This window comes from Solanum pennellii, chromosome 7 (assembly GCF_001406875.1).
Source record: "Solanum pennellii chromosome 7, SPENNV200".
In the NCBI taxonomy this organism is placed as follows: domain Eukaryota; kingdom Viridiplantae; phylum Streptophyta; class Magnoliopsida; order Solanales; family Solanaceae; genus Solanum; species Solanum pennellii.
This window is the reverse complement of record NC_028643.1, coordinates 3,364,179-3,434,575: the sequence shown is the minus strand read 5'-3', so window position 1 is coordinate 3,434,575 and position 70,397 is coordinate 3,364,179. Positions and strand designations below refer to the sequence as shown.

Below are 70,397 nucleotides of genomic sequence, written 5' to 3'. Positions count from 1 at the left end.
AAGTTGGTGTATATAGGTTGGGTTGCTTTAGTTTTTTCAAATGAAAAAATTATGGAATTTTATCAAAACAGCAATATGTTAGTTTTTTTGGTGACACAGTAACAATATTTCAATATTTAGTAATACTAGCATGTTTTAATTAGTTTATATTAGGAATACCGTATTTTTTCTTTTAATATGGTATGTATATTTATAAAAATAAAAAATAAAAAAAATGGAAATTAAAATATAAAAAAGGTAAGTAGTATTAATAATCATTCAGTTACTTTTTTAAACCTGTACTTTTGGCATATATTAAGTTGAACGTTTTTTTTCTTCTTCCCTGTTCTTCATATTTAAAAAAGAATACAAACAAATTTGTCTCCTCTATTATTCAATTGATAAAGAAGCTTTATTATAACAATTCGAATTCTGCAAATATAATCGAATACGGAAATTTTTTGAAAGCGAAAATTTTCTATTCCCTCAACAACAATTTATTCCTTTTGGTTTTATTCATACTTTGGAGATCAGGTGTTTTTTTAAATTTTTTAATATGAATACGTTAAAAGTTTATATGACTTGAATTTTCTTTTGGAAGCTCATCGTATGTTCCATTTATATCAATAGAAAATCTCTGAACAAGATAAGCAACAATAATATAATTATATCTGATTATATGATGTGTACGGCTGGATATGTGTTTGATTCTGTTTAGACCCATATTAGTTATGTTTTTTTTTTATTTCTTGTTTTTAACAATATGAAATTCTATATGTATTAATTTTGAAACGGTTGTTACTGTGTGATAAAATTTTGTGAATTTGAGTTCAATCTTTACCGATTTTGGTACCCTTTGAAACGTACACTTTTTTTAGTGTAGATTGGACACATTTTTTTTTTATATTGGAATACTATTGAAATGTGATCATCACTTATATATTTGTTATTGTAGCCATGGGAAGCATTAGTTTATTGGTCATGCATTCTGGGAGGTGGAACAATGAAAATTGCTATGTTGATTACAGTACGGAAGCAATTGTGCTAAAAGAGCATGCGACATTTAGAGAACTAACGGATCTTGTTTCAAAGCAAATTTGTGTTGACTTGAGCTTCAACATTGTGAAACTTAAATATAAGATAGAGGGTAGTACTGCACCTCTGGAAATACACAACGACATGGGCGTGAGAGTGTATGTGTCGTTGAAAAAAGATAACAAAGAATTGTCAAAGTATCATATATGTGTATCCGTATTTGTGAATGACTGTCAATTAGCTAATAGAAATATGTTTGAAGATGGATTCGAAATGTGTGGGCCTGATGGAATAGATATAGTTGATACAGAATCATTAGTGCTTAGTGTGCCGAACAATAGCGATAACATGAATTGCGACATTATTACAAACGTCAAACATAAGGTAGTGTTGGAAGATCAAGTTTATAAGGACAAGGGAACTTTAAAGGCTGTGATGACGCAATACGCTATTGATCATAGATTCCAATGGAAAACAGACAGATCGAGTCAAACATGGTATGTGTATTTGGGTTGGATTCTCTTATAATTTTTTTTTCATTATGTTTTTTTACATTATATCAAATATTTATTTGTATTTTACCTAATTCTAATATGGTGTTATTCAAACAGTTATACACTTGTTTGTGTCTCTAATAATTGTGGGTGGGTGTTGAAGTCGTCAAGTATCAATAAATCTGGAATGTTCAGAATAAGAAAATTCGTAGATGATCACACGTGTCCATTGAAAGATAAGGTTTATGAACAACGCCAAGCAACAAGCAATCTTATTGGAGGTATGATACAACCCAAGTTAGTTGATCATAAAAGGAAGTTGACGCCAAAGGATATACAACAAGATGTCAGCTTAGCTCTTGGAGTAAATGTATCATACTCAGTGGCGTGGAAGGCTAAAGAAAAGGTTGTAATTTCTTTAAGGGGTACCCCATCTGGTTCTTATGGTAAACTTTCAAGCTACTTATACGTATTGGACGCTACCTACCCTGGATCTCATATAAGGATGAAGAAAACCGATGAAAATCAATTTCTTTATCTTTTTATTTCTCTCTTCCCGTTCATAAAAGGTTTTGAGTGTTGTAATCCAATTGTCGTAGTTGATGGCAGCCACCTCAGGGGGACTTACAATGGAGTATTTGTTTCTGCAAGAAATGTTGATGGAGCAGGTATTAGAATGATAATATATACACTTTGTTTTGTTGATTAATATATTTATTCTATATGAAATAAAAACTTTATTAAATGTTTTGTGTGTAGGAAATATATTGCCGCTAGCATATGGAATTATTGATTCAGAAAATGATGCATCCTGGACTTGGTTTTTTGAACAGTTTAGAGAAGCGCATGGCGTTAAATATAACATGTGCGTTGTGTCTGATCGAAACGAAAGTATTATAAAGGCAGTTTCGAGGGTATTTGATGGAGTTCCTCATTATGCCTGTATTTGGCATTTGTGGAAAATGTGAAAACACTATTTAAAAAGTCGCACAATAGTCTGTCGAAAGTTTTTTATGGGATGGCAAAGGCATACATACAATCTGAATTTGATGAACTGATGGAAAAGGTTGAACAAGTTGATGTTCGTGTAAAAAATTACTTGGAATCAGCAGGTTATGAAAAATGGGCAAGGGTATATGCAACAGTTGATCGAGGAATGGTTATGACATCAAACATAGCTGAGTGCATAAATGCTTGTCTATTTGAAGCAAGGGAATTACCGGTATACGATTTTCTTGAGGAAGTAAGACAGATGTTTGCAAGATGGAATTTGAAAAATCATACGTCTGCTTCACATACATTCACCACACTTTGTGGTAGACCACAAGAGATGCTTGTTGCTAATGAAGAAGCATCATTACGTATGAAGGTATGTTGTTACGATTTATATGTTCATCAAAATTATATGACATAAGTGTTTATTTATTTTTGTAGGTTGTGACATCAAATAACTATGTGTTTAGTGTTCATCACGAAGGTAGAACCTACATTGTTTGTTTGGAAAATAAAACTTGTACTTGCAAGAGGTTTCAAATAGATGAAATACCATGTTCGCACGCTTGGGCTGTTTTAAAGAAGAAACATTTTGATGTTGGGCCATATTGTTCCGACGTGTACAAGCCAAGTAACTTGTTGAATACATATAGCATTCCAATTCGTCCGTTACCTGATCAAAAAGAGTGGAATGTACCTGGGTATATTAAGGATCAGATAGTGCAGCCTCCAAATCACAAAAAGCTTCCTGGAAGGCCATCCAAAAAGTATCGTGACAAGACGTATAGCGAGCTATATGGTAAGAAGAGAAAGAATTCTTGCAGTACGTGTGGGTTTAAAGGGCACAATAGGCGTTCATGTAGGAATGGACCGCGTATTGTATAGTTAATGATGTTTCAATTTTTGAATATTTTTAGAGTTAGGTTTCTTCCAGACTTCTAATGCCTTCTGGGTAATAAAATAACATGGAATTCTTTGTTCATGGTTGTATGTTGAGATGTATTCGCTCTACGTCTTCTCTCGAATAATATTACTTGTATTCGAAACCTGATTGTATCTACGTTTTAATACCAATTGTTACATCCGTTTGAATGCATACAATTGTTGGATTCTTCTATTTTGAATTCGGAAAATTTTTTTTTGTATACGTTTTCTTTCGAGAAGTGTTCATTCATATCCATGTTTTCAATATATATTATATTTGTCCTATCTAAATTTTATGAGTGAACTTGTATGTGTCACATACACAACCTTTGCAGTTACTTGTATTCCAGTTGAATTGTATTTATAATATAATATAAATTATATTTTGTAACATTTTAATGAATACAAATTTTTTTTTCTTCGTTTTCTATTGAAATGTGTTTGTATCCCTGTTATTAATATCTTTTGAGGAAGTGTTCATATTTATGGTTTTAATCTATATTGTATTTGCTCTATCTAGAATGTATGAGTAAAATTGTATGAGTCAGAAACAAAATCATTGCAGTTAATTGTATTCAAGTTAAATTGTATTTATAATTTAATATAAATTGTTTTTGTAACATTTTAATGCATACAATTTTATTTTTTTTGGTATACGTTTTCTCTCTAAAAGTATTCATATTCGCTATACGTATTCGATCTTTTTTATGTTGTTAGTATTATTAATTGTATTTACAATTTAATAATTTAATATCAAGTCTTACATCCATTTGAAACATATGAATGCATACATTTTGATAGATTATTGTAATTGTTTTGGTATACCTTTTATAACGAAATGTATTCGTATCCATGATTTTAATCTACATTATATTTGTTCTATATATATTGTATGTTGGTAGAATCATATGTATGTTGGTAGAATCATATGTATTGCATTTAAACATCAAAAATGAGTTTTGTGTACCCCACATGCAATACTTAAGCTTGAACACTTTAATATTAACTCAAAACCTTTGAAACCATAACTTCAAGATTTTATACATTAATAAACACAAAAGAACTGGAACCCTTTAAAATTGTTTCATAGAATACAAAAACTAATGTCCAATTACACATAAAAAAATGGACAACAACTAATCTATTTGAATTGTATCAATCTCCTCCATTGCTACATTGAATCTGCTATATCGTGGAGGTGCTTCATTGTCACTTATTGCTCCGGCATCATTCTTTTGTTGGCCATAATTCCAAAGAAGTGTAGCATATCTTGATCGTAAACACGATGCATCCAAAATATTCGCTGGAATACCTTGGCCGTATGATAGGTATTTGGCAAAAGCTAGTATATAAATACCACAATCCCTATAATATAAGAAAGTAAAAGTTAGTACACAATATAATATTGATAATTTGATGATAGTAAAATCAAAAGAAACACAAACTTATAGAGACCCATGCGACTGTTGAGGAACATTATCTATGAATACTACATTAAAGAACTCATTCTCTTGTTGAGCTTGAGATACATCAATTCCTTTATTGTTGTAATAGTCATTGACTGATAACTTCAAAGGGATTAACTGAGAAAGTTTAACTATCTCTGCCTTGATAGCTGCATCGTGACCTGCTGCCCTATATGAGTCATACACGTTGATACACTTATCATTCAATGATATCACAGCCAACACCCAATGAAATTTCTCCTTGACGTGGACAGGAACAAAAACATAATCAATCTTATGCCAAGGTGTAGCAGCATGTATTTTGTACCCTCTAATGTATTCACCAATGACATGCTCTTCATCGGCACAACCAACATCACTATCTAAATCCAAATATTTTTCCCAAATAGCAGAGATCTTTGAACTAAATACACAATCTACAGTTGTGTATTTATAGTTGCCTCCAACATCATACTTGGCTTTTTTCCGTAGATAATATAAAATCACATCAACATGCTGACAAATTTAAACACAACTGTATAAATACTATAACTACAAATCAATCATTGTTTGTAAATATAATTGCTAAACAACTCTTACCGAATTGTTCAATAACTGTCCTTTGAAATACAGATTATAGAACCAATTCTTATTATCTACTATGAGAACGCCATGGTTAATGGCCACAGGAATTTCAGCTAATTTTTTCTTGTAATGGTCTTGATCATGCTTCCTAAAAACAGAATAAAAATAGAAATAGTATACCATTCATTAAAAAAGTAAAGTAATTACTATCAACATTTAAATACAAAAAAAATCAAGAAAACCTATATATAAGCTGCACCTAACAATAACTGTTGTTGAAACACAAACAAACATTTAACCGGATACAAAAATTTAAACAGTTATGTTGTAAAAAAATCTTGTAATTATTCACTAATGACTTACTTTCTGTCATGCTTTGTAAGTAAGCCATCTCGGATCCATGAACGAAACGCATCCCACAACGTTATATCATAATCGCCAGATATCAAATCAAATATAAAAGGGTGTTTCAATTCAAACATGTGGGGCTGACTTGATGAACTACCTGAAATGGTTCAAAAAACTATAAATTAAATACACACTAACAGTAGCAATAAAAAAAATGATTACATTAACAAAAGTATTAAAATAATGAAATACTGTACCAGCAGATGATCCAAAATTGGTCAGATACGGAGATGTATTATAAGGACCTGGACGTCTATTCCTACGCGTAGGTAATGGCGTCTGATCGTTATTGCTGATAGGTTGATCTATCATCAAATTTTCACCGTTCGTACCCAATTGGACATCGATAGTGGCCTGATCTGCCTTTGTTGTAATGCATCCTGCAATTGTTGTTGGCAGCTGTTCGGTGTGTCCTTTTATCACAGTTGAATGTGGTGCGACGCTACTCTTTATAGAATTGAGACTGGCATGAATTGATCGTCAAATTCAAACTGTGAATCGGTTGTCACTTTCATGTGATCCAAAATCCGGATAGGGACTGGACATAGCATTTGTTCAACATCATCCTCATGTGAATTTTCAGATACTCCAAGCACTTTTTGTGGGGGTATATCAAATACAAAACTTGGTTGATTTACCTAATAATTTCGTAAAAATAACAACACCTTAAAAGTAATTACCCAAATAATGGTATAACAAATGTACTTATAAAATTAAATAACATACTCTAGGAATTGTAGGTCTTGGAGCACTTAATTCATAATCCACTTCAATCAGATTTCGAACAGCGTGTTGATACAAAAAACCTTATAAAATGAAATTGTTGATATGATAATGAACATTTATTGAGACTGGAATTTAAGGCAAATTTGTATATTGTAATCACACGTTAGTTTGTACGACAAAAAAACATAAAACTTGTCTAAAACCTGACTTACCTCATGATCATCGGATTTGGGATATATTCCATCTGGATTGTTGATTGTCTTTAAAAAAAATCAGAATTGTATGATGTATTTCAAACAACAATGATTCTATATATATGAATTTTCATAATCTACCTAATCTTAAAAATTGAAAGTAAAGCACAAAAAAAATACAAAAAATACAAAATCATAAATGTATGATGTATATTAAAACAAAAATCACACAAATTGTCCATAAAGTGTTGATATACAAAATCAGAACTTTAACAAAAAATGCTAAAAAAATCGAAATCGAAATTTGAACTAATCTTGTCACCACGAAATCTGCTTTAATAATGAATCTAGCACAAAAATCTTCTTGAATCCTTGATAATCAATGGCTTTTCATAATCTACCAAATCTTAAAAATTGAAAAAACAATCACAAGAAATAGACAAAAAATACAAAATCATAAATGTATGATGTATATTAAAACAAAAATCACATAAATTGTCCATAAATTGTTGATATACAAAATCAGAACTTGAACAAAAAACGCTCAAAAAATCGAAACTGAAATTTAAACTAACCTTTCCACCACGAAATCTGCTTTAATAATGAACCTAGCTCGAAAATCTGCTTGAATCCTTGATAACAATGGCTTTGATGAAGAAATCTGGAAAATTTGAACAAGGAACTTGAAAATTTGGCTGAAAATTTTGAATTGATTTTAATTTTTACCTTTCTTGGAACTTTACACGAAAAGTTAATTAATTTCTTTTTTTTTCCATTAAATGTTATTGGACCATGTTTTGGTCCAATCAATGAGTTTCCATTAATATATTAATTTAATAATACCAAAATACACTAAAATTTGAAAATACACACATTTAATAAAAATACGTAAAATTAATATAACATATTGTTATTTTGTCATTATCGCTAAAAAAATTAAATTAATGTTATTTTGATTAATTATGTTATTAAAGTTGTCTTAATTGCTAAAAATTATAGGGAAAATTATCCATGGAATGGCAAACATCCCTAATAATTAGCCAATAAGGGTATAGTTTAATTTATTAATTACTCTTAATAACTATAGTTTCATTTTTTTGACATAATTAATAGGACCCACCACCTCTTTGTATACCCAACCATAAAAGATTTTTATCATTTTATATATAATTTTATCAAATCAATTTTATTTCTCGTATACTCATTCCATATCTTTCTCCTAAAATCATTCCTCCACTCCTATTTTGACTTTTGAATTTTGGAAAATTTCACGATATCCCTGTTGTCTTACTTTCATTAATCCAATTTTTTTAATTTTTTTCCTTCATCAACATAATTTTTTTCATATTATATTTTTAAAAAATTCTTTCTTTCTTATCAGTTTAAAGTTCTTCAAAATGAGAATAAAGGATTCATCTCCAATATGAGGATTACCAGAGGTATGTCATTGAATGTCAATATTGTTGATAATCCACCTTCGTTTTCAATTGGGTTATCTTAGGATTTTGGGGTTAATGTAGGGTATATGACAAAACATAAACAAGTTCAAGTTGAACAATATCTTGAATAGAGATTCAAGAAAAAAATGACTCAATGACAATTCAGAAAGTCATCAACAATGCGAAATCTAGCGGCATTAAGATTGTTGAAGGTTGAAGCAAGAGAAAAGTCAGAAACATGAATTCAAACGAGATTGGATTTATCTCATCAAAACTGGACAGAACTAGACAAATCTGAAGAACATCAGGTTGTGTAATTTATATACAAATTACTAAAGTTATGTATATAGTGGGTTGTATATTAAGGTAATATATACAAAGTATTATGAGATAATTGTTATTTGTATACAAATATTTAGTTTTGTATAAAAGAAATTTGTTAATCATTGTATAATACATACATAAAATTATAGTATATTATACAAATTCGTCGATATATACAAAAAATTATGAACATGATAAAATATTGTATATATAAACATTACACAATAAATACACAAACATATTTCAAGCTTACCATATATACAATTGACAAATGAATATTATACAATCATTTTAACCATTAATTTTTTAAAAACACATGAAATTACATATGCACATATACAAATATAATCCATATACCAAATTATTGTATATTATACAAATCCGTAGATATATACTATAAAAAAATGAACATAATAAAATATTGTATACAAATAAAATACAGAAAATAATTAAGAACAAATACAACACACTTTTCTTTAAAAAAAAAACATGATTGTCATATATACAGTTTTCATATTATGATGATCACGTATACATTTAATAATACGTAATAAATTACACACGAAATTGTATAAAAAATTATTTACAATTTCTCAAATATATACAATATAATCAATGTATATATATACAAATAAAATCATTAACGTCTAAGTGTTTCATACGACTTATTTTTAAACAAAATTGAGAAAATATTTGATTTTGAATGGTTAGCTTAAATAATGGGATTGTGTAAATGTTTGTTACCTTATTTAGCGATGTTGTTACCATTCAATGAAAAAGTAAAATATTAAATAAATTAAAAATAAAAAAATATTTTATACAAATTAAAAGATACATAACAAATTAAACTATATCCATATAATGTAATTATGTAAACTACACCCATATAATGTTATTTAATAAATTATGTTTGTTATATATGAAATTTGCATATTGTGTTTAGTAAGACACCAGGTTATATTATATTAAAACATATTATTTATAAAATATAGTTTTTAAATATTAATATACAATAATTTATTGGAAAAACAACATAACTAGATTGGTTTATTCAGAATTTTGAGATCATGGATGCACTATTACGAAAAAAGTGGATCTAAGATATAAGTTTGATCGGTTTGATATTTAGGTTCTTATCGCTAATATGTTACTTCAAATGTGGGTTCACACATCTATATTTAAAAATACAACACTACTATATATAATTTCGGGAGGAGGCATGGGTTCACGTGAATTTGGTGACCCCATGTTGCATACACCCTGATTAAACATACTTCACTCTCATATATGCTATAAATTTCTAAAATATTACGAATCATACCACTAATCATGGTTTTTTTTTAACATATACTGAAAAAGATATACATGTATGTATGCTACCATAAACACTAAAATAGAAAGAGACGTGAGCAAGATAGCCAGGGAGGTGAACGAGATTTTGTTATATATCTCATAACATATACGTGAATCACACTAGATACATGTATATGTATCTATCTCGTGTTATTTGCATATATCTGGGATACTATACATGTATGTATCTCGTGTTATTTACATATATCTGGAATACTAGATACAAAGGAGAGTGGAGTGCAAGATGGGAGAGAAGCGAAGAGTCGAGCGAGATTTGTTATTTCTCAAATACATATTAATCCATTTGGATACAATGTATCTAGAACAAATTTAACCACATGTATACTGAGATCCATGTAAATAGACGTATCTAAACGCACCAAAATATTATAATATACTTAAGATGTGATGCAAAAAAGGAATCTCCAACTCTATCTAGAAGTCGATTCAATCAATTTCTATTGTTGCATGTAACTCCTAATAATGAATCAGATACCTGAGTAAGTCAGAATCAAATGATTCAATTTTTTGAAAAAACCCGAACCAACCCGATTTATGTACACCTTTAGTTATGACAGAAATTTGTTTTTTGGAGAAAAACCAACTAACGTTATCATAAAAATAAAAAGCTCTTGAACAACCACCAAACGCTTAAACAACTTAGCCCAATGAGAGATTAAAAAATAAAGAGTGGCTTACTGCATAAATGTCAATCCAGTTTTTCATCAACCCAATCAAACACCTCATTCATGTGCCAAAGATAAAACATACAAAATGGAAATCAACTACTCCATCTGCTGTCAAAATTGGTGAATAAAACTACACTTATGAGTACATAATACCAGTAATAATTACTAAATCAACGACGAAACAAAAGGCGATATTCCAATCATCTGTGTGCTCAGACGTCAACCTCTTAATAATCACGTCAGACGTCTATGGTATAAAAATGCCCAGAGGCTGCTCGTGATCATCAATTAGCACCTAAGGAAGAGTGGAGCTTCTGTTAACATCAAGGTGCCAATTAAAAGAGGTAAGCAAGGATCATGGATGCACAACCTGTTCTGGTTAATCATCCAAATAATAGTAAGATCCAGCTGACTTCTGCTCCCTATCCTTGGTTGATTCTAGTTTGTTGATCCTTGGACGGTAATTAGTTGGGTCCCTTCGAAACGTAATGTTCAGATGCTGCACACAATTTGGATAGCACACACATCAATAAGAACACAAATCCAATCAACATATCAGAATATTAAAGCTAATGCACTAGTCTAAACAACAGTTGTTTTGATTGAGAAAATATGAGCTACACGACGAGATGAATCTTGGAGTAACGAATATCTTAGCAAGAGAACTTTCAAGTAATGAGGCAAGATATATGCAGAAGGCTTACTGATAAAAATAAGTTCATTCCAGTCAACAGTGATTGAGGTGCATTTGCAACACAATCTATGGAAGGCGTCCCCTCATATACAATGACTCTATCTGCCAGGTAAGTTGCCATTATAAAGTCATGCTCTACAACAAATGCAGTCTTCTTCGCGTGAAGAATGAATCTCTTGATGACTTTAGAAGCTACAATACGCTGCTCAGAATCAAGATAGGCACTTGGCTCATCGATCAGATATATATCAGCGGGCTGCACAGAGTTAAGTGAGTAAGTTAGGTTACAATTTATAATTACATCATTAGAGTAAGAAAGATGAGTGCAATAGTCTTCATATGCTGCTATTGCAGACAAACTTTCCTCTTCATCTACACTTCACTATAAATAGTACCCCTATCTAAATGTCTTTAGAGTAACGTGATAAAAACATATTTTTAGCAACATAATTATAACTGTGCAGTAAGAAACACAGATATTTAATGATATTAAAGCATATGATTAGACTTTTTTATAAATAACAAAATGGAGGCAGAGAAGCAGCAAGATGCAATACGGATATTAACTAGCCAACGCAACCCACGACGCAAATAGAAATTTCTAGCTGGTTTTGTCAATTAACTTGGCAAAACACTCAGCATGACACCCTAGACTAGGGAAGAAATAAAAACAACAAACCTAAAAAAATGTTAGAACATCAAAAAAACAGATGGAGAGACCATTCACATTCTTGGATCAGATACCGTTACATTGCAATAAGATCTAACCTTTTTTTGTAACTTGAGGAAATTCATTAATAGAGTACCAAGAAGGTACTGCAAAATAGAGAAAAACACATTGACAAGGCTGTTACAGTTCCACCTCTAATATATCCAAAACATCCAAATTAGGGCCTGATTGCTAATATTTGCAAGGCCATTCCGCAAAAGTAGGATACAATAAAGTAAAATGAAGAGAAGAAAAAAAAAGAAATACCAACGGAAAGGAGGCCCAATATCTGTCATATAGAGCCAAAAAAGAAAAAAGAAGGAAGACTACTGCAGTTTTCTACTTTTGGTGTACAGAACATTGTGCACAAATGTTGAACAGTTAGTAGATCTTTTAGGATTACTATAATTACTTTCTTGTTTTAGCTGGTTGCCACCTTTTTGGAGGTCTCCTCGCATACCTTAATGCTGAGCAATACAACATTACCAGTTCTTCTTCAAAAAAAAAAGGACTGTTTGATTGGACCAAGACATCTACCAGATCAATGTATAAAACAACCAAAGCAGCAGTTCTACAGAATGGGAGAGAATTACCTTTCCAAGGCACAGGGCTAAGGCAACTCTTTGCAACTCACCACCAGAAAGATTCACAACTTCTTGGTCCATCAATTGCTCAATTTGGAGAGGCTTCATCACATCTGAACAAAACTGGGGGTGTTGATAAGAATCACGTATTTTTTGATGTAGCAAATGTCTCACGGTGGATTGAAATTTTGGACTAATTTTCTGGGGCTTGTATGAAACATTGAACTCTGGCATCTCAATATCAGATCCTTCCACCACGTCAGGCTTTAATAGACCAGCCTGCAGTACACAGAAACACAAGTGGAAGAGTCTTTATAACACAGAAGACTGGAAACAGCAGAAATTTCAGACATGACATATTTGTGAAGCAAACATACCAGCATACGAATGAAGGTAGTCTTCCCAGTCCCATTCTCACCAAGCATCACAACAATCTGTGAATCAGTAAATTCACCCTCAGAAACCTTAAGCTTGAAATTACCCTGAGTCTTAGTCATGGTAGGATATCTGTAACGTGCATATGATTCAATTTCCTCAGCAGCCTCTTGTGGGGTCTCAGCAACCTATGGAAAAATGATATCGTTCAGATAATATTTTTGCCATGACATGTGAGTAATAAAAAAATCTGAGTCCTACCTTAAAAGTAAGAGACTCGTCACGAAAACGTAGATTTTCTGTAGGCACAAACCCAGCCAAAAATATATTAATTCCTTCCCTGACTGAGAAGGGTAGGGTCACAACTCCGTATGCACCGGGCTTTCCATATAAGCAGCAAATGAAATCCGACAAATAATCAAGCACACTAAGATCATGCTCCACAACGATGACATAGCTGAAACGTTGAAGATTATTTCAGTACGTGGTCTAATAAATAAAAATCTTGATTGTTGAAAAGTCAGAAGAGAATGGACTAGAACCTATTTGGTCGAAGCAAGGATCTGACAACTTGGGCAGCTTTAAGCCTTTGCTTCACATCAAGGTAACTCGAAGGCTCATCAAACATGTATATCTCTGCATTTTGTATGGCAACAACAGCAATAGCAAACCTCTGAAGCTCTCCACCAGATAGATCACCTACATTACGATCCAAAACCTGATTCAGCTCTAGATCAACACAGAGTTTTTCCTTCACGTCTCTCTCATCTTTTTGGTCAAGCACTTGTCCAACATTTCCTTGAACTGCCTTTGGAATATGGTCAACATACTGAGGCTTGATAATTGCCTGTTTGAAGAAAAGGTTCAAATTACAAATGAGTAAAATACTATATGGTCAAAAGCAAAGGTGATTAGACGCAACAAATAACGGGTAAAGAAAAAAAGACAGCTCTTTTAAAAAAATAAGGTAACTAGTAAGAAAAAGGTTATCTATAGAATGGTGTGATGAACTTTAAAATTCAAGTTGCTCAACAATTCTTTGAATGATTCATTCAATCATGAGCAGTTGAGCATCCTTTATTATTCCGGCAATGACCTACTGAATATTTTATTCAGGTGTAGCGGGTGGTCTTGCTGCTCCCTAGTAGAAAAAAGGATATTCCAGAATTCTACACAAGTTACGGACACCGCCGTACTACCATTGGAACAATGAAAAATCATAACAGGTACAGTTAGGACCTAGAGTTAGGTGAATAACTAGTAATGATTTGACCAATCACAATGGTACAGAAAAAGAAAAACCTTTTCTGGAGATTTACAATGCCCTCCAAGTCAGACAACTAAATCCATTGTGTTGTAGATGTTTGTTTATTTCAAACATTACGCAGGTACCCCACGATTAAAAGGAGCAAGAGGCATTATGTATATCCAAAGGTGAGTGATACTCGCAAAGAAACCAACTCAAAGACTGCGCATTTAGAAGAGCTGAAACACTGAATCAGAAGTCACCTTTAAGTTATCTTCCAGAATGCGAGTGAAGTAGTTCTGCAATTCGGATCCTCGAAAGTGAGTCAAGATCTCTTGCCAATCAGGAGGGTTCTGCCACAGAAAGATTAAAGAAAGCATAAGCAAGTAGTATAGACATGAATTGACTAGTGATGGCAAAAGAGTAGTACAGTGAAGCGTCCCAAGTTTGGTTTCAATTTTCCAGCCAAAACTTTCAGGGCAGTTGACTTTCCAATACCATTTGTGCCAACCAGACCAAGAACCTGTCCTGGCCTAGGGACAGGTAACCTGCAACAATGTTTCAAAAATAACTTTACAAACAGATATTTGGTTAGCAAAAGACTTCTCCAGAAGAGCTGCAGCTTAACATACCTATGCAATTTGAAAGTGTTGGGACCATAACGATGGGTTGTATCCTTGTCTAGATCTTTTGGCAGATTGATGATCTGAATTGCTTCAAATGGGCATTTCTGTATTAACAAATAAAATATCAGTCAGCAAGCAGAATGATCAATCTGCAGCAAAATGTATCCCCACATTTGTGATATATACAAACCTTTACACAAATACCACATCCAATACACAGCTCCTCTGAGATGAAAGCAATCTTCGACCCTACAGTGACCTCTATACATAACTTACCTGCAAAACCAAAGCTTAATTGACTTAAGAAAACATATATTAACGTTACCATAAAATGAAAATACGCAAACATATTTCCGTGATATACGATCAGTTATTACATACTCCACAAATTGATTATTTGATTTGTCGGTCAATCAACTACACCTCGATCCCAGGGATTGAAACACAACTACACTTCAGTCCTAAATACAGGTCGACTACATGAGTCTTCCGCAACCCCACTCCACTCGGACCCATTTAATTCAAATTCTAGATAACTTTCCATGACCAGAAGTTCTCTTATCTTACACACATCCCTAAATGATGTACAAGTATTTGATTCAACTAAAAAGACCCTAGTGTAAATGTAAGAACAAGGACTAAACCTTGATTACTATAAGCTGGTATAATCTAAACGGGCACATGCTTCCTCTGTTCTATTCTTCAACAAAACACATTGACTCAGAGAGCCTCACCCCCTATTAATACTTTAATTATCAAGAAAGAATGAAATAAATGAAGAAAATAAAGAACAGTTTACCACCCAACATAATAGTCTATTTGTACTCTGTTACCACAATAATGAATAGATGGGGAACAGTAGATTCATTTGGAATTTCGCCAATATAGCCATGGTTGATCTTGTGCATACCTATAAAGACCCCATACACCAAAATTCTTGCTCCTGTTTTTCCTGAGAGCTAATATTTCTGCTACTGCACATCAGGGGTTAAAAAACCAATTTATCCTCGTCCTCACAAACAAGAAGGAGATTCCATCCATAGCTACCTTGTCATGATGGGAACTCCACATATACTTCTCGAATATCCATTCACCAAGTCTTCGCTGCCACATCCTAATTTCCCCAACAATGACTCCAGCACAACCTCAGAGTAACAGAGGAAGCTTTTCAGCGCCCTTGTTTCTTTTTACCTTTTTTCTAGGTTTATTGGTATTAAGGGGCAATTGTAATGCATGCCTATCCACAGAAAACTACATGGTAGGACATCTACTTTCTGTTCATTTATAGATATAATAATAGCTATAGGCAAAATTCAAGAATAAAGGTTCAATAAAATACCAAAAGACCTCAGAATTCACTGAACATATCAACAGAACTGTCCGCTCCACTAGGCTGAATTCATTGTAAACATAAAGCTAAAATCTATAGTCCAAACGACAATATATACTTAAGTCAGAAATACTACTTAAAAAGTCATCAACTTCCACTTTTTAAGCCCAATAGCTCATATCAATCATATACTCCTTAATCATATATGCAAAGAGTAGTAAATACATCCCCTTTTCTACTCAAATCATTCAAAGCTCAAAACATTAAATGGGTAAACAGCAAAAACATACACACTTCATCCAAGAAGAAAAAAAACCATTGGTTTACCCGTAAAAATACCAATAGCAATATACATGATACAGACAAGAGGGGTAGCTCATATAGTATATGTCCATTATATGTTTAACTTGTGGACGTTAAAAGGGAGTAAAAGTAGAAAGGGACATATGTTTATGTTTAAAAACGATCCGATCCTAGCTAACATGTTGCCGATATGGCTCGAATGTGTTAATGGGTTGTTTATAATAACTGTGTTACTTGATTTTGTATAGAATAGCTACTACATCTGGCTATAACCTCTAACCTTAAGGTTGAGCATTCGACTCACCAAGGAAGTAAAACTTGGAATTCCTAGAGAGGGGTTAAAAAAGACATACATGATACAACTTTAACCAATAAATTCACATAGAAAAACAGAGTCTTGTTATATACATAGCCCAAAATACACAAAACCAAAAAAAGAAAACTTTTAGCACAAAAAACACTGAAAATTTTCAGAACAAACCAAAAACAAAGATTTAGCATAAGGAAATCGAAGAGTATACCAGTTTTAACAACTGGGCAGCTCTTCTTGCATTCTTGGCGGCACTTCTTCGGCTTGCACTTGTCGTCGCTAACGATGGCGATACGTGTCAATCTGTCCGACATGATGTCTCAATTTCACCGATCTGAATCCCAAATCCCTAAATTTCACCCAAAAATATGGGGGGAAAACTGAAATTGAATGGAAAAATTGCAGATTCGTTAGAGAGAGAAAGTAAATTATACCCTAAGAGAGAGAAAGGAGTGTGGGTGACACGGCTGTAATAGACACTTCAGCCCTAACAACGCTGGGGATAGTAGCCGATATCTGTACTTTATATGTTTCGTAATTTTTTTTTATACGTGTTATAAAACTATATAATTTTTGCTATGTTTTGTAATTAATAAAAATTATTGTTATAAATAGTAATAAGAGATTAGAATATGTAGTTTAGGAAAACTTTTGACAATTTATTTGAATAAAATATTTTAAATTTAGTGTTTGGATACTTTTAATTAAGTTTCTATCTTTAATAGATTATTTTTGCACTAATTCGATTTATTATTTCTTTGTGTCAAATTTTTCAAAATGAACCGACAATAACCATGTCTTGTTAATTACTTTGGAAACTAAATACATCAAATAAAAATAAAATAAAAAATTGGAATTGATATAATTAAATCACAATCATTTTTTACGATTTAAATTAACCTTTCTTTTTTTTCGCTTCAATCTTATTGTACTCCTATGAAGCCTTTATTTATCATATCACACGACCTATTCTATTATATCACTTATCACCCTATTTACACTATGATATTGATATAGTTAAATCACAACCATAACTAATTTATCGACAACGTTTACATATATTCATAACAACTGTCTCATTTCAAATCCATTAATCCTCACAATCTAATATTTCTCACAAAAGTATTATACGTGTCAAATGAATTCTGTGATCCCATATAGTAACTTTAACAATATTTGACCTTTCGATCCCATCTTAAAAAAGTTGTGGGGGGGGGGGGTAGGGGGATAGGGTTGTCTTCGAGATCACAATATCAGTGGATCTACCACAACGTCACCAACCTTAGTTGCTCATCAAACTGTAGTTCGCGACTCTTGTCATCAAATTTTGTCCACTTCAATCACATGAATGCTACACAACACAAGTGTTACGATAGTGAGTTACTTTTCTTTTATTTTATATTTTAATCCGTCTTAAAATTAAATTATCAATTCAAATACTAAATATGTATTTAAATGACATATAAGTTCGATCAATTTAAAACCATAAATTTAAGTGTTCTAAGGTAAAAATATAAAGATGGTATTTTGATAATTCGAGCCAAATATTTATATTTGCGAGGCAAGAATGATTTTTATCCGTTGCCCTAAAACCCTTTTTCTTCCTTCCTTAATATATGCTAGAAACAAAAACCAGACAGCTGCAAAACCCTAGTACCTCATCATCCTCAACAGCAGCAGCTGTTGCTCTGTTACTAGCCTTCAAACCTAGGCAGGTAGTTCTAGCAGAGTCATCAAAATCCAATCTTGTTATGGCTAAGAGGGAGCAGAATCAAGAAAACAAGTCTGGTTTACAACAATCTATACTTCATTATCTTCACCTCAATGGTTTCTCCAAAACCCTCAAATATTTTCTCAAAGAAACTCAAACTGAGGTTTGTTTTTTTAATAACCCCCTTTTTTTTTTCTTTTGTAAAAATGTGATTTTTATCCAAGATTTTTAGAACTTGTTATGTTATGTGTTTGTTACTGTTGTTTGGAGCTGATGGATGGAATCATTTAAGCTTTTTTTTGCCTCTGCCTAGGAAGTTCCATCCTTTTTACTCAATTGGTGACTCGAATGTGTAACCTTAAGGTTTGAGGTGGAGGTGGAGGTGGAGGTGGAGGGAGCTTACCATTTTCAGCTACCCCTCTGGCTTTTAATGTTTTGTATATTTCTAACTTTGCAATAAGATCTATGTATTCAAAAGCTTCTGAGAAGTATTACAAGTCACATGATTTTTATAGTTAGAAGTAACACTTATCAAATAGTGGCAATGTCGTAGGAATATGGAGCAAGGGAGTATAATTCATGGGTAATTGAGAAGTAGGGATATAAAATATAACTCTGGTTTGCTCGATCGAGCTTGTGGTTTGCTGTATAAACTGCACTTTTGAGCTTTGGTTATACTATATGTCTTATCTTTGATGAGTTGCATTTTGTTGATTTAAGTTGGATGGTTGGTTTCCCTTATCTAACCAAAAAAGGAAAGGAGGATAGTTGGTTTTATTTGGAAGAAGTTGAGTGTATGGCGAGAAGTCTTGGTAGAATCTGAATATGTTTTATCAACTCATAGGAACAAGTGAGGGAAGAGAGATGTGAAGTAAGGGCTAGGAAAATAATAAGTTAAACTACGAGGTTGCCAAAACAATGACTTTCTCATAAACTAGAGAGCACTTTTTCTTTGATTTTGTCTTATGTGTTATCCCATGGCATGGAAATGTTCAATAAGGAGCTTGTTGTTGTAACTTGTTAATTGTGTTCTCAATCGTATTTTGCATGATAGTGTTTTATAGTCAAAGATGAAAATTGTTTTTGTTTCATGAAGAAGAAAAAAAGAAAGAATTGAAGGTCTCTGTACTTCTGTTAGTGTTACTATGTTGAAGAAACCTCTTCTTATTGAATTAACGTCTTATATCACTTCTGGCATTCTGTTTCATGGATTGATGAATGTGCTAGGTCTCACTGATCCTTTAGTGTGTACAGGTTTGTTAGAAAATTCATATGTACTTTCTGGTTGATTACTTCATTTTGATTGATAAAGCTTGCTATATTCTTGGATGTTGGTACAGTCATTCATGTCTTTCTGCTTTTTGAATTTTTGGTGCAGGGTGACAGTTGGAAGTCTTGCTCCCTTAGTTTGGAGGATTTATATGGCAAGTATCTAAGCAACAGGTATGTTGAGAAGTAATCTCTTAACTAGCATAATCTTATCAACGCAACTATAATGATTCTCAAGCAAGATTTTTTTATTTTATTTTTTTGTTTGGGGGGGGGGGGTAAGTTGTGTCCAACACAATGAATATGACATCTCTTGTATGTGGGATGTTACTTTGTCTGTGCAGTTGTTTATAGTAATTTTACTTTCCAGTTCCTTCTCTCATGCTACTTGACCTTCCTCAAATATGCAGCACTGATAATGATACAATATCAAAGGGCGACAAAGAGCCAAGTAATTTATCGTATATCTTCATTCATCTAAAACTTAGTTTCTTTCACGAGGCTTGTATTTGTGATGTTACAGGTGATATTCTAACTTGATTTTATCTTTCACAATTTGGTGTGCAGTGCTATGTGAAGACGGCATGAAGGGAAACAACATAAGTAGCAATGATGCAGACTCTCAGGAAAAAGTTAGCAAGAAAAAGAAGAAAAAGAGAAGTGAAGACAATGATATTGCTGTTCCAGATGTGTCTCATCTTGAAAGTGTTGATAAATCCATGAAAAATGGTGCTGCTGCTCAAGAGGTTTTAGCAGTTGATAAGGTTAGCAATCAAATTCACATGTAAAAAAATACGAGCGACTTAGATAGCTATCATGAGAAAAACTAAAGCATAAGAAGAGTGCTGATGATACTCTTTTTCCATTATAGGCTGACCTGCCCTTGAAGAAGCAAAAGGAGAAGAAAAAGAAGAAAACTGAGGAGAACCCAGAAAGTGTAGACCCTATCGACAACGATAATAATGATCTTACTGCGGAAACAACTAAAAAGGATAAAAAGAAGAAGTCCAAGGAAAAGAGTGGAGCTACTGATTCTAAGGATTCCAAGAAGAGAAAAAGATTAGCTTCTGATGAAAATGCAAATCAGGGAGTTGATGGGGTTGAAACCGAAGAATCAAAGCGCAGAAAGACCGAAGGCTTGGAAGAAACAAAGGCTCTTTGCACGGACAATGGAATTGAACAAAATGGTGAAGTTGTTGAAGCAAACTCTAATGGTAATAATAAGGATGAGTTGAACAACTCTGCTAAGCAGAAATCATCAAGGAAAGACTTTAATGGATCAGCAGAGGTATGCTCGCGTCCTTTTTCTATTATCTTTTTGGCCTTGCATTGTCAATGTGTACCAATGTTTTAACAAGTGAGGTTCGTAATTCATATTTTAATGTCGTAGTACAACTCTTGAAATGGTGATTACCTGACAGTTTCTCAAATTACAATTCTTTAAATTGTGTGTTATGTACCAAAGGAAAATTGATCTAAAAGAATTCCTAATTGCAGAATAATCTCAAATCTTTCAAAATTACTTCCCGTCATGTTTGTGTAAAGTTTTAATAAATAATCTTGAAGCATGCTTGAGTTAATTTCAATTGTTTGATCTTTGAGACTTCAGCATGTAAACTTGGGCATTTGCAGCGTATTTATATGTCCTTGTGTGGAAGGATTAAATGGGCATTATTTTTATTATTGGTTTATGGACTTAATGCTGCAGATTATGGATAATGAGACATCATAATATGATTTGATACAAGGATTTATTAATAGAAAAGAAAAGAAAAAGGTCCAGATTGTGAGGATTTTAGTTCAACCAGATTGTGAGAAATCACGGAACAGTCTGAACTCTGAAGAAGGATGAGGCTAGCTATCATTTTAATAGATGGATAATGAGGGATAACAATCTCCTCATAGTTTTGGGCGGAAAGGAACTTAAGCTTTTGTTCATGTAACATATGAGCTCTCCCTTAGTTTCTCTCATTTCCTCTCTTTCTAAATCAACTTTAGCTCATAATTCTCCTCATCATATTCTTTTCCTTTGTTTTAACACAAAAGATAAGTCTTGTTAAATCCTCCACCATTTATGTGTCTTAGTTATTATTTGGAGAGTCAAAGGATATTTTCTTGACAATAGTTTTTTCAAATATTTTGAATTGTTAACTATTGTGACTTATAATACTTTTCATGTAGTTTCTCAATATGTTCTTAAAAAAATGATCCATTTTTAAATTCACACCGAACTTCAGTTAGTTTGACCCTCCTCCGAATCAAGCCACATAAATTGAAACAAAGAGAGTATCTATTTTGACTATTCAGACAATATAGTTTAATTGGAATATTAGGCCAGACATATTTAGTTGCCTCTTTTCAAGTTAGATAGTGAGAAAGACAGAAAGTATCAATCTTGAGGAAGAGAACCGTACCACTGTAAGTTTGAGACTCACAACAGCCAAAAGTACAGTGAAACAAAACATAGTCATGTTTACCTAGTTAAGGCCCAGCCTTGCAGTCATTCCACTGCATAGGTAGCTTTCCACTTTTGCCGACACAATTAACTTCATTGGAATTTTTCATATTTGAGGCAAAACTGATGGGGATTTTTTATCTTTGATTATAGAAAGGGGTGGAGGGAAGCTTTCCTGTAATCCTAACAGAGTATTTCTTTTGTTCTTTCATATTAAAATTGATGATTGCAGCTTGTCGTACACTATTCTTTTACTTGGTTTCATGTCCTGTCGTTCCTGCGTAATTTTGTGTGGCTATGTTACATTGGATAACAGATGATTTATATGGTGGTCAGTTTCAAAAAAAAAAGATGATTTATATGGTGGTTGTCGTTGGGAGGAATTATGAATGTGCTTGTTATATTATTACTGATGTTCTGAAAATGCATTTTGATTGCTATTGCAGCCAAAAACCGTAAATGCCTTTCAAAGAGTGAAAATTGATCAGGTAGAGTTTAAAGATGATAGACTTAAAGATAATTCTTATTGGGCAAAGGTATGATCAGATTCTCATCTCTCGCTTTTATGCTCATTAAGCATATGTTGGGTATTCATCATACCATTCGACTAACTTTTCCACTTCTCCACGTACGACTGTTGCAGGATGGTGCAGACATTGGCTATGGTGCAAAGGCACAGGAGGTTTTGGGCCAGGTGAAAGGGAGGTATATTTTCTCTTAATTCTATCCAGAAGTTTAACGAACTTGAATTTACTCTTGACAAAGATAAATTAATGTATAAATAGAGGTTACCTAGTTGACAGCTCTTCTCACGTGAGGTAAACTATAAATTTCTGAAATCAGATGTCAAGGGGAAGTAGGGAAAAATACTAGATTGCTTACATTTGTTAATGCTGCAATGCCTAGAAAAATTACAAATCGTCTTTACAAGTATACTAATCAAGATTCGGTAGCACGAAATTTCATTTTGCACCAACGTTTTTACTATTGTTCCCTTCTTCCATCCCCTCTTCTCATCTTTGTGTTAAGTATTACTCCTTCCGTCCCAATTTAAGTGTCTTTCTTTCTTTTTTTGTTTTTCCCAAAAAGATTACTTCTTTCTGTATTTTGTAAGTTTCCAATTTCAACATCCTACCTGGCAAGTTAAGGCACACTTCTTTAGTTTAAGACCCCAAGATTCAAGTCATCCTTCATATTTTTAACTTTGCGCCCAGTCAAAGTAACACGTAAATTGGGATGAAAAGATTACTAGTTCTTTTCTTGGTAGTTAAACGAAGGGCATGATACAGTATTTCTCTTTTTTCCGTTGGGTGGGTGCGTGGAGGTTATTGAAACTATTAAGTGCTCTGCTCTCTAGTGAGAACCTTGAGCGTGTTGATGGTCTGCATAGGTTCTACTTTTGTCGAATTGGCAAAGCTTAATTATCATGCTATCTTCCAGGGATTTCCGACATGAGAAAACCAAAAAGAAGCGAGGCAGTTACAGAGGAGGGATAATTGACTTGCAATCACACTCCGTCAAGTTCAACTACTCAGATGAGGAGTAGCCTGTTTCAACCCTATTTTCAGGGAGAGCCTCTTCATCCTTTTTACAAAGAAGATAGAATTATTTTTCGCCGTTGTGGGGTTTTTGATTATTTAAGCAGAACGATAAAGATTTCGTTAAACTTGAAGTTGATACCTATGCTAGAAAGACCTTAGCATTTTCTTGTTAGTTTTTGAGCTCAGAAATTGTGTCAATTCATGAATTGTATTTAATATTAATCAACCTAGTGTCTTAATCTCTCAACATGAGGGCTGAGATTCTTATTTTTCTTTTGAACTTAAATCTTCATTATTGAGTCAATTGATCAAAAACTGAAAGGCCAAGGTATAATATTTGTGCCTTTTGAAGTCCAATTAGCTTGTTGTGAACAATTAATGAGCTCCATGGGCCATTATGTTGTGGCAAAGGTGACATGTGATGTGTATGTATGAATTAATTATATATCTCTTTTCTTCAACAATAAGATTTAAACTTTTTTGGATTCTAAAACTTGCTGATCTATGCTAGCTAACTTAGAAGTATTAAATTAGTGAATACTGAGGACAACTTGTTCCAAATTGTGGCGGAGTCAGCAATTTCACAAAGGGCGTTCACAGGAATAGTATAACAAAAAGCTCTTTTTGAATAGTGCGAGTGAGATTTGAACACATTAGCATTATTTCATTTCAAGCGTCTTAAAGATTATGTTGAAAATTGCCAGACAAGTATAAATATTTCTCAAATGAGTTTCTAGGAAAATCTTGAATTTCTCTTTTTTTTTTAAAAAAAAAAAAAAGAAGTCCATACAGTAGTGTTGTTTAAATTATTTAGTTGACCTGTATTAATCAGTACAAAAAAATGACCCTTTTTTTTCTCACATTAATAAGAAAAAAAACCATTGATTGGTTTACATCATTTGAAATAGGTGTTTTTGTCTTGTGACTTGTGAGTGTGAATGGTATCATCATCCATTATCTAAATCATCTTTCTTTTAAAAAAAAAATTCAATTGCCAACAAAAAAAATTAAGCAAGAATCAGGCCATTGGAAATTTTATAAGCTTTTCTACCAATTTTATTAGTACAATTTTTTTTTCCACCCTCCCTCTGCGTAGGAGCTCCGAGTAAATTCAAATCGCAAACTGAAAGGGTCATCTAGGGGTGCTGCTTTCAACAAGATTTTTCTTTATATTCAGGAGTTGAACATGAGACCTGGTTAAGGGTAGATCATCCTCACTATTGTACTACAACACATATTTGAAATAAAAGCTATTACATAGGGTTTGTGGTACATTTGTTTGGACGAAGCTGAAAGGGTCCAATATATATTATATATACATGAAAAATAATTTTAATTATATATATAAATAATATAATTTTTCGTCCAAATCCTTTTAACTCTACCCCACTCCATTACGTCGACAAAAAAGAAAAATAATGCAATGGACGGTGGAAGTCACTCATCTTATGTTTCTTGGAATCGAATCAATATTTTTCTCCATGAAAATCCAAAATACCTATAGTTAAAACTTAAGAACACATGAGAAAGGGAAAAAATTAATAAAATGTACAACATGTGTGCCCTAGATTTGTTTAAACTTCTCTCTTTAACTTCTTTTTTGAAAAAGAAATAGGATAATAGTGATGTTCAGACAAATTCGCTTTCTACGCGCTAACTTCGCCCCTATTGATTACTAGTATATTGTTGTTATTTATTTTTATGTGTTTACTATATTAAAAATAGTTGTTCGATAATATTTATTCAGTTTAGAAAATTAAGAGATAATATACCTTTCATGTCTATTTTATCCTTGTTAAATATTATTCAATATCTAATACATTTCACAAAAGGGAAAATGCACAAATATCCCCTCAACCTATGTCTAAAACCTTAGAGACACACTTATACTATACTAAGGTCCTATTACCCCACGAACTTATTTTATAAATAATTTTTTACCCCTTTTCGTCCTACGTGGCACTATCTTGTGGGCTCAGCGTGTGTTGACATTTTTTTCCAAGCTAGTGTCACGTAGGTTGAAAAGGGATAAAAAATTATTTATAAAATAAGTTCAGGAGGGTAATATGACCGTAGTATAGTATAAGTGTGTCTAGAATTTCGGGCATAAGTTGGAAGGTACTTCTGCATTTTTCCTTCATAAAACATTAAATTTAATATTATCAAAGGATAATATAGTAATACTACATCATTATTTCTTAAGGTATGTGTTAAATCAACAATTCAAAACTATTGTTGGACGGAGAAAGTCAGGAAGTAGGTTTTAATTATCACCTGTCACAACCATAGGTACCGACATAAATGAAATTAGGTTTTTCAATTTATGAGTGTGGTACCATAGTTCTTTTCTTGTTAGATTTTCAATAAAGAGAAAATGGTCAAATACCACTAACCTATTAATTAATTCTCAATTATACATTTATACTTTGCAGGGATTCTATTATCTTCTGAATTTTTTATTTTTGATATTTTGTGACTCTAAAAAGCTGTCATGTCCAAGAAGGTGAATACATCTTTTGTAGGCGCGTAAGGATTTAACAAAAAAGAATAAAATGACTACAATTGAACTAAATAATCCATGTGGCGGTATCTCATTAAAGATTATACAAGTATTTCATTTTTAAAATTCTTTCCCTTTTCTTATATCACAAAATTGTTATACCCATTGGGTAAATGTACAGATATCCCCCTAAATTATAACCGAAATCCCAGAGACACATCTTAACTAAACTAAGGTCCTATTACCCCCTGAACTTTTTTTTTTTTTGTAATTTTGTACACCTTTTGTCTTACGTAGCACACTCCTTGACTCCACGCAATTAAAGCGCATGAGAAATACTTGGATTCCGCGTAAGCTAAATGGGTGCACGACATTATAAAAAAAAGTTCAGGGATAATCGGACCTTAGTTTAGTTAAAGCGTTATTCTGGAATTTCAGTCAGAGTCTAGGGGGTACTTGAGTATTTTTTCCATACCCATTTCATGATTTCTTCAAAAAAATTTCAAAGTCCTTCAATGGTGGTCTTCTAAATTTCGTCGCTAGGAGCTCCAAATCAGCTTATAACTACTGATTTATGCTTAGTTAATCATACATCAACCATTTTTAGCAACAACAATCACCTAAGTCATAAAAAACTTTCATATATGAAGCTCAAAAATGGGGTTCAAGTTTTTTATTGAACCCCTCGTAATTTCAGCAAAAAAAAAGTACAAAAAAGTCAAACCACAATGAACCTTAAAAAAAAATTTCAATATTATTGTCATTCTTAGTATTGAATTGATTTTCTTTTTACATTAGTATTAATTTGATTTTTGTTTAAACTTAATTATAATTACCAACATGTATGGACTATAATCTTTATTATATCATTAAGAATTCTAACTTTCAAACGTGAAACAAACATATTAAAAGATGAAAACTCTGAACAAATATAAGAGATATTTAAAAAATTTATCAAAGTAAGTATTTTTTATGTATAAAATAAAATTTCAAAATTACATATATGATGTCGGGTTGATTTTTTTTAGTTGAAACCAAACCAACCCAAATATAGTTGGGTTTTTTTTCCAACACCAAACCAAGTCAAACCAAAACACTAGTCGAATTTCTTTTTCGATTTGACTCAATTTGCGATTTGGTTCGATTTTGTACACCCCTATGTACAGTGATTCGAGTGTGCTGCACAACTTTGACATTAAACTGATTATGTCTTTTTAGTGAGGTGATTATTACTATTTAAATAGTTCAGATGGATAATAAGACTCTCGTATAGAATATGTGTATAGTTGAAAATATATTGACAAATAGGTTGAAAGGACTTTTGGCTATTTTCTCAAAACTATAATAACATATTAAGTGATAATATAAAATTTAAATCAAAATTCTATCATATTGTAACTATAAACAACGACTTTCATACAGGAATATCATATAATTCTTTCCACTAAAATTTACAAATAGAAAGACCAAGAGAGTTTCAAAACTTGTTAACAAAGAAATGCTATGTATTTTCAATTATTTTCCATATTAAAAATATTACTTTTTGTTTTGATTATCAAAAAAAAAGTTTTTACCTACCAAAGCATAGTCTACTGAATAAAATACATGATATTACATGCATGAAAATCACCACATATAAGTACAATAAGAAAATTTCTATACGGAAGCATAATTTAGTGAAAGGAGGATTAAAAATTATCTAGTATCGAGTCTATCGGCTTACCTGATTTAGATTTGTCTTTTATTCTTACAAGACGAAAAAACGTTTTCTTAATAGAATTTTTTTTATTACAAGATATAAATTTAATCGAAACTTTTGATTAAGGATGGAGAGCTAAGTCACATCCATTTTACCGCACCCCTTGGTAGTGATCAAAGTTTAATAACCTTTGGATCCTCCAAACATAAGTTCAATTTACATGATTTTATATGTGAATTATTGTTCCTAGCAAATGCATAAAACATTCTACTTTTAAATATTCTTTGAATCTTGATAGACATAGTTACCTCATATCTGTTGTTAAAAAGAAATAACAGATATCAAGTGAAATTAGTCAAAATGAAGACAAATTAGTCCGTACATTATGATTATTAAATGGAAGAAAGTTGAATTAAAATTGAAGTTTAATTATGGTTGGGAAGACTAATTAATGATGGGAAATCCCAACCTTATTTTAATTATAATCCTAAGTCTTGAATTAAGGAAATGAAACCCCCCCCCCCTTCCATCGATCAAACAATAAATCCAGTAAAAAGAAAAAAATAACTTCCATCGAATAAAAAGAATATTGGTTTGTCACTAAATAATTTTTAAAAAAAAGAATAATATTAAAATAACCTTCATTAATCAAATAAAAGATGTCACTTAGCGATCATGAGTTGATAAACAACTAAAAGAAAAACTGGTTATCAACAATAAGGTGAGTAATAGACAAAAGGGAAAAAAACAAAAAATAGAATCAATAATTCTAGCTTCTATTTAACCTAACCACATACATATATAAACAAACGAAATGATTATTTCAAATCTCTTATGTATAAAATTTGAGTATATCTTATAACATAAAATTAAAAGTAAACTTATAAAGTACTACAAGATTGATACACAAACACATAAGAATGCACATCACAGAAACCCTAATCCATGATCAATACATCTTATAAACTAAGATTAAAAACCAACTCTTGAAGTTTAATTTATTAATTTGCATAATCAATTTTTACTCTTTTATGGAAAAAAATAAAAATAAAAAATATCCATGTTTCTTCAATTTAAGTCTTGATGGGGTCATCCAAGAAATTTCTTAGAAATTTCTTAAAGTTAAATATGATCAAGACTTCTCAACTAATAAACCAAAACATAAAAGGAAAAGAGGATTTGTTATTTTGAATAATCTCTTGCCTTTTTTTCCCACTTTGAACTTAAGTGATTCCTTTTGAGTAAGAGAATCAAAGAAAAGAAATTAGTGTGGTAAGTTACTCTTAAAATTTGCACTATTTTATTTAAATTTGTATATTATCACGATAATTTAACTTGTTATAAAAGATTATTCATCATTTATCAAAGAATATCTATAAATTTGAAATGTCTTTCTTTTTAATTTTATGAAAAGTGCTTTTTAAAAGTACCTTTGAAAAGTAAAAAATTGTGTTAGGCTTTCAAAGTGTTTTTCTCAATATATATAAAACACTTGTGTTTGATCAAGTTTTTAAAAATAAGAAATATTACTATTTAATTTTTGAAAAAATAGCTTAGGTTACTACACAAAAATACTTAAAAGTTAGGTGAAATATCTCTTAACACTTTAAATTAAACACTTTTGATTGTTTAAAAGCTTAATCAAATAAGCTACTTTTAGTATCAAATGAAATTATATACAATTCGTTTGACCATAAATATATTTGGAAAAAATTTAAAAATTAGTGTTTGAACATATAATTTGTCATTATCTGACAAATATATTTGAAAAAAATCTCAAGTTTTTAAGTACTAGAAAAAACAAGAACTTGGGCCATAATTATAGTATTTCCCAATATTTTTTTTATTTTATAAAAACACCCATCATCTATAGTTTTGAACTAAATTTCATTTTTAGTTTATTGTACAAAATTTATAATGTTATATACATTTTTTATCCGAGCTTGTTATTCGAAGTCACTTCCAATTCAAACAGTAGCAGTAGTTTCTCGTATACAAATCAACGATATGTTTCTTTTTTTTGGTCAAAAATTCACATTGATTATATTCTGGATTTTTACGGGAAAAAATTACTATTAAATGACAATACAAACTTGTGTATTTTTAATTATTTTTAAAATTTATGGGTATAAATCATATTTTTAAAAAAAAAACTTAAATATTTCTTCCAAAATCTATGGTGAAACCCCACCTATAAATGACTTACCAAAAATATTTTAAAATTTGTGACAAAAAAACCAGCTTAATGTTTATGTAAATTATGATTATATTGTTGAACCTAGACACATATATTAGAACTTTAAATTAAGTCTACTCCTCTTATTTTCAGCTTTTACAACAAGACATTTTTTTTTTCTTTAAATTAAAGTATAGTCCTCTTTTTTCCTTTATTCTTTTTTTTCTTCTAAATTTAACGCGCATTCCTTTTTTTAAAAATCTTTCAATATATCTTTGAGATTCTTGATTAAATATATTATTCTTAACCTTATTATATTTTTTTTTTATTCTTTGTCTCTTACTGTGTATATAGGATTCAATGATTCTGGTGGACTTTAACTTCATCTTTAGGTTATTCACAAATCACTCAAGGCAAGTATATATCACTTTATATGAATATAATTGTATATTATTTGATTCTTTTCATATACTGTTTTTATTATTATTATTTATTTTTAAACCAAAAGAGTTTCCTTTTTATATAGTCGCAATAGATTTCATATAACTTTTTAAACTTTACGTAAAAATAAAAATTCTTCGTACACCAGACAGTAACGATGTGATCTAATGTTATTAGGGAAAAAGTGAGGGACAAAAGGGAAAAAGGATATAAATTTTATGGTACGACAATGCATTAAGTCTTACTTTGACTTTAGTGGGAGACTTGACCTAAACTAGAAAACACAAATAAATTAGAAATTTTAATTTTTGATTTATTTTATCTTTTTAACTTTAAAATAAATAAGTAAAATTATTCTTTTATGTTATTCAATACACTTTTAAAATATTAAAATTTATTTTAATTTAAAAACACTTAAAATTAATCGATTCAACAACTCTTTTAAGTCCACTATTCTCATGCATACTTATGATCAAAAATCAAAGTCTACAAGAATGTTGAAATAATTGAAAACATTACTCTCATTGTGCTTATATTCAATATATAAAAAGTAAACAGTAAAAAAAATCATTATTCATTCCATGGGAATAATGAATACTCCATCCGTCATATTTTATATGTCACCTTTTTATTTTGTATTTACATTAAGAAATAATGTAACTTTACCCTTCTGACTTTTTTTTTTGAAACTCAAGTTTTCAATCAATGAATATGATTTAATTTATTTTGATTAATTAATTTAACAAATAGACATGAATTATTTACTTAGCTTTTCTAACACTAAAAAAATTCAAAATTGCCAACAGATTTTATTAAAACTTACGTTGGTTAGTATTCTACTAACAAATTACCAACATATTTCTAACTGAATTATATCTTAAAACATACAGATTACCAATCAAAAACTTACTAACTTAAGTATTTAGTTGGTAAATACGGCGGAAAAAGTGGCGCCAAATTAGCAACATTCTATCAATGGATTACCAACTGAAATATTACTAACACACGCCTTTTGTTGGTAATATTATCAACGAAGTATATATTGGTTGGTAATATGACAAAAAAATTGTTTATATAATTTATAAACATATTACCAATGAAATTACTAACCAAACATTTATCAACGACAAGATTGTGTTGCTAAATTTACCAACCAAATATAAATGTATTGGTAAATTAGTAACATGTAATTTGTTGATAAACTTGCCAACCAATATCCAATTAGTTGAAAATTTCCCCGACGAATAAAGATTGTAGTTAGTAAATCTTTAACATCATTAAAATAGTGGGTAAGTACTCCTTCATCCTTTTTAACAATGGGTTGTGATGGAGTGGTAAATACTCTTTCATCCTTAACCAAGAGGTCTCGGATTCGATTCCCCTTGAGTATGGAGTCAACTTTGTTAGGGAGCGCTTTAGCCTCCCAATGTGGGATTTCCCGGCGTGGCATCGGATTGTAAACCAAAGAAAAATAAATTAAAATTTATTGGTAAATTACCAACATAAATTTTCTATTACCAAAATCGCCAACCAATGAAATTGAATAACTATGTTTCAAAATTTTGTAACAATTTCGTGTTTTACCAATTGATTCTTGGTATGTAAGTTTAATAACAAATAAAAATCGGTTGGTAATATTTACCCACGGAGCATTTTAGCAACTGATTAATATAAGTTGACATTTGATTGGTAACTCAATTTGCCAATTAATTTACCAACGAATTCTTTTGTTGGTGTTTGGGATTCCTTTTTGTAGTGTAAGTTGGTCAAATATATATTTTCAAGGTTAATAACTCACCAGGGTAAAAAAAGAAAGAATATAATAATTTATGCATTGATTGTATTATAGACCAATTATTTTAAAGAATGGCATATAAAATGGGACGAAAATAATATTATTGAATGGAGATAAAAGCCATTTTTTTACGTTTGAAAAATAAAAATAAAAATTTCTGTTTCTTAAAAAAAAACAGAAGCAGAAGTAAAAAAGAAAATAATTTTTATTCCAAGTAGAGACAATAAGAACAATATCTACCATCCACAAATTAAGATAATTAAACAATGTTCCTAATTAATCCTATCTAAACGTATACAATTCTTAAAGTGCATGCACGTCTGTTTTAGCCCATAGAATAAAATTTCCACTTTAAATAAATAATTAGAGTAAAATAATTATAATTAATTAGTCTCTACTGCCTGTAGAATGAAGAAAGGTACTGTTCTTGTCGTGATTTGCAGGTTGGAGAGCCATGTCTAATATATACTTTTTCGGAAAAAAGTTTGAAATATATTTGAGTTTTAATTAAAATTATTGTAGTGATATTAAATTTTGAAAAGGTTTTTTTATCGCTACATTATTTAATAGTATATTTTAAAGGTATATATATGTTCACGTGAATATTATAAATATCGCATCAATTAAAATAGTAGTGTATCCACATTGACATATATATATATATATATATATATCATTAAAATATAAATATTGAATAGTACAGAGATATAAAGTCTTCCATAAAGTTTTGTATCGTAACAACAATTTTGGTCAAAATTAATGTATTTTCAAAATTATTTTCTTTATTTTTTCATGTGACATTGTTTAACTAAATATAATTTTTTTAAATTTTCTTTAATTAATTAATAATTTATAAATAAATCTTATATATTTGAGTACTTATAAAAAAAGATAAGAAGATATAAATCGTATACGACGTGTGTATATATATATATGAAGAAATATCCCAAAGTAAATTATATTCTTTTATAAAATATAATATATATTATTTTATTTTTACTTCATCCCCCTTCCCCGGCCTCTCAAAACTATCTCCTTTACTTTGCTATAGTACTTAATAGGGACACGTAATGTAATATCATCTGTTGATTCAATATTAATAAATTTAAGATCATAAATAAGATTATGACACACGTACAACTATTATTATAAAGAATAGGCATAAATACATAAATATCCCCTTTAACTTGACTTCAAATCACATTTATGCCCTTCAACTTTGGATGTGCACAAATAGACACTTAAACTTGTATAAAGTTGAACAAATAGACACACATGTCCTACATGTCATTTTTCGTCCTACGTGGTGTCCTATGTGTATTGTGTCATGTAGGACTCATGTGTTTATTTATTTAAAAGTTGAAGTTAAAGTGTCTGTTTGTGCATTATGAAAGTTGGAGGTCAAAGTTAAAATTTGAAACCAAGTTTAGGGTCTAATATATGTATTATGCCTAAAGAATATATGCTTTAATTTTAAATAATAAAGATATCAATATTTCAAAAATATAACGAAAATTATTTTTTATATCACGTACAATAATTCATAGGTTTTATTTCTTTTATTTTTTTTTCATATACAAAGAGGGAATACTAACATGAAGTGAAAAGTCAAAGACAAGTACAAAATGGAAAGTGACTATACTTTTTAACATCAACAATTGATCCCCCTAACTATAGTATAAAATATAAATTACTAATATTAAAGCACATTGTTTGACTTGAAATATTATGGATTCAGTCTCAAAATGGCTTTTTATATGAACGTACATATCTTTTCTTTCAAAAGAAATTTAAATTTATTATACTATAACCTTTTTTATCAATTTAACAATATAGTTTTAAATTCGTTTGTTTTAAAATACATAATTCAACAACTTTATATGATTTAATAATTTCGAATTAGTTGTTGAGTCCAAATAAATAATTAATTTTATTTTCTCTTTTTGATTTGTATTTTCATCAATATAAGTAAATTTATGCATATTTAATATTACTTTGTTAGGAACATGGTATAATTGACAACATCTAATTGTAAAATTTAAAGAGTGTAATTTTTATTCTTCAAAGTAAAGAATGATATTTGCATACAAAGTTACAAACTGAAGTTGTTTTATTTATTTATTTCTTTGGTAAGAGATTTTCTTTTGTAAGAAATTTAGAGTAAAAAAGTAAATTAAATTTTATTTTGTTATTTTTCCAATTTCTTTAAAATTATGGAATTCAATTAACTTTGAATTTTTATGATTAAAATGTATTTTGTAATTTTATATTAAAATAAAGTAAAAAAATTTCATGACCAAACACCTTTTTTAGCCATTGGAATTTGCTTCTCCCTAACTATTTTCCTTTTAATATATTTAAAATTATAATTTTATTTTTGACAATTTTCGAATTTCAACTATTCATATTTAAGAGCATAAAATTTAAATCTTTTGTTTGAAACTCTATATATATTTTTTTAATTTAGTACTTTTAAATATCATGTCAAATCAAAATTGGAAAAAATAAATTAAACCACGAAGAGTAATTCAATAAAGCTTCATGAAATTATGTAGGTGTTTTGGTTTTTGATTAGAATTAAAAATAAAATCATTTAGTTTAATATTTTTTACAAAAAATATTTAAAAATAATGTTTATGTTTTAACGTATTTAAATAAAATTTGAAAAGAGAGATAAAAATAAATTATAGTCTATTTTCAAAATTTTCATTATCAATTACTAATATTCAAATAAGATACAAAAATTTTGAATAATTATGATCAAAATGGTGGGTCCTACGTGTTCATAATTTGAAATTTAAAATTTAAAATTAAAAAAACGTTAGATTTCATATTACAAAATTCATTTTTTTGCGTATCTACACAAAGCCTTTCATTTTCCAGACTTTGTTATTCCTTGCCGCCCACGTCAAAGAATATTTTGAAAAAGATATTTGTTTACCACATAATTTTCTTATAAAAATTGTACTACAATTATATTATATATTAAATTTATTCGTGCAAATATATTTATTTTTTAATTTTTTAAAAATAATTTTTAATTGTGCCGTTCTCGATTATAAATTTGTTTAGAATCTAACTGAAAAGCCATCTGATAATTGTGGTGTAATTATACTATAATAACATATGTACTATTTGGTTAAACAAGTCTAGTCATAAGGTAACATTGAATTTTAAAATTAAAAATTAATTATTTACAATTAAAATTTTATATTAGACAAGTCTTTATAAAAATTAAAAAAAAAAACCCCTCCCCCCATATATATTATATATATTCTTTTTGAAAATGTATTAATTAATAAACATACTTAACTAATATTATAAATAATAATAATAATAGACTTTATATTGTTCAATTTAGTATATCTTAATTAAATTTCATTTTCTTAGAAAAAATATTATAATAATATGAAATATATATGAATTTAAATAATAAAAGAGATACTATTAAAACTAAAAACTAAAAATATTAATAGGAAGAGGTTAAAAAGTAATCGGCATGTAAATTATCAGTAATTCACGGTCTCCCTTTGTGAAGTGGAAAGTGCAATTACACTCACAGTTAAACTGTAATTATATGACTAATCAAACAGAACACTGTATAATTATCAGGGTGACTTTTTAAACGAGTCTTTAATTTCAATGAAATAACTTTATGGATTGATATTTGGTACTCAAGAAGAATTCGATTACATCTTTATCGCTTTATCTTAAGATTTTAGATAGTTAACTAACTAATGTATTATTATTCTCCAATACTTACTATATTTATGAAAAGTATAAACATATTTTTTTAGCGATTCATTCATATTTTTAAATCGAAAGTAAAAAATATTTATCATCCGAACCAAACCGCTTTCTTCTTTGCTTGTTTTTGTTGCAAAGCTTTATAAATTTGGTGTGCTGGCTTTCATACCCTTGACAGGCGCTAAACGTGTAAAACTACCAGTCATGACTCACCACTCATTCACATAAAATACATATTAATTAATTAAAATTGAATAAATGAACTGTAAATTTAAAATTTAGTATGTATATATATATGTATGTATATAATCAAGTGAAGGAATTATGATAAATAAGACACTTAAATAACTACTAACTATTATAACATGATTCACATAATTTAAACTTGTAGTATAATTTTTTAAAATATGACTCTTAAATAACATATATTTTTAATTTGAGCTCATTGTATAAATATTAATAAATTTCAAATTCTAATTTCGTTTTTTATTATTTCAAATCGTTTGAAATAAGGGATAGAATCAAGTAGGATTAAACGGTGTTTAGGCTTTTTTTTGTGACTTTTTTTTGTTTATACATAATTAAAATTTCAATATTTTATATATTTATTTTTTTATATTATAAATTCGTTTGATAATTATTATTTTTGTGACTTTATTACTACTTGAGAGTTGAAATTACAAAATATTGGGAAAAAAAAGATTAAAAAATAAAAATATGTTTAATATCTTAACAACTAAATCATTATAATGTGAATATATATACAATTTTATCATATCTTGGCTGGATTTTCTCTTGCTTTGGAATATATATTATCATGAGTTGTTTTATGGCTGGAACAAAAAATACATGTTCATTTTTTTTATGAAAAAATTTTATCCGCACAAAATGTTTATATCAAGTCAATACAATATTCATTATTATATAATTTAATAACGTAAAATAGATAATAAGTTTTAACACACGATATGCATATATTAACTTAATATAAACACCTAGTGCGGATAAGTTTACCTTTTTTTTAATTTAGAACAATTTATTGTAACTAATTTTAGAAAAAAAAAATTAAAAATAAAAAGTAAAAGGAGGGAGAATATAAATTTACTACTATTATAAAAGGGCCTGCATCTAGTGATTTCAGAATATAAACATTTGGCATTCTTAGAAATTCTTTTCTTTCTAATGAAGCATCACTAAAGAGGAACAAAACATTATTATAAAAATAATAAAGTAAGATATGTTTATTTATTAATTGTGTTGACAAAAGATATAAAAGGGTCATTGATGATTATTGTGGAAGTGAACAATTAATTTTCAAAGTTTCATTCTTCAATCTCTTTTTTTTTTTGTGGAAATGATAATGTTAGATTTGGTCAAATATTTGAAGTAATATTTTTTTCTTTCAATATTTTATTTATTATATGATTGACTTGAAGAGTTTGAATCAAACATTCATATATTTGTTTCAATCTATAAATTTGCAGCTATATAATTTAGCAATTTTTGGAAGTTGAAGAAGAAGAAGAAGCAATTCTAAGAGGTGCCTTTTGCTTTTGTGGTACGTACCATATCATTTATTTAAAAAAAAAATTGAGTTGTCTAAGTTCATATATCAGACTATTTTCACGATATATCTGTTATTTTTCGTCGTATCATTGTTATCAAATTAGGGTGAGGGAAGTTTGGTTTTCTATACCTTTCACAAGGTCAAATCAATTGATAGCAAATCTATTATCATCTTTTTCGGACTATACTTACCTAGAATAATACTGAATAATGATTTTTCTCTTTCATCATCGTCAAATATCAAATAGGCGTGAAACAAATTAGATTTTTAATATTCTTCACAAGGTCGAGTACATTGGTACGAGATACTATTCTCATATTTTGACCTAGAATTATATTAAATATATTATTGTTATTTCTCATAAATATCAAATAATTCTATTAGTTAGGATTTGAACGGAGTTTGATTTTCTTTTGTTATTAGGTCAATAGTTGTACGTATATGAATATTTTAAAATAGAAAATAAAAATGAAACATAGATTTCACAGAATTTTCGAAAAATATTAATACTATATGTTCATGGTGGAGAATGCTATGTGTATTTGGTTTTATTCTCCACTATAATATATTATAATGTCACCTCATCAGATTATTTAAAAGATTATTGAAAATAATTTAATCTTATAAGAACATTGATTGACAATTACGCAAATGATAAAAAAAAAAAGTATCATAGGTAAGTATATATATACATATATATAATCGTAAAAGTATTGTCGATAGAAATAAAACAATTTATATTTGGATTTTTTTTAATCGTGCATATTAATTTCGTGTAGGTTTTAATAGTTATTAAATGGTTTTATCATTTTATTAAATTTAAAGTTTTTGATAAATACGCTCTAGTGGCATTTGGCAAAAATATTCTCAATATAAATTAAAATAATGTGAAATTAGTAATAAAATTTATCAAATCATCCTTCGTTAATTTATTGTTAAATAATTTATAATTAATTGAAATAGAAAAAGACTCGAATCATCTCAACTAACTACAAAAAAATGCCACCTAATCATCACACAAAAAATAAACAAATAATACTTTTGAAGTAAAAATTAGATACACCTTTTTTTAGGTTGTCATTTTCAGTTAATTAACTTAATTAATTTATCTACACAACTAATACTAAAATATAAATATATATATATAATTCCTCTTCTAGACACGTAATTAACCCCCCAAAAAGGGGAAATTAATATTTAAATTAAAAAACTTATATATTAAAAGTCATATTCATGTGGGGGACATAATACAAGTCCTTTATATTTTTGCGTCTCTGCATGTGACCCATTTGTCCCTATCGACAATTTAGATCACTATTCTTTTCTACGAACGATTTATTTTGATATCGTTATTTAATTTATTTATGAAAATAGTACTAACTTTATAACCATTTGAAGTTTTTTCAAAATGAATATACATTGTGTTTTTGAAAAAGTGAATAAAAATTAAATAGAGGAAAAAAGATAAATATATTCTTAGACTATCGTAAATGATATGCAAATATTATTAATTATACTTTCAAAATATTGGTGCTTCTGTAGTTCAAAAATTAGAGCATATATTCATTTTATACTAATGGATATATACGTGTCGTAATTTTGTCTACCGATCTAACATTTATCGACAAATAAGAACGCGTCATGTGTTCCTGTTTAGTTTAGAGTGAAGGACATATATACTTTAATTTATGAATGACCGGAGCATTAATGTCTGAAAAATATGATGGTGAATATCTGCATACTATTTATAATAATTCGTGGATATATTAAATAATAATATTAAATTAATTGAATTAGTAAATATTAATTAAGAAAAAAAAGAAAGTTATAATAGTCACGGCATTTTCGTTTTATCTAAACTTTAATATAAAGTATATTTATATTTTTATACTATAGTTTTTATTTTTTTTAATAATTGTTATGGATGAGTAGTTAGTTCCTTAAAGATTGGGATACCACGTAGTCTTCAACGTGCCTCCATTTTAGGACTTCCTTTAACATAAAAAAAAAGTAAATGACGCGTTTTTTTATCTATTTTTTAAAAAAATTCATTTAAATTAAAAATTTTAATAACTTAATTGATTAAATATTTAAATTCGAAAATAAAAAAATATTTGATTTCTATGGCCCTGCTAATTCAGTACAAGTGAAGTTACTCGTGTTCTTCTTTTAAGACATTTCATGGCCCACTTTAACTTATTTATTGTTATTTTTATTAGCTTAAAAATTACTATACTTTATTATTTATTACTTATAACTCACGCAATTTATTTTATCAATGAATGATATTTACTTACATAGGACGTATATATAAGTAAATAATGATAGTTTTTATTTTTATTTATGATTTTGAATTTGAATTTTGTAAATTCGATTTAATTAACAAAATTAGTTGAAGTTGTTTTAAGCCAACTAAATTAGGTAAATTTTAAGATAAATATTTTTCATGTGAAAATCCTCTTTTTTTTCCAAAGTAATAATTGCAGTAGCGTCGCATTTAAATTTGCAACTATAGAAATTAATTAATGGGATAAAGAAATTATAGGGCAGGAGGGTTAGGGTAGGTTAATAATTTGATGGTTTAATTAAATTGATTCTTCTCCATAAAAATAAATGCGTTCGTAACGTTCAAATTTTAAATTATTTTACGAAAGTAAAGAGACTGTTCTAAAAGACCTTCAATTCAAGTATATCAAACTCGAGAAAAAAAATGAAGAAAAATATCATCTTCGTAGGTCAAGACAACACTTTTTCTGTATAATTCTATCATCTTTCTACCATAACATGAATGTCGTTCCTTCTTGTGTAGAATTATATTTTCGATAATACGAAGATGCGCTATATCTTATCTAATGATTCTCCTCCCCGATATTTTTGAATCTACATCTAATACTTTACAAATTATTTCTTTATTATATTAAATTCATTATTTCGACAACAACCTTGAAATACACACATAAAAAGTTTCAAAGTTTTTATTCACAAAATTTCAAAGTATATTTTCATAAATTTTAACTTTTCAATATCTTATTTTTAACTTAAGTTCAAATATTCATTTTTTTTTATCTATCAATGAAGTTACCAAAACACCTAAACAAATCAACAAGAATTATAATACAATGAATATAATTCCTTCACCATCAAATAACAATTTTAAATTCTACAATTTGACTTCAAAATCTGTAGCTAAATTAAAGCTTAGAACTTTGAAATTGTTAAGAGTTTTTTTTTTTGAGCGCTTCCTTTGCTCACGGCGAATCTGAATTAATTGAGATTTTATTTTATTTTTTTTTATAAAAAAACGAATTATAAAATTTTGATATATTTTTTGAAAACTATTATGCTACACCCCACTAATATTTACACTGTCGAAATCATAACAGAAAAGTATATAATAAGAAAAAATAAAATAAACGAAGTTTCCCAACACTTTCCTCAGCAATGCATCGCAATTTCGCCTTTTCTATGTAGCATCTGCAACTATTTTTCTCAAATCTCCCAAATTCTGTCGGTTTCTTCGAATATAGGTAAATTCTATAGAACTTTTTCATTTTTTTTTTCGAAAAAAATTGGTTTAGTATAAAAAAAAAAATCAAAACTGAGGTTCAGTAAATGTTTATTTATACAGTGAATAGAATAAAGTATAGTATATTATTATATATATATGTTTGTTTATCTGCACATAGTTCGAGTTGAAAATGGTGATTTTGGTTGAATATTGATAGTTTTGATGTTTTTTATTGGTATTGTAAATATGATAGTATATGGTCGGTGATGAAGGCGATAAACCCTAGTGAAAATTTGAGATTTTATGAAACTGGGTTTAATTTTTTATTTAGATTTATATGTTTTGGGTTTGTTTTTTATGTTTGAAATATTACAGAGAGAATCTGAGAAAAAAATTGTTGTCAAATCTGGTGTCATCTCTCCTGCGACAGTAGAGGAATTTTGGAAGTGGAAACGATGAGTGAAGAGAATGTGAAAGGGTCGCCGTATAGGCGGCATCAGAATGAGGATTTGGAAGCTGGAAGTAGTAGCAAGTCTATTGATGATGATTGTGGAAGTCCTTTTGATATTCCAAGGACTAAGAGTGCACCTATTGATCGGTTGAAAAGGTGGAGGGTAAGTGTTTTTTGAGTTCTTATAATTATTGTTGATATGTTTTGAGTGTGGATATTGAATTGCATCATTCGTAATTTGGTGAATTTTTTGGTATTATGTGTTATTTTTGAGTGAAATCTTGTTTAGGTATTCGTTTTATTTCGCCGTTACTATTTCTTATTAATTGACATGTTCTACTCACCGTCATATTCCGTTTTTGGTGAGTACGGAATACTTTGATTTGCTGTACTTGAGCCGATTTGGAACGACTAAGGTTTGCGTACACTCTACTTTGCCCAGAGCCCCAGACTCACTTGCGGGATTACACTTGATATGTTGTTGTGTACATTGGGCTTATTTTTACTTTTTTTATTTTTGCTGTAATGTTTTGTGATTTTTTGGATGCTCATGTGGGTGTTTATCCATTGATTTTTCTTTTTCCCCTTTTAATTGGACTTGTGTTTTTGTGTGTTGAGTGGTTTAAGGATCCATGCTTTTGGCTTGTTCTTTGTTTACGGTGTTATTAGTTTTCGTATATTGTTTCTTTTATTAGAAGGATTGGGTGTTGGTTTTCTATTGGTTGAGTCGTGAGGGAGTTGTCGTGTTTAGCAGGGGCTTAAATGAACCGTGGAGAGTAATAATTTGCATTGGTCAAGATTTATGGGAAATGGATTGTAATTTTTCATTTGGGTTAAATGTAGGTGAATTTTGAATTTGATTACTGGCTCTTCATAAAAGGATAGGTGTCTCCAACTTCCATTCTTTCTATATTCACGTTTTTTCGTTCATATTTTTTTTTTTGGAAAATATGGCCTACTTGAATCACCTGTTGACAATAGTTAAGGAATTGACTGGAGGGAGAAGTTTGAGATGGGATTGAACTTATTATACGTGTCACTGTTAGAGAGATTGATTTTCCGTCTTCGGTCCTCATTTTTATGTTTGAGATTTTTCTGAATATAACGTTTTTATTAGCCTATCATGAACGATTTAGTTTACATCTGACATGATGCACTGGAAAATTGGTCTTCGGATTCCAATCCTGTGAGTTAAATGATAAACATAAAAAAGGAAATCTAGCAATTAATTCCTTATATGCCAAAACAAAGAAGTTCGGTTTGCAACTGTTGCCAAAACCCACGTGGTTATGGTATGGTCTTCATGACGGTTACACTGAATCCAAATTTTTATTACCAAGGGGGATATAATGTGGAGTATTGACGGATAAGAGAGGTAGCTCAAGTGGAAAGCACCTCCACTCCAACCTTAAGGTTGTGGTTTCGAGTCACAAAGGGAGCAAATTACAACATCAATAAACAGATGCAATGTGGAGTACTAAAGTTTTCTGTTACCCAATGCAATGTGGCTATCAGTGTCCACTTTCTATATAACAGAGTTATGTTCTTAACTTACTTCAAGGGTGATATATTCTTTATTGTAAAATGGATGGACACGACCACAGTGGTTGGACCATAATAAAGCCTTCCCAAAATGACACCTATGCCTGCAGGAAGAGTATTAGTTCTTTTTAATAATATAGCAGAGAAAAGGAAGAGTATTGGTTCCTGGTTATGTGATTTGTTGATGTGTTGGAGAGAAGTGTGTGTTAGTATTCTTGTTTCTTTGCTAGTTTGACAATTGCTGCGTGCGTGCCTTTTCTGTTTATAAGTTTAATTTATTTATTTAAAAAAGCCTTTGCAAACTGTGATTCTTCCTGTGGTTTGGGACGGGTATAAACTTTTGCTGACCTGAGTTATCTTTTCACAGCAAGCTGCACTTGTCCTTAATGCTTCTCGTCGATTTCGATATACATTGGACTTAAAAAAGGAAGAAGAAAGAAAGCAATTGATTGCTAAGATAAGAACCCATGCACAAGTCATTCGGGTAAACATTACTCTCGAATATTTCACATTACCCTATTGTGCATTAAATGTAAGTAAATATTCTTTGTTCCTTTTTTCTTTGCATTAAATCAGGCGGCTGTTCTTTTTCAAGAAGCAGGGAAAGCAGTCAATGGTAAACACTTCCTGATGCTACTTTAAGTCCTTGAGTGAAAACTATGTTGTGACAGCTCTAACTGTTTAGCCTAAAAAAATCATATCCATGTCTAAATACTGTAATACTGAAGTAGGTGAGAGAAAGTGGGTGATGATAGCTAAAAATATCTCATGGTTATTTGTTTGTTACATCACTTGAACCAACAAGCTTGAACCAATATATTGGAAGTTTATGTTCTCCCTTTCTATGTTTGGAATGCTAATCAGCCTTTTCTGGTGGAGGGAATTAACATGTAATATCTCGTCTTTTAAGTTGGTGTGGTAACCGGCTGAAGGTGGCGACAGATATCCGTCAGATACCTTTCGAATTTGCTTTATGGTTAAATGAAATAGTTCAAGAAGACGAAGCAAAGTTCTTGTTTCCTTGTTTGGTGCAAATCACAAATACAGAAGCAGATTTAATTTAATTACTGACGGGTAGTTGTTGTTGCAAAGAATTTATCACAGAATGTAGGACAATAGTCCAATGAAGTTGGACCTTTTTCTTTAGTTACTTTTAACTGCAATAGTTACATCTTTGCTGATAATTTATGCTGGAGGTATCAGTGAGTTGTTTTGTGTTTAAAGGGGAGTCTTAACCATTAGGCTCTTCCATTTTAGTCTTGAATTATGTTGCTCAGACTCTCCAAAAGTGTTTTCGCCTCTGTGTCGATTCTCCACAAATGCACTACTTTTGGAGGATCAGACACATCCCCATGGGCATCTTTGAGGAGTCCGAGCAACATAGTTTGAAAGGTTTTCTATCGGTGAAACTTTGAGCCTAGAATTTCTAGTCGTATTTTCTAATGGTATAGTACTATTTTGTCTTACATTTTTTATGTTTTAGGGGATGGGTCTCTTCACAGGTTGCCTCCAACTACTCCCTCTCTTGGCGAGTTTGATATCAGCCAGGAGGAGTTGACTTTTATGTCTAGAGAGCATGATGTTACTGCTTTGCAGAATTGTGGAGGGGCAAGTTCACCTTCAAAAGCCTTAAATTTTTTTTCTTATAGTCATACGATTGCTTGATGAAGTAAAAGTCTATCTTTGCTATTTCTATTGTGCAATGGTGTAACATCAGGTTAAAGGGGTCTCCGAGAAGTTGAAAACAAATTTAGATAAAGGAATTGATGGAGATGAAGTAGATCTGCTGAAGCGAAAGAATGCATATGGATCCAACACATATCCTCGGAAGAAAGGAAGGAGTTTCTGGGTACGTGCTACAGTTATTACATCATTTAATGCCGTGATTTACTGTTGAGAATAAATGTCACATTATTTGTCATCAAACATATTTACCCTTTTCGTGTGTTCTCCGCTGTAGAGGTTTGTTTGGGAAGCTTGCTGTGATACAACCCTGATAATTTTGATGGTAGCCGCAGCTGCATCATTGGCGCTGGGCATAAAGACTGAGGTTTGTTGAACACATGCTAACTTCTGGTCACCATTTTAGGATATAAATTCTGCATTGGAAACTATTTATTGAAATTTCAGTAGAAAGAGTTCCTGTCCTGTCTTTCTTTGTTGATATTGAGTGGAAATATAGTTAGAAGACACAACTGTGGCTGGGGGTGAGAATGGCGTAGTCTTAATAGATCTTAAAAAACACATTTATGTTAATAGAATCTCCTATGTTCATACCTATCAGTAAAGGCTCTCAAGTATTTTGTCTTTTATGGGACTTTCACATATGCAAAGTAGTCCCGCTGATCATTTTTACTTGTCCACTGTTCCCAAGATAGATTTTCACTTTTACTTGTCCACTTTTACATATAAAAAAAGTCAATTATTTTCTTCCATGTCTTACCCTTAGCATTAATTACTTATTCTCTAAATCATTTTTCAAGACCTTATACTAAACATTAATCACTAGGGGTAGTGTGGTAAAATAGCCATGTTAATTATTGTTTTCTTAATGGGTGTGCCTAATTCATAAGTGACAAGTATAAGTGAACGGAGGGAGCATATAACTATACATAGAGAATAATGCACCAATATCCACCAATTTGGGGCCGTGAACATCTTTATTCTTTTTTCCCAACATTCTTTTGGGCCTATTATGTCTTGGCTTTTCCAGTATGTTTCATCTTCAAACAAGTGTTTAATATCTGCTTGCGAGTCTCTTCTCGTGCTCTAATTTAAGCTTTCTCTGTTAGGGTATAAAAGAAGGATGGTATGATGGAGGAAGCATTGCCTTGGCAGTGATTATTGTCATAGTTGTGACAGGTAGAGTGATTCTGCAGCGATTTATTTCAATAGAGCTCTTGATGTTGAACTTGTGTTTAATTTGGCTAGAATGAAGCAATGTGCAATGTCCCTCAATTATCAACACTGAACAATTATCAAAAACATGGGTCCGTAATTTATAGCCCGTTTAGCCACTTACTCTGGGATGTGCTTTTCAAAAAGTACTTTTGTAGAGTAGCAGTTTGTGTTTGACTAATCAATTTCAAAAGCACTTTTGCCATAATATTAGAGCATTAACATGTGCTTCCAAAAGTGCTTTTGGAGAAGAGCAACTTCATTTAGCTTCTGAAAAACAGCCATTTCTGCTACTCAAAAACATTTATTTTGTTTCTAAAAGCTTTGACCAAACATCTCAAATTCTCTAAAATAAGCACTTCTAACATCCTAGAAGCCAAACAGGCTATTCGATTGTTCCAGTTGATAGTCTTCGAATTTCATGTCAAACTGGGGAAGACTCAGGCCGATTAGGTTAGCTGCATTTAATATAAAAGGGGAAAGATTGAGAGTTTGATCGATAATTATACTGATCATTGTAATTTGGCATACTAAACTGGTACCTAGAGGCTTTTTACATAGTAGAGTCCAATTAGGAGTCATTTGGTATGTCAGAAGGGATATGATGAGATCACTATTTTTGCACACTATACTAGAAATGATGTAATTTGGCATACTCAAATGGTACCTAGAGGCTTTTTACATAGTAGAGTCCAATTAGGAGTCATTTGGTATGTCAGATGGGATATGATGAGATCACTATTTTTGCACACTATACTAGAAATGATGTAGAAGAGAGACGAGAGTTACGTGGTACCTTTAGACTCGAGCTCTGGATGAATATCCTGCACTGGAATAAACATTTCTCCCTACAAGTTTCCGAAGCTTGATTTCTTCTCTTAGCAACCAATGCTTTTACAAATATTAACAGTTCCAGTATCTGTTTTTTTTCATTTAGGTTAATGTTAGGTACTATGTCCAATTTGCAATCAACTTATAGGGTAAACGACAACTCTATGCTCAGTTCCGATGCCAAATTACTTAAAGCATTGTCACGGTATCTTGTAATAGGGATGCAGATGTTGTCAAATCTGTGATCTCTGCCTAGCTAGACGAATGAATTGTACAAGAAATTATCGAATGAGTTCGGAGCAAATGTAGTTTCAGTTACGTCATAATAACTGATTAAAAAGATATCCAATTTTGATATGCATTTACTTGTCTATTTATTTATGCAAGCCATTGCATAAAAACTATTTTAGCATTTCGATTTATATCTAACAAATGAATAAAGCCTTAAAGTTCATTTTGTGCTCTCCTGTTGGAAACTCACAAGTCTCCGGTATGCATTTGCAGCTGTTAGTGACTATAAACAATCACTTCAATTCCAAAATCTTAATGAAGAGAAGCAGAACATACAAATTGAGGTTTGTCTTCTACTGTTTCCTGGTATTGCTTATGGCATTCTCCGTTTTTCGTCCTTCCCTTCCCTTCCTTTTTATTTTTGTTATAACATTCTGAGAGAGTCTAATCTTAACACAGGTCGTTAGAGGTGGGCGAAGAATTCCTGTTTCAATATTTGATGTAGTTGTTGGTGATGTTGTACCTCTGAAAATAGGTGACCAGGTCAGTTTCCCTTTCTTCTTCCTTTAATTTATGTTGTAAGTATGCCATCTTTTCTATGAACCTCTTTTCTCTACATTGATTGCAGGTACCTGCAGATGGAATATTAATCTCGGGTCAATCTCTCGCACTTGATGAATCAAGCATGACGGGAGAGAGCAAGATTGTGAGTGTTTCTAGTAATCTCTTAGGTCGCACCAGCTGCAACTTCCTTGTTAACTGGTATTACTTTTGTTGTCCAGGTTCACAAGGATTCTAAATCTCCTTTCCTAATGTCTGGATGCAAAGTAGCTGATGGGTACGGAATGATGCTGGTATGCTCTTTTTCTGCATGATGTCTCTGTGTTTGAAGGGCCTACTTTGGTCGTTTCCTTTTAAAATTTAATTTCAGATATTCAAATGGCTTTAGAGATCCCTGATTTGCTGTTTTAATAAGACATGGTTATATGAGCAAAACATTGGAATTAGGGTCCGAATTGAGATGAATGATTCAAGGAGTTCATACAGTGCACCCAAACTTTTTTTGAGACCGAGGCATGCTTGATTTATTGATTGATTTGCAAATGATTTTATACACGTCATGTTCAGGTGGTAGGTGTTGGAATAAACACAGAATGGGGATTGCTGATGGCAAGCATTACAGAGGATAATGGAGAGGAAACACCATTGCAGGTTATTTGAGTGTGAAATGTTATGATTATGCTGAAAGATTTACATTTTTATGACTTCAATTTGTTTGCGTATTTCATTTTAGGTTCGTCTGAATGGGGTGGCAACCTTCATTGGCATAGTTGGGCTCACTGTAGCTTTACTTGTTCTGATTGTCCTAATGATCAGGTAGTGGCAGAATTTAATTGATGCTGTTTTATCCTTCACTTTACCTCTTTTGCTCCAGGAGTCTTAGTTTAAGAATGTATGTACAGATTCTTTACTGGTCATACTTATAACCCGGACGGATCTCCTCAATTTAAAGCTGGGAAAACAAAAGTTGGCAAGGCTGTAGATGGAGCTATAAAAATCTTCACTATTGCTGTATGTGTATTTTTATAATGACCTTTATGTTCTCTAATTGTTTGTCATCTCACCAGTGACCTGTGGAAATGTAGGTTACAATTGTGGTTGTGGCAGTGCCTGAAGGGCTTCCTTTGGCAGTTACTTTAACGTAAGTTTGGTCTGTCAGTTCTTGCCTATCTTTTAGATTCCTTGGTTGTTAAAGACAAATTTGAGTATGGTTGTGAAGGTCACGTGTATTGCTGGAGATCTCCAAGTGATTGATCAGTTTGGTCCTTCTGTTCTTCATCAACTTGCGTTACTAATGGACTTTGTATCAATATAATTCTCTGTTACACAACTGGTATTTTGAAGTAGTCTCTGACTTGTCTTGCAGGCTTGCCTATTCTATGAGGAAAATGATGGCAGATAAGGCTTTGGTAGGAGCAGTCATCTTTCTCTGAATTCTTTTCTCAAGATTACTGTGTTCTAAACAATATTTAACTGTAGGTGAGAAGGCTTTCTGCTTGTGAGACCATGGGCTCTGCAACTACAATTTGCAGTGATAAAACAGGAACCTTGACTTTAAATCAGGTTGAATATACCAAATCATCTTGTATTTTACTTTTCCCATTTCCTCTTTTCATACCCCTTGGTTTTGGATGGGTTTAGTGCTGATGTTGTGGATGACGAGCCCAGTCTTATCAAAGGCGCGCTTTAAGCATGCTTAAGCCCTGAAGCGAGGCTCAAAACGTGTTGAGCGCTTTGCCTTGCTATATGTGCGCTTTAGTGTAATCATCAAGGCTATAAGGCAAATATTTCCTTGCCAATGAGCCTCTTATGAATAAGTGAAGCTAAATAATTGATATTTCACTTTATCATAATTTTTCTTCAATTTCTTTAGTCATATATTTGTCATTCATGTTTATAATTAGTAGTCTTGGACTAAATATGTATATTTGTTGTTTTCTATCTTTGCTCCTTTTTTTCTTTAAAGCCTACACTTTATTTGCGCTTAAAGCCCCCACTGACTTCAGAGCTTTTTTACGCTTTTCGTCTTTGATAACACTGGAAGAGCCAATTTATACTGTATACAACTATGCTTTAAGATGCTGCCTAGCTTCAATTCTGACCCCCTCCCACCTCCCACCTTTTTTTTTGTAGATGACTGTGGTTGAGGCCTACATCTCTGGTAAAAAGATTGATCCACCTGATGATAGTTCTGAAGTGCCCCCAACTGTGTTGTCTCTGCTTCATGAAGGAGTGGGACTGAATACAACTGGCAGCGTTTTTGTACCACAGGCAAGTTAATAAAAAATTGTCTGCTTTGTCTAGTTGGAGCCTTTATGTGATATCTTTCTTTTTTATTAGAAGTTGATATAATTTGGGTAATAAGATGTTTTAGTGGCAATGCTCTAATTTTTATGACATTTTTGATTATTCTTACATTCCTTTTTAGTTTTTGGCTTAACAGTTGCTGGTCCCAGCTGATGGTCTCAGTTAGTAGCAATGTTTTTTGAATGGGTGTTTATTTGTCCGTACTTTGAAAAACTAACACTTTTGGTAAAGTAAAATCAAGTTACACCAACACCTGTCTCTTGCTTCTTGATTATGTTGAATGGAGAAGAGTTCTTGGTTGCACTTGTTCCTTGACAAGGCGATGTTGACACATACTCTCTACGTTTTAGGAATTATTGATGTTTGTGTTCTATTAACTCTGAATGGTTGTTAATATGCTCTTCCATTATTATTGCAGAAAATGTTTTCCTAGCTTATATTGATAGCTTTTCCACATTTTATAAGGTAGTTGATATGTTTGAGCTGTATGTTGGTGTTGTCCTTGTGGTCTTTCTAGAAGTGGTGTTGGCAGTTTTGACATGAACCTGTTGCCTTGAAATATAGCGTTTCAATTAGTGGAAGCTTACTTGCAAAGTTGACAGGGATTCACACTAGGTTTTTTTTAGATAGTAAGAGGAAAATGAACTGCCGTATGGATGGAAATTATTAATGGTTGAATAAAATGGTGGCTTATCGAATAGTTCAATTAAGTGGAGGCATAGGTACTGTTTTCTCCAGATAAAATCCTTTTTGTGGGGTGAGATACTGCTTGATATGTTTGTCCAACATGGTTCCGTAGGGCCTGTGCTGGTGATGCTTGTGTATAGATGTTGTACTTATCAAAGAAAAGAACAGATTGTTATGAGAGTGATTTTTCTAATCAAACGAGTGCTGAAGAACCTTGGAGTCCTTTGGTTCCTTATGGTGTGAGTTCGTGTTAATCAGTTAAGGGGTGGTCTTACCGGTTTTATTTTTTCACTTTGTGAGGATTACGTTTATGCATTTAGATAGAGAACATACTGCAATCGAAAATCATGTGCTTCCTCATTTTCTGATAGGGTGGTGGTGCTGTTGAGATTTCTGGATCGCCGACAGAGAAAGCTATCCTCCAATGGGGTCTCAATGTAATTACGCTATGCTTTGTGCTTATAGTAATTGATCCCTGAATTCTCTGAAGTAAACTGGTATTTTCTTCTATAGCTAGGGATGAATTTTGATGCAGTACGATCAGAAGCATCTATAATCCATGCTTTCCCGTTCAATTCAGAGAAAAAAAGAGGTGGCGTTGCTGTGAAGCTGGTAATGCAATGCTCAATTCTGAAGCTTCTTTTATTATCATATAATAGGACTTACTTTTAGCTATGTTGCTCCGACTCCCAAAAAATGTTGCCATGCCAGTGTCCAATCTTCCAAAGAATACACCACTTTTGGAGGATTCGACACACACGGATGGCATTTTTGGAAGTCGGAGCAACATAGATTTTGTGTGATTATACCTTTTACTTGAGGACTTCACAGGTAAAGCAAACTAAGAGAAAAGTGACATACAATTCCCATTTTATCCTTGCTTCTGAATAGTAGCCATGTGCTGTTTCTTTTCTTCCAATTTTCTTTCTCCAACCAGCTTGTGAAGAGCAATCTCTGCATCATCTTGAAGAGTCAGGCTTATAATGTAAAAGTTGTCTGTGCTTTCAGTTTTAATCATTCTGGAACTTGACTCGCTGTATCTTTTTTCTACTTGATGGTTAGCTAAAGACCATAAGTTGCTTAGGTGATTTTCAGAAAATCTGTTATTTGGTATCCAGATGACTCAAACAAAAACATTTGCTTCTATGTCCATCTCTCCTTACTTGTCCAAAAACAAAGTCCTACCTCTTCTATGGATGCTATAAGATTTTCTCATGATAGGAAAATATCTGAAGCTATCTGGAAGGTCGGATGTTTTAAATTAGATCTTAGAGATTTCTGGTCATGGAAAAACCACCTTATAAAATAGGATTTGTACCTGGATGATGCCTCAGGTGATACCAATGCTGTGCTTCTTTTATTCGAAATGTGGTGACCCTTCATGTTTGGTTTGCTGTTTTGCAGGATTCTGAGGTTCACTTGCACTGGAAAGGAGCTGCTGAAATTGTTCTCTCTTGTTGTACAAGTTTCGTTGATGAGAATGGGTCGATAGTTCCTCTGGGCGATGATAAGGTTTGTGGAACTGTTTGTCTGATCAAGCAGTTGATCTGTTTAAAAGCTAGAAATTAATCAATCACTAGCATTTTATCCTATTTTAAAAGGGTGATATTCTCTTTCTCATTTTGAGGAATATCTGTCAATTATCACTCGGGGAAAATTGTCATATGAACCACTGCATCTGAAATGGGCACTTAAAGAGATTGCCCATTATTATCTGCATGTTATTTTTTGCCGGAGATTGCATAATTTTACCGATTCAAAATGATTTGGCATTATTTTTTAAATTTTTGGCTTTAATTCTGAGTATAAGTTTATTTACGGTCCACAGATGTCACTTCTCAAGGAAGCAATTAGCAACATGGCTGCTTCGAGTTTGAGATGTGTTGCTATTGCATACCGGCCATATGAGGTGGAAAAAGTACCTACTGAGGAAGAAATAGATCACTGGGAAATACCTGAGGGTGACCTAATATTGCTTGCAATTGTTGGCATAAAGGTACTCGTAAACTCTTCTGCCCCCTTCATTTATATGTTGACGTCTTTTTCTCTTCTATGCTCCAAGGGGAACTTTTCTGCAGCACACAGATGGAAATGTTACGGAACTCGCAAGTTATTTAATTATATTGGTTGTCTGTTTAAAGGGTGTAAATATTTGAGCCAAGTCAAAACCAAGCTGAGATATTTATGGGCCATCTTGAACTGACCCTTGTCCGAACTGTTTTTTGTGTTTGGCTGACTGAAAATTGAGGTTTGAGCTCATACAATGGGGATGATTTATGAACTTGAGATTGTGTGCAACGCTGATCTAGGGTGGCAGACAGATAAAACAACTTTGGAATTTGACTATCAAGACTGCAACAGAAATCCTAATTTTCAGTTTGGCTTTATCTTACCTGAAAAAACTTTTTAGCCATACATAGTATGTCTATGAATGCAAATCCCAAAGGTCGAGGTTGGAGATGATAGATCAAAGTTTTGTTGACATTGATTTCATGAGATCTTCCAAATTAGTCTATGTTTTCCAGCTGCAATGCACAATAGTATGACAGTCAATGGTGGTTAGTGAAACCTATAACTATGCTTTGGAGCAACAGTGGTGGTGCAAAAGGGGAGCGTGACTTGGAGGAAGTAGCGGTGGTGGCTAGGAAGTTTGAGGATGGAGGGAGAGATAGGAGAAGGGGTGGTTAGGGCCACTGGACAAGCACTATGTTTCCTCTCTAAATATTTGTAATGCACAACATCAGAAAAGTGAATAAAAGCAAGCTTGTCTTCTGATGAGAAAGGAATAAGCCTAACAAAGTGACAGCTTTATCTTTTAGCCTGGATAATTAGAGGAACTGTGTGCTCAGTTTTTCTATTTACTGTGTCATAGCCTTTTCTGCAGTTACAATTTATTTGACTTCCTGCTCTATCTACATTTCCTTTCCATTCTAAGAATATATAATGCCGAATTATCATTTACTTTGTTCTTATCACATGTAATTTAACTCTTTATATTTGTATTATAGGATCCATGCCGACCAGGGGTAAGAGATGCAGTTCAGTTATGTATTGATGCTGGCGTGAAGGTAATTAGAATGATGCATTTGCATTTAGTTCTTTGAAATATAATATTGTAATGGATGTAATCCTGCCTTAGTTTTTTGATTTGTCATGTATTCTGTTATTAGCTCAATGATGCTCGCATCTCTGTTTTTACTTTAAAAATGGTTCTTCTATTCTAGTTTCTTTTGGTTTCTGTAGAAATTGTGTTCTATTTCCAAACATGGAATTTCATGGGTTTTGAGTGTTACATTGATGTGCTGGTGCTATTAATTTCATAGGAGAAATCGTGAAGAAAGCCTTCGTGTTTTTTTAATACTGGGAATTTGCCTATATATATATATATATATATATATTTAATAATCTTTTGTTGCTTCTAATCTATGTTTTATTTTCTATTCTATTCACTGTCCTGCTTGTGTTTGTCGATGGCGTTTTGTTAAAGCGTCAGATTGTCAGTTTTCAATACAGTTAATCCAATGGAAGATACTTGAGAGTTAAATATAATGCAGTACTGGGTTTCTGGTGCCATAAAGAAACAATGTGGAAAGTTGCAAACTCCATGACTAAGTGGCTGTTCTTGGTAGGGAGTCTGTGATACTTGTATTTTGTAATGCATAAACATTGGTTTTCACTGGTTTCGTTGTAGTTGTGGTTTCGAACGGATAGTGTGATGCCTTGACTATAAAGAATTGAAATAGTGTTTCCTGTTATTGGTACACTTGCTTAGAGATCTTTTCAGATTCATGGCAATAAAACAAATTAGGCACCTCAGCTACTTGTTAATTTGTGATTTTGTCGTAAAGTTCTTGTCTTGTGTCACCAGACTGACTGTTCTAGGAGTGTATTATAGAATGTTTGTCCTTGACAAGCTGTGTTCCCCTTGCATGCTTAGTGATTTCTGAAATGGTTGACTAATCCCCGAAAAGCTTCGAGTGTGGCCATACTTGTATATGATCTAACCCTTTTCATATTTGAACTTAGTAAGTCCCAGCATGGGGAGCTGTGTTATATGCTTGTAGTGTAGGATGTCCATCACTATAGGATGTACTGTTGTATTAGCTGCCATACCTTCCACAATATGTGATGGCATATAACTGTATTCCGTCAAATTCACAGGTAAGGATGGTTACTGGTGACAACTTACAAACAGCAAGGGCAATAGCTTTGGAATGTGGGATACTTAGATCTGATGCTGATGCAACTGAGCCAAATCTGATTGAAGGAAAGAGGTTTAGAGCTATGTCTGATGAGGAAAGAAAGAACGTGGCAGATAGAATATCGGTATGGAATGAAACTAGATTGTTTTTAGTCGTTCAACAAAGCTCTTCCTCACTTTAAATTCAATACCATGTCTAGGTTATGGGAAGATCGTCGCCCAATGACAAACTCTTGCTTGTTCAAGCACTAAGGAGCAATGGCCATGTTGTTGCTGTAACTGGAGATGGTACTAATGATGCTCCTGCATTACACGAGGTGCTCTTCTTGGCTGGTTGAGAAAGTACTTATGTGATTATAGAAAACATGAGGTCTGCTAGGTGTATTTTTTCTTTCTGAATCATTTTATCCTGTTTGCTGTTCCTTCGGCCCGAGGATTTTCGTTCTGTTGCTATGTGGTAATTTGCCGGACCTGTGATATTTGAAGTCTCTGCTCTAGTTACTTGTGGTGATACACACACATAGGGCCTTGGGATGAATATCTAAAATGCATTTATCGTGGCTGGATATGTCAGTTGCCCACTTATTTCGTTCTGTTTTTTTTTTGTTGATCAAACTTTCTTGTCTGCTCTCTGTGATTCTTTCATGGGATAGCAATTTTACCTTCAAAACTAACCACCATAGTTGCTGATAAAATTTCCTTCATTGCTGTCTTGTAGGCTGATATTGGTCTTGCTATGGGAATTGCTGGAACAGAAGTTGCCAAAGAAAGTTCAGATATCATCATACTGGATGACAATTTTGCTTCTGTTGTGAAGGTCAGTTTATCAAGGAAGTTATCAGGCTTTTTTCTAGAGTAAAACTGTAAAAGATTAACTTGACTCGCATGTTTGACTAAACTGCTTTGAAGGTATACCCAAGAGTCGTGTTTATATAGTTTGAACCTAAAACAAGATGCTGCTAAGGATAAGTTTACTTTATGACAGAAGAGCTAGGCATCTCTTACTTTATGAGAACTTCCCCTAAAGGTTTTAGTGTTACCAAGTTCCCGATTTCAGAATGCATGTTTTTTCTATGAAAATTTAAAGTGCCTTCAGCAGTTCTGAAGTCAAATCTATTTTAGCTCATGTATTCTGCAAAACCATTTGTATCTTTTTCTATTAGCTTTGATTGAAGTTCTAAATTTTCAAACCAGTTCACGGTATAATTATTTCTATTTTTTTTATCTCGCCAAATGCAGGTTGTCCGATGGGGCAGATCCGTGTATGCTAACATCCAGAAATTCATCCAGTTTCAGCTCACTGTTAACGTTGCTGCTCTTATAATTAATGTTGTTGCTGCAGTTACTGCTGGTGATGTCCCATTGAATGCTGTTCAGGTTTTGTTTCTCTGCCCTTATATCATCGATCAGTGTGATTAGCAAATGCACTCCTAGTGTTCTACATTACATTCTGATGTTGATCCTTGACGTTTTCCCGTTCACCTGTGCAGCTACTTTGGGTAAACCTTATTATGGACACCTTGGGTGCGCTTGCACTGGCCACAGAACCACCAACTGATCACCTTATGCACCGAGAACCTGTTGGTCGAAAGTTAGTTTGTAGATTAATCTTCTGAAAAAAGTAGCTTGCTTCAACATTTTAATTGCAAGGATATTGTGTTTGTGACGTCAAGTTACTTTAGCTTGACTCTATTACTTTTATCTGCCTATTTGTAGTATTACAGATGAGCTAGGTTTTTAAAGATAACTAATCTGTCGTGGGGCTCTGCACTTGGTTTCCTACTAGGAGGCCTTTATGCACGATGGTTTGTTGGAATTTCTTCTTTTGCATAAATGTTGGAAGAAGATTTGTATCGAAGCTGTGAGATATCTAGAGCTTCATGTACCTAGTGATGTGTGAGTGATGTGACCTAGTGGCCTACCATGTTGCTTCATTGAAAAATTAAGTGGACTCAAGCCTTGGAGATTAGGGTTCAAATCGAACAAAGACAAAAAATGCTAGGTGGTTGCAGTGTTACCTGGTACCTCTGCTGGTGGGAGGTAAGAGATAGCAGTTATCCGATGGAATAGTTGGGGTGCGCACAATCTGGCCTGCCCATCAATGTTATAATATAATCGTTCTACTCTTATCCATATTTTGTTATCGCACCATGCCTATTTAGATCTTGGATGCTGCCATATATTAAATAGCATGACCTATTTAACATCTGGCCCTATGATGTGCTGAAATGAGCGAAAACTTCCCTAAAGGAAAACCATTCTTCCTTGCTCAAAAAAAAAAGGAAAACCATTCTTCTGCACATTCTTGTTGCAGTGGGTTTAAATAATCTCACTACATTCTCAACATTCATGTGATTATAGTGTAAGCTGGATTCTATACATTTCCAACTCTTTCCACTTGTGTTACTAAATTGTAGGGACTTCTATAATTCTCAAATACCTTCAGCCATTCATTTTAATGCTTTGGGACTTTTTTTGGATAACGATGGTGGTCTGGCAAGCTTGCACACACCTTGACTAGTTCCCATGGGATATATGCTACCTCCCACCAGCAACAATTACTTTGTCCACTAAGGCTAAGAGGGCAGAAGGGAAGAAATCACCCAGTGCTTTTGTCTCCGCTGGATTTTAACTTGAGACATCATGATTCTCCTCCTACTTTAATTTTGACCATTAGGACGCTTCATGCTTTGGTACTTTTGTACATCCATCTTGTATTAAACACGTCTAGTGGTGAAACTATTTTGCAACTCCAGGCAATGATTTTCCAATTGGATCAACTTATTTTCAGCTTCTTTCTTTATTACTAGCTGATGTTCCTATAGTTATAATGTTTCTCGGGCGCATCATCAATTGATTGTTTTGTTTAATTCTATCTCAGGGAACCTCTAGTCACCAATATCATGTGGAGAAACCTATTAATACAGGTAAAATAAATTTAACAGCGATGTTCCAAGATGAGAAACATTTTTTCTATATTAGTTTTGAGGTTAATACTCCTGGTTGAACATCTGCAGGCTCTGTATCAAGTTTCAGTTCTCCTGGTCCTCAATTTCCGAGGTAAACAAATTCTGCATTTGGATCATGAGACGAGTGCTCGGGCTATTGAAGTGAAGAACACCTTGATTTTCAACGCTTTTGTCTTCTGCCAAGTAAGAATATAACTGATAAAAACTATCCTATGATTGGCTTTTGCACTCTCCATATTGTCTTTTTCCTTCCATGAGAAAGATTATCTATTGTGGGTACTTGGTGCAAACTCAAGCATGTCTGCTATCCCAGGATATTTGTCCTACTTATGCTTTTGGATTGTGGTTGTCCACTTTCTTAATTCTAATATGTTTGAAACATCACTATAACTTTAGCCTCCGTTCTTCTCCACCTTGTTATAATTTTCTCCTTCATTCACCGATAAAAACATCAAAACATGTTCCGTCTGTTTACTCGACAGATTTTTAACAATTCATATTTTTCTACTCTTCCCTTATTAAATTAATAGTGGGCGACCAAGTTTGGATGGACGGAGTATTTGATCTCTTCCCTTTTTAGGATGTTGGTTGTGTATTTAATCCCTGCTAATGACACTTAAAACCGCAGGTTTTCAATGAATTCAATGCTCGGAAGCCAGATGAGATGAATGTGTTCAAAGGAGTCCTTAAAAACCGTCTATTTGTTTCAATCGTCGGCCTCACAGTGGTGCTTCAGGTAATATACATCATCCCTATCCTTCTCTTTGGCACTGAACATCGACATGTTTATAATAACAATATCTTTTTATTGCTTAGGTTATCATAATATTCTTCCTTGGAAAATTCACTTCAACTGTGAGATTGAGTTGGCAATTATGGCTAGTTTCAATTGTCATTGGAGTGATAAGGTCAGTCTGGTTTTTGCAGTGCATTATAATTGATCTTTAATCTTTTCTGGTACTAAGTGAAGTTAGTTTTTGCTCAACAGCTGGCCCCTTGCTGTTCTTGGCAAGTTGATACCTGTCCCTGAGAAGCCATTTAGTGAATATTTTTCCAAGAAATTACCAAAACGAAGAAATCGACAGGAGTGTTCATAGACATCTACACACACACACTAACCAAAAGTATGCCGTGCTTTGTGAGAGTGGTGTTTCTTTCGCTGCTGTACAGGAATATGCCGCTAATATTTCATTTTGTGGATGTAGTAGAATCAGTATAATTATATTTCTTGAATATGCGTCTTTTTAAGTTTTGGGGATGCAGTCAACCTTTTGCAGCAGATATTAGTTTTCCTGCAACTCTTTTCTACTCTGTCGAGGAAGCCCTTTTGTGCTCTTCATATAAAGACGGAACTTCTTCATTACCGCTTTGCATTACTTAAAAATTTTCCTTGTGCCAATGTCATTTGTATGTGCACTTTTGATTATAACATTATTTTGCCTCTGCAATGAGAAGACGGGCATGTTTTTCGCCAATTTTGATAGTGGCGATTACACAGTACACATCATTTCTGTTTAATGTTAGTCCACTGAAATAGTGTTAGGTGATTCAAACATCGGTTGTGCTGCTATGCTATGTTGTAGATGTATAGTACAGGCCCCGTTATCGTCTCCAAAGTTGTTTATGGATTTCGAGTCGGGAATAGTGTTGTGGCTTATTTCTTTTTTCGTTCATGTCGAACTTTCAAAAGCCACTTGACAATGGAGAACGAACGATGTAATGTGCAGTCACTCTTAAGGCAGTATGATGTTTAATATAGGGTCATGTCGAGCTTTCAAAGGCCATTGGGGAGGGAGAATATAGGGTCATGTCGAGCTTTCAAAGGCCAGTGGGAGGGAGAATGAACAATGTAATGTGCAGGCGACGCCTCCAAAGTCCTTTATGGATTTTTAGGATTCAGTTCTTTGTTCTTACATGTCGAGCTTTCAAAAAGCCATCGGGGAGGGAAAATGAACGATGTAACGTGCAGTTGTCATAAGACTCTGGTTTATTTCTTTATTCTTTCGTGTCAAACTTTCAAAAGCCATTAGAGAGGAAGAATGATTGATTCAATGTGTAGTCGTTATGGGGCTCCACAATGTATAGTATGGGGCCCTCTATAGTCTCCAAAGTCCTTTATGGATTTCTTGTTTGGGAACAATATCGTGATTTAGTTCTTTATTATTTCATGTCGAGCTTTCAAAAGCCATAGTGAGGGAGAATGAACGACTGTAGTAGTTGTAAGGCTCCATGATGTACAATGTGGGCCCCTATTTTTTGTTTCCAAAGTCCTTGATGGATTTCAAGTTAGGGTATAGTGTTGACCTTAGTTTACTCTTTCATGTCGAGCTTTCAAAAGCCATTGAAGAGGAGGAATGAACGATGTAATGTATAGTGTTGACCTTAGTTTACTCTTTCATGTCGAGCTTTCAAAAGCCATTGAAGAGGAGGAATGAACGATGTAATGTGTAGTTCCAAGGGAGCACGACGTATAGTATTGGGCCCCCTATTGTGACTTATTTCTTTGTTCTTTCTTGTCGAGCTTTCAAAAGCCACTTGAGAGGGAGAATGAACGATTGAGCAACTCCTCAAAACTTGTTATTTATAAAACATTACATGTTGTAGCAAGTGATGAGGAATTAAACAACTATAACGTAACCCCATTTAAAGTACAATGCTGTTAATATAACATGAAAAATTTCTGGAAATCTCACAATATACATCAATCTGAAAGATTTTCATATAGAAGGCTGTGAAAATGATGCATAGCCTTCTCAACTTGTGGCGCGTAGCGGCCAGAGCAGTAAGCCGGTGATTCAAGCCCTCTTTGAACACCTTCACATAACTTTATATCTTCCATCTGTTCATTGTAATCAGCAATGTTATAACGAGTGAGCGCGTATGAAAACATACAAAAATTGTATCGTATATATGCAATTGATGTGACGACCAAATCATGCATGTTTTTACTGTACCTGTACTGTCTCACTATCCTCAAGACTCTGGGCAATAAAACTCTCATCACCCTGTGAACAGAGAAGATGAAATTGCTCAAACTAATACATTTATCGTTGAGATAAGAAAAACAACGTTTACCTTGACAGATGAATCAAGAAAGTAGTCGAATATCACTAGACATTTCCGAGGCCCTTGAGGCAGTACGAGATTCGTGTCCATCCAAGGACCGTACCTAAATTCTCCTCATGAAGCTTAAAGAGTTTAGTTTTATTGCAGGTCATGAGGTTTATCTATATGTTAATGAAGCACAAACCTGTTGATCATGAAGTTGGGATACACGAATGCATATAAAGCTTTTGATCCAAGTCGATCAAAATCTTGGTCCTTTCCCGCACTACCAGTTTCACATCGTTGGATGCTGACTTTCTCAAATATCTAATTCATTATTAGGAGTTAAATGCAACGATAGAAGTAAACGTTAACCATATAGAATGACAATGCTGACGTTGGACATACAGTGGTTGAGTACGAGTCAAGTGTCAGACCCGAAGCTAGACCTTTATGAGCGTATGGTACATGATAACCACCATCCAAATAGTTGTCACAAAAGACCTGCAAGATAACAGTCTGGTTTGGAAATTTGAATTGATTCAAGTTCGACAATTTAGCTTGATTCTGGGATTAAACGCTAATCATCATAGTAAGAACAGAGACGTCAAAATACCTTTCTCGACTAGAGTTTACACTAAAATGCATAGCTAATAAAAGGAGAAAACATAAGGTGAGAACTAACCTTCCAGTTACACTCAATGGCGTATTCACGTCTGCATAAAAAGCTCAATGAAGCATCCACTCCACCATCAGCCAAGATTTGGGATGAACTACCCAACCATTCGTTTCCAACCAAGTCAAAATCGGATTCTTGTTCAGGCAAAACTCCGTTTTCGAAATTGAGAAGTATGAATGGTCCCCATACAGCTACTCTCATTGGGATTAGTCCCATCTCCTATCCTTCATATAGAAAAATATAGAAGATCAAATTACCCCGACATTATACATAACGACTATGAACTGAGAATATAACATATAATTTATTACATACATTCACTTTGAAGTTCTTGATTCCTGTTATTCGTGTTGCCTTTAGAAGTGCTCCATCCAATCCATATGTCCACCCCTGCGAAAGGAGTATCAGAAACAACCTTTCTACCTTCACAAGGTATTAAGCGGTAAGACTACATACATACCGCACTCCCGAGACCCCATTTGTGGGATTACACTAGGTATGTTATTGTTGTAACCTTGATATCTACTTTACTCAGATCACATTGAACGACATCGGATTTAAAATAATAGATCTTAAAATTTTCTGTTAAATAATATCACAAGACAACAATACAAACTCATATACTCTAATAATTAGCATATCTTTTGTAATAGGATTGACTGTAGTACCGTATTTCATTTGCAAGCTTAACACATGAAGGACCTCGCAAAGTCGAAACTCTTAATTTTTACTTGCTGTATTAAATGGTACATAAACTTATACATGCTGGTCGTACCAGCAACCAAAATGCGTGCAAGCAAAACAATATTGGCTGTAAATCTGAACTCGTTTTACTCCACTAGTCTCTTCTTCTAGTAAATGACATTACATGATGACTAGTGGTGTGAAACGAGTTTAGGTTGGTGTGAAACGAGTTTAGGTTTACAGCCAATATCTGCTAGTTCACTCACATTTTCCGAGGTGAGGAAAACGGAAATCAGCTAGCTAAAAGGATCAAGAAAGCTCTAAAACTGAGTAATAAAAAGCTTACATGGTATGGACAAACAAAGCAAGAGCTTTTCCCACTTCCTGAGGCAAGAAGAGAGGCATGATGCCGACAAACATTGTGAAAAGCATGTACTTTTCCACCATCATCTCGACATACAACATACTCGACATTCCCCAATCTGTATTTCAACGATCAGCTACTTGAACAAAACAAGTAAGGCAATATAAGTTCACCTCAAGAATAACACGAACGAGAGTTAGTACCTTCCAGTAAAATATTGCCTAGGCTCTTTGATCTGTTCAGTGTATCCTGAAATTGCAGAAAATTCACAAATCAGAGAGCAGAATAACACTCAATACTCTCTTTTTACATGTCCTGTTGTCAATACAATTAACACATAGTTGAAGCTTAGGAGGTAGATTTCTCTCAAGACGCTTGGTATGTCCTCATATGTTCGAGGACATGGTTTATATTTCTAGATATCTTTTATTTAATACTTTGTTATAGACTATAAGTTTATTTTGATGCAAGTGTTGTGATACTATGATAACTATGTGTGTTTAAGATTGCTTATGATGAGACTTAGTTTTTCGTTCCCCGTGATCAGGTGTCTTACCATCGCGTCTAAGATATAGCAGATTGCACTCACACTGAATTGAACTTTGCAAGCTACACTTCGGAAATATGCCCTAAAAGAGCTCTCGTAACAGTATACACAAAACACTTCAACAACGTTAGACTAAATTTTTCTCTATTCCCATCACAGATATACACGTACACACGAAAAATTACACAAACACAGAGAAAAAAGAACACACACACCAACTACTGATACAGTTGCAAATGAAGAAGTATTACCTTCCTTCCCATGTATAATAGTACTCTCTCCGTTACAATTTGTTTGTCAAGTTTAACAGTTTTGAATTTTGTGGCCTTAAACTAGATAGGTAAATGTATCAAAAATGTCTTATAATCTTAAAACATGACACACGAAAAATTATAATTAAAGAGCTGCTAAGAATAAATACTATCCAAAGTATCAATCTTCAAACAAAAATTAAGACAAAGCAAGGACAAAATACTATCCAAAGTATCAATCTTTAAACAGAAATTCAGAGAAAGTAAGAACAAATACAATATAAAGTATCAATCTTTACACAAAATTTCAAGGATATCGTCTGTCCAACCATAGTTATCCACTATTGACTTTGACACAGTAATTGATAATTGAGTAATTTTATCAAATCATTCATATTAAATACAAGTCATCTAAATAGCAAGGGTAAAATAGACCTTAACATGTTAAATTATTCATTGATTTTATAAATTGATTCGACATATCGAAATAGTATACTGAACAAGTAAAAATGAACGGTAAGAAAAGATGTCATACCAACAGATTGCCAGCCTTTGAAGAAGACTTGATTGAGTTCATGAGTGTAAAAACAAGAATCAGTATACCAAGAACTTGGTGGGGTGATGGCTTCTTCAATTGGAATTTTGGGATTAAATTCTAAAACCAATTTTTGACTATAATTACATGAAATTTTAAATGAAAGATGATGTTTTTTGGATTTTATAGGACAAGTGAAAAATTGAATAGAAGATAATTTGTGTTTGTTGAATTGATGAAAAGAAGTGAACTTCTGTAGCACTACCATGTTTTTTGTTTTTTTTGGATATGTTTTAGGCTCAAATTATTTGTGTATTTTGCAGGCCAAACAATAGTAACATGATCTTGAATTTTGCTACTGATTTGAGATTTTTATTATTGAAATATGAAAAGATAATATACTAATTTTAGTCCTTTAGCTTAAGGACAAAATTAGTTTAATATGGGAAAATTATTGGATTACCCTTTAATTTTGTCATTTCGAAAGTGCCTTTTATATATGGTAATACAAATTACTCATATATATCTTTTTCTTCTATGAGAAGTGAAAATATAAAAAAGTTAAATTGTGTAGAAATCGAGGAGTATGTACATAAATATATTTTTTGGCAAAGGACAAAAATCACATACTTTTGTCCTTTATAAGTTTATAATTACAGAATTTCTCAAACTGATACAATAATATAAACGTTAATAAATTAATCTGATGTGCGAAATACATTAACCATTGAGTAAGATAAATAACATTTTATACATGATACACAAATCTAATGTATATTTTATACATGATATATTAATTTATAGGCGAAATACACTAATCTGATGCGTGAATGGGTGTTGATCGACACCTGTCAATTGTATCGATTATATGTGGCTCCGTCACTGGTCAGACGGTGGTAATTCAACAGAGAAGAAGAGGTCAAGCTTTAAAAAAAGTAATATTAAATATAAACGATACGTATAGTACAATTCAAATTCAATATCATATATTATTATAAATTCGATGGTTGTTATATTTAAACAAATATAGTACATTTTTAACAACGGAAAATAATTTAAATAGTATCTGAATGTTTGAAATTCACGTATGAACAAAAATCGAATGAATTTCAAACCCTTTTTATGTTCTCTTCTTTTCTTTCATTTATTTTTTTATGCTAAATAACACTATTATTCTTTTTCATTTCCGCAACTTTGATTTTATAATATACTCGAGTAAACACAAAGACTTGTGTCTTTTGGTGGATGTAATAATTAAGACTATGGTGAAGAACGAAATCTTTTTTTGGATATAAATAAATCAAAAATGAAGGATGAAAAGAACACTATAACACGTGATTGTCATATTCCCGAACACATAAGTATGGTCAAGAATGAAATTTTCTTCTGGATATAAATAAATAAAAAAGGAAGGATGAAAAAAGAGCACTATAGCACGTGATTGCCACACTCCGTAACATATAAGTATGGTCAAGAACGAAATTCTCTTCTGGATATAAATAAATCAAAAATGAAGGATGAAAAAAGAGCATTATAACATGTGATTGCCACACTCCGTAACACACAAATATGGTCAAGAACGAAATTCTCTTCTGGATATAAATAAATCAAAAAAGAAAGGATGAAAAGAGCACTATAGCACGTGATTGTCATACTCCCAAACACATAATTATGGTCGAGAACAAAATTCTCTTCTGGATATAAATGAATCAAAAAGGAAGGATGAAAAGACCACTATAGCACGTGATTGTCATACTTCCAAACACATAAACCTCGATAATTTTCGGATAATAGTATCTTATCAATGCAAAGAAGTAGATCAATTAGAAAGACTTTCATATAAAAGGCTGTGAAAATGATGCACAGCCTTCTCAACTTGTGGCACATAACGGCCAGAGCAGTATGCAGGTGATTCAAGGCCTCTTTGAACAGCTTCACATAACTTCATATCCTCAATCTGTCAAATGTAATGAGCTTTACGCGTATGAATACGTACATACAGATTACATATACGCGAGAAATGTACGTGTCAATGACAAAAGTTGAAACTGTACCTGCACTGTCTCACTATCCTCGAGACTCTGTGCGATAAAACTCTCATCACTCTGTAAGCAAAGAAGATGAAATTACTGTCTTAAGAGTAAGATAGCATATATTGTGTACTACGTTTACGTACCTTGTGAGATGAATCAAGAAAGTAGTCGAATATCACTAGACATTTTCGAGGTCCTTGAGGCAGTACAAGATTCGTGTCCATCCAAGGACCATACCTACTTATTATGAAGTTGGGATACACGAATGCATATAACGCTGGTTTTGATCCAATTCGATCAAAATCTAGGTCGTTTTCTGCATCACATCGTTGGATGCTGACTTTCTCAAGTATCTGATTCATTAGTAGGAGGAGTAAACGTTTAAAGCGGATATTGGAATAAGATGATTTAAATGACAAAGATGGTGTTAGGCATACAGTGGTGGAGTAGGAGTCAAGTTTCAAAACCGAAGCATAACTTTTATGAACATACGGTACATGATAACCACCATCCAAGTAGTTGTCACAGTAGACCTGCAATAGAACAGACTTGTCTGAAACTTTGAATTGATTCAAGTTCGAGCGTATCATCATTATCAGTAATCGATCAGATAGTAAAATGCTTTTTTCCAAGCCGAAGATTAGAAAAGAACTAACCTTCCAGTTACACTCAACGGTGTATTCACGTCTGCATAGAAAACTCAATGAAGAATCTACTCCACCATCAGTCAAGATTTGGGATGAATTACCTAGCCATTCATTTCCAACCAAGTCAATATCAGCTTCATTTTCGGGCAAAACTCCATTTTCGAAGTTGAGAAGTATGAATGGTCCCCATACAGCTACTCTCACTGGGACTAGTCCCATCTCCTATCCTTCATACAGAAATATATAGAAGATCAAAACACCTTAACGTTTTACATATAGACAATGAACGAAGAATGTGGTTATATAACATATATTTGTAATACATTCACTCTGAAGTTCTTGATTCCTGTTATTCGAGTTGCCTTTTGTAGTGCTCCATCCAATCCATACGTCCATCCCTACGATAGGAAGAACCATAAAATGAAGCATAACGGATGGTACTTCCTCCTCTATATCAACGAGGCTAATGTCTAAGTACATAAAGGATCAAGAAAGCTCGAAAACTGAGTAATGAAAAACTTACATGGTATGGACAAACAAAGCAAGATTTTTTCCCACTTGCTGAAGCAAGAGGAGAGGCACGATGGCGACATACATTATGAAAAGCACGTACGTTTCCAGCATCATCTCGACATACAACATACTCAACGTTTCCCAATCTGTATTTCAGCGATTAGCTACTTGAACAGAACAGATAGGCATCTAAGTACATATCAAGAATAACACGAACGAGGCGTTTAAGTGATGAAAGCTTTGGATATGAATCACTTGCAACTCACATATATCAATGAGTATAATCTAATGAAATTATGTCATATCAGTACCTTCCAGTGCAATATTGCCCGGGATCTTTGATCTGTTCAGCGTAGCCTGAAATTGAAGAAAATTCACATTCATAGAACAGAATAGCTATATTACAAGACTGAAATACCAACATCTATGCCAACTACTGTGATTTTTCCACCCTATACGTAAACCTTATCACTACCTCATTGAGGTAGATCTATTTGACGAAACACCATTTGCCTCAAGAGCAGCAAATTCAAGTACAAAGAATACGAAAATAATATAGAAAACATAGCAACTAGCAAACAAAACAATGCAAAGCTTACGAGAAACTAACAATGAATAACAATGATCCAAACAGAGTGTAAATGGTAACCATAATAGATATCAAAAGCGAAAAGTACAATAACATGGAAATGCTACAGTCTACTAATAAATCTAATAATTACAGTTCAAAAAACTGAAGGATAGAGAAAACACACACAGATTCAGGAAAATCAATATTATCCAAAGCATTAATCTTTAAACAAAATAATGCAAAGCTTACGAGAAACAATACGATCTAGCCAAACATTGTATCTACCATACCATACAATATAATAGAGTATAATACAATACAGTACATTGATGAAACAATGAGTAACAATGATCCAAACAGAGTGTAGATGGTAACGGTAATAGATATCAAAAGCAAAAAGTACAATAACATGGAAATGCTACAGTCTACTAATAAATTTAATAATTACAGTTCAAAAAACTGAAGCATAGAAGGAAAAAAAAAACACACACACAGATTCAGGAAAATCAAGAAAATACTATCCAAAGTATTAATCTTTAAACAAAAAAATAATGTTATACCTACAGATTGCCAGCCTTTGAAGAAGACTTGATTGAGTTCATGAGTGTAAAAACAAGAATCAGTGTACCAAGAACTTGGTGGGGTGATAGCTTCTTCTATTGGGATTTTGGGATCAAATTCTAAAACCAATTTTTGATTATAATTACATGAGATTTGAAATGAATGATAATGTCTTTTGGGTTTTACAGAACAAGTGAAAATGTGATTCTTTAGTGGAGTTATTTTTATGGATTGATTGAAGGAACTCAAGTTCTGCAGAATTTCCATGATACAAATGAATGAAAAATGTTGTCACTACTACCTATCTTTTTTATGTTTTGGGTAAAAATGAGATAAATTTCGAATTTTTGAGATTCAAATAGTCTCGGCGTATCAAAAACTATTCGAGGCGTAAATGAAAGATGTAGATTCATAAGACAAAAGTCCTAAAATTTGAGGCGTAAGCTTCGAGTATAAAAATGTAAGTCATGGGCGTAAAATGTACGCCGAGGCCGTTTCAAATTTACTTTTTCAATTTTTTTTTAACTTTGAATGATATTTTTACTATCGATATAATGATATTTTTCAAATAGTAATTATAATATTTTTTTCTTTGTTATTGATTATTAATACTTGTCTCAAATAAAAATTATAAATCATTAAAAGATTTACTTTTGCTTATTTTATTAGTATTAAAACTATAAAATCGAATATATATATGACTACGTCCCATACGCCTCACCCTATACTGTATAAAACGTCTCGCCTTTTAAGACAATGGTTTGATCAATATATTAAAATATTTTGAATAATTAATTACCGTGACTTATAATACTTTTTACTAATTTATTAATATATAAATTTTATTTTAAAATATTTAAAGATTTCATAAGTAAATTTTAAATCAAATTTAAACTGTTAACTCTAGAAAAACGAAATGTATCACATGACACGGAGGGAGTAATTGGTTAAGATAAAATTATGAAGTGTTCCAACTTTCATATTGAGGGTGAGATAATTATTTTAAGATAACTATTTGTTTTTAATTTAACGTATTTCGTATTTCTTTTTCAATGATATTTGACGATTAAGAAAATTTATGGAAAACTTAAAGCGTAGTCCATGTCATTCTAATATATGAATTGATTGAATGATATTTTTATATTATAAAAAAATATTATTTTGAAAACATTTTGAATTATTTTGAGTCAGAAAGATTTGATAGGGTTTTTTTCGAGGCGTGACTAGGAGAGAAGGGATGTCATAATTAGAGTTTCAAATAAAATAACTAGAATTGTTAATATCAGCTCGATTATTTCATTCGAGCTAATTCACACATGTTTTAAAATTTGACGGACTAGGTTGAGCTGACCTATTTTTTTTGTGGGTCAGAAAATGTCAGCTCAACTCATAAATACGTGGTCTACGAGCTATGTCAGGTTAACTCATTTTTCTTTAAAAGTATATTTATTAAATTAAATTATAATTTAAAGTTATTATCATATATATCGACAAAATAATATTACATGAAATAAGTGTTACCACTTGTTAATCAAATCCTCAAATAAAATTATTTTTATAATATTTATTAAGTTTGATTTCAAATAAAAGTGTAAATAGCTAAATAGAAATATTAACCTAATTATTTTTTTAATAATAAAACACAAAAATAGACAATATTTCATATGCTACGGTCTACTTAGTGATTCTTAGAAATTTTAGAAAAAAATTATTTTATATAGTACATATTTTATAAACGTAGTTTGTATTTAAATTTTAATATTTAAAACTTTAAATAAATTTTGAGTTTGGACTTTTGATATTTTAGTTTTATATTTTTTATTTGACCCACAAGCCGGTCCTATTTATATTTCTCAATCTCCACAAATAAGCAAACTTATTCTAAACAATCCAAAAAAGGTTTTTCTTAAATGGGTTAAAAAAAGGGCAAAGGACATAAATCACATACTTTTAAGGTAAAATTACCATTTGTACCTTATAAGTTTATAATTACATAAATCCCTCAAACTGATACAATAATATTAGCGCTGCTACATTAATTTGATGTGCGAGATACATTAATCGTTAAATAAGATACATTATATTTTATAGAGGATACACTAATATGATGTACAT

The 70,397-nt window shown here is 31.9% G+C and overlaps 7 protein-coding genes and 1 pseudogene across 12 annotated transcripts; 4 read left to right on the top strand and 4 right to left on the bottom strand.

Moving 5' to 3' along the window:
• Nucleotides 1–936: 936 nt before the first annotated feature.
• LOC107024737 lies at nt 937–2,476 on the top strand. Its single transcript, XM_015225718.1, has 3 exons — nt 937–1,511; nt 1,626–2,176; nt 2,268–2,476. The coding sequence occupies exons 1-3, from the start codon at nt 937–939 to the stop codon at nt 2,474–2,476; spliced, it is 1,335 nt and encodes a 444-aa protein (XP_015081204.1).
• Nucleotides 2,477–2,526: 50 nt separating this feature from the next.
• LOC107024736 lies at nt 2,527–3,386 on the top strand. Its single transcript, XM_015225717.1, has 2 exons — nt 2,527–2,877; nt 2,943–3,386. The coding sequence occupies exons 1-2, from the start codon at nt 2,527–2,529 to the stop codon at nt 3,384–3,386; spliced, it is 795 nt and encodes a 264-aa protein (XP_015081203.1).
• A 1,170-nt stretch (nt 3,387–4,556) lies between these two features.
• Nucleotides 4,557–8,080, bottom strand: LOC107024735 (annotated as a pseudogene).
• A 2,495-nt stretch (nt 8,081–10,575) lies between these two features.
• Nucleotides 10,576–17,327, bottom strand: LOC107025982 (ABC transporter E family member 2). Of its 2 annotated transcripts, none has more exons than XM_015226800.2 (12): nt 16,977–17,327; nt 15,013–15,098; nt 14,829–14,926; nt 14,627–14,744; nt 14,460–14,549; nt 13,493–13,797; nt 13,212–13,407; nt 12,953–13,138; nt 12,585–12,854; nt 11,293–11,538; nt 10,959–11,087; nt 10,576–10,883 (listed from the first exon to the last, which is right to left on the bottom strand). In XM_015226800.2, the coding sequence occupies exons 1-11, from the start codon at nt 17,077–17,079 to the stop codon at nt 10,968–10,970; spliced, it is 1,818 nt and encodes a 605-aa protein (XP_015082286.1). In that variant the 5' UTR covers nt 17,080–17,327; the 3' UTR covers nt 10,576–10,883; nt 10,959–10,967. The 2 variants fall into 2 exon arrangements, with proteins under 2 accessions (XP_015082286.1, XP_027774174.1); XM_027918373.1 differs by having other exon boundaries at nt 10,576–11,087; nt 16,977–17,114; nt 17,200–17,284.
• Nucleotides 17,328–18,299: 972 nt separating this feature from the next.
• On the top strand, nt 18,300–24,098 carry LOC107026597 (suppressor protein SRP40). The gene is made up of 8 exons (XM_015227632.2): nt 18,300–18,639; nt 19,855–19,919; nt 20,156–20,196; nt 20,313–20,509; nt 20,617–21,033; nt 22,647–22,736; nt 22,844–22,905; nt 23,641–24,098. Exons 1-8 carry the CDS (start codon nt 18,382–18,384, stop codon nt 23,744–23,746), a joined length of 1,236 nt encoding a protein of 411 aa, XP_015083118.1. The 5' UTR covers nt 18,300–18,381; the 3' UTR covers nt 23,747–24,098.
• Nucleotides 24,099–37,583: 13,485 nt separating this feature from the next.
• Nucleotides 37,584–59,333, top strand: LOC107025805 (calcium-transporting ATPase 10, plasma membrane-type-like). 5 transcript variants are annotated; one of them, XM_027918307.1, is made up of 34 exons: nt 37,584–37,657; nt 41,550–41,788; nt 43,535–43,651; nt 43,744–43,783; nt 44,651–44,775; nt 44,885–45,016; nt 45,128–45,217; nt 45,960–46,029; nt 47,401–47,471; nt 47,587–47,670; nt 47,756–47,833; nt 47,910–47,981; nt 48,256–48,339; nt 48,422–48,504; nt 48,591–48,699; nt 48,774–48,829; nt 49,055–49,097; nt 49,168–49,251; nt 49,822–49,959; nt 51,054–51,119; nt 51,196–51,294; nt 52,087–52,194; nt 52,511–52,678; nt 53,691–53,750; nt 54,844–55,008; nt 55,084–55,200; nt 55,602–55,700; nt 56,123–56,260; nt 56,374–56,474; nt 57,765–57,810; nt 57,901–58,035; nt 58,481–58,588; nt 58,669–58,760; nt 58,841–59,333. In XM_027918307.1, the coding sequence occupies exons 2-34, from the start codon at nt 41,630–41,632 to the stop codon at nt 58,947–58,949; spliced, it is 3,246 nt and encodes a 1,081-aa protein (XP_027774108.1). In that variant the 5' UTR covers nt 37,584–37,657; nt 41,550–41,629; the 3' UTR covers nt 58,950–59,333. The 5 variants fall into 5 exon arrangements, with proteins under 5 accessions (XP_027774108.1, XP_015082033.1, XP_015082030.1 ...); XM_015226547.2 differs by having other exon boundaries at nt 37,603–37,657; nt 41,605–41,788; XM_015226544.2 differs by lacking the exon at nt 37,584–37,657 and adding an exon at nt 41,043–41,193.
• Nucleotides 59,334–60,460: 1,127 nt separating this feature from the next.
• On the bottom strand, nt 60,461–64,307 carry LOC107024144 (choline monooxygenase, chloroplastic-like). The gene is made up of 10 exons (XM_015225050.2): nt 63,958–64,307; nt 62,828–62,873; nt 62,607–62,742; nt 61,892–61,966; nt 61,583–61,795; nt 61,306–61,401; nt 61,103–61,224; nt 60,928–61,021; nt 60,807–60,857; nt 60,461–60,691 (listed from the first exon to the last, which is right to left on the bottom strand). The coding sequence occupies exons 1-10, from the start codon at nt 64,223–64,225 to the stop codon at nt 60,554–60,556; spliced, it is 1,239 nt and encodes a 412-aa protein (XP_015080536.1). The 5' UTR covers nt 64,226–64,307; the 3' UTR covers nt 60,461–60,553.
• Nucleotides 64,308–65,527: 1,220 nt separating this feature from the next.
• On the bottom strand, nt 65,528–68,549 carry LOC107025561 (choline monooxygenase, chloroplastic-like). Its single transcript, XM_015226342.2, has 9 exons — nt 68,282–68,549; nt 67,462–67,507; nt 67,161–67,296; nt 66,961–67,035; nt 66,647–66,859; nt 66,428–66,523; nt 66,134–66,343; nt 66,012–66,062; nt 65,528–65,914 (listed from the first exon to the last, which is right to left on the bottom strand). The coding sequence occupies exons 1-9, from the start codon at nt 68,547–68,549 to the stop codon at nt 65,777–65,779; spliced, it is 1,233 nt and encodes a 410-aa protein (XP_015081828.1). The 3' UTR covers nt 65,528–65,776.
• Between the last annotated feature and the right edge of the window lie 1,848 nt (nt 68,550–70,397).

Excerpts from the sequence above, each read along its gene's own strand:
- LOC107024737 (XM_015225718.1), top strand. The coding sequence starts at position 937 with ATGGGAAGCATTAGTTTATTGGTCATGCATTCTGGGAGGTGGAACAAT. Across the intron at positions 1,512-1,625 it reads GACAGATCGAGTCAAACATG|TTATACACTTGTTTGTGTCT; the intron begins GTATGTGTATTT and ends TTATTCAAACAG. Across the intron at positions 2,177-2,267 it reads AAGAAATGTTGATGGAGCAG|GAAATATATTGCCGCTAGCA; the intron begins GTATTAGAATGA and ends TTTTGTGTGTAG.
- LOC107025982 (XM_015226800.2), bottom strand. The coding sequence starts at position 17,079 with ATGTCGGACAGATTGACACGTATCGCCATCGTTAGCGACGACAAGTGC. Across the intron at positions 13,139-13,211 it reads ACGAGTCTCTTACTTTTAAG|GTTGCTGAGACCCCACAAGA; the intron begins GTAGGACTCAGA and ends ATTTTTCCATAG. Across the intron at positions 12,855-12,952 it reads CTACCTTCATTCGTATGCTG|GCTGGTCTATTAAAGCCTGA; the intron begins GTATGTTTGCTT and ends TGTGTACTGCAG.
- LOC107024736 (XM_015225717.1), top strand. The coding sequence starts at position 2,527 with ATGGCAAAGGCATACATACAATCTGAATTTGATGAACTGATGGAAAAG. Across the intron at positions 2,878-2,942 it reads AAGCATCATTACGTATGAAG|GTTGTGACATCAAATAACTA; the intron begins GTATGTTGTTAC and ends TTATTTTTGTAG.
- LOC107024144 (XM_015225050.2), bottom strand. The coding sequence starts at position 64,225 with ATGGTAGTGCTACAGAAGTTCACTTCTTTTCATCAATTCAACAAACAC. Across the intron at positions 61,402-61,582 it reads CCATTGAGTGTAACTGGAAG|GTCTTTTGTGACAACTATTT; the intron begins GTTAGTTCTCAC and ends GTTATCTTGCAG. Across the intron at positions 60,692-60,806 it reads AGGATAGTGAGACAGTACAG|ATGGAAGATATAAAGTTATG; the intron begins GTACAGTAAAAA and ends TACAATGAACAG.
- LOC107025805 (XM_027918307.1), top strand. The coding sequence starts at position 41,630 with ATGAGTGAAGAGAATGTGAAAGGGTCGCCGTATAGGCGGCATCAGAAT. Across the intron at positions 55,009-55,083 it reads ACGTGGCAGATAGAATATCG|GTTATGGGAAGATCGTCGCC; the intron begins GTATGGAATGAA and ends TACCATGTCTAG. Across the intron at positions 55,201-55,601 it reads ATGCTCCTGCATTACACGAG|GCTGATATTGGTCTTGCTAT; the intron begins GTGCTCTTCTTG and ends GCTGTCTTGTAG.
- LOC107025561 (XM_015226342.2), bottom strand. The coding sequence starts at position 68,549 with ATGGAAATTCTGCAGAACTTGAGTTCCTTCAATCAATCCATAAAAATA. Across the intron at positions 67,508-68,281 it reads CAAAGGCTGGCAATCTGTAG|GCTACGCTGAACAGATCAAA; the intron begins GTATAACATTAT and ends CTTCAATTTCAG. Across the intron at positions 67,036-67,160 it reads GCTTTGTTTGTCCATACCAT|GGATGGACGTATGGATTGGA; the intron begins GTAAGTTTTTCA and ends TTCCTATCGTAG.
- LOC107026597 (XM_015227632.2), top strand. The coding sequence starts at position 18,382 with ATGCTAGAAACAAAAACCAGACAGCTGCAAAACCCTAGTACCTCATCA. Across the intron at positions 20,510-20,616 it reads AGGTTTTAGCAGTTGATAAG|GCTGACCTGCCCTTGAAGAA; the intron begins GTTAGCAATCAA and ends TTTCCATTATAG. Across the intron at positions 22,906-23,640 it reads TTGGGCCAGGTGAAAGGGAG|GGATTTCCGACATGAGAAAA; the intron begins GTATATTTTCTC and ends GCTATCTTCCAG.